This window comes from Heptranchias perlo, unplaced genomic scaffold, assembly GCF_035084215.1.
Source record: "Heptranchias perlo isolate sHepPer1 unplaced genomic scaffold, sHepPer1.hap1 HAP1_SCAFFOLD_85, whole genome shotgun sequence".
NCBI lineage: Eukaryota > Metazoa > Chordata > Chondrichthyes > Hexanchiformes > Hexanchidae > Heptranchias > Heptranchias perlo.
Genome location: NW_027139887.1, coordinates 2,287,282 through 2,359,370, shown reverse-complemented (window position 1 = coordinate 2,359,370; position 72,089 = coordinate 2,287,282). Strand labels below are relative to the sequence as shown.

Sequence of the window (72,089 nt, the reverse complement as noted above, 5' to 3'; positions counted from 1 at the left end):
TAACAGAGAATCACAGACCCCACTCAATATCAATAATAGAGAATCACAGACCCCACCCAATATCAGTAATAGAGAATCACAGACCCCACGCAATATCAATAACAGAGAATCACAGACCCCGCTCAATATCAATAATAGAGAATCACAGACCACACTCAATATCAATAATAGAGAATCACAGACCCCTCTCAATATCAATAATAGAGAATCACAGACCCCACTCAATATCAATAATAGAGAATCACAGACCCCTCTCAATATCAACAATGGAGAATCACAGACACCGCTCAATATCAATAATAGAGAATCACAGACCCCACTCAATATCAATAATAGAGAATCACAGACCCCGCTCAATATCAATAATAGAGAATCACAGACCCCTCTCAATATCAATAATAGAGAATCACAGACCCCACTCAATATCAATAATAGAGAATCACAGACCCCTCTCAATATCAATAATACTGAGAATCACAGACCCAACTCAATATCAATAATACTGAGAATCACAGACCCCGCTCAATATCAGTAATAGAGAATCACAGCCCCCACTCAATATCAATAATAGAGAATCACAGACCCCACTCAATATCAATAATAGAGAATCACAGACCCCACTCAATATCAATAATAGAGAATCACAGACCCAACTCAATATCAATAATACTGAGAATCACAGACCCCGGTCAATATCAGTAATAGAGAATCACAGACCCCACTCAATATCAATAATAGAGAAACACAGACCCCACTCAATATCAATAATAGAGAATCACAGACCCCGCTCAATATCAATAATAGAGAATCACAGACCCCTCTCAATATCAATAATAGAGAATCACAGACCCCACTCAATATCAATAATAGAGAATCACAGACCCCACTCAATATCAGTAATAGAGAATCACAGACCCCACTCAATATCAATAATAGAGAATCACAGACCCCACTCAATATCAATAATAGAGAATCACAGACCCCTCTCAATATCAATAATAGAGAATCACAGACCACACTCAATATCAATAATAGAGAATCACAGACCCCACTCAATATCAGGAATAGAGAATCACAGACCCCACTCAATATCAATAATAGAGAATCACAGACCCCACTCAATATCAATAATAGAGAATCACAGACCCCACTCAATATCAATAATAGAGAATCACAGACCCCACTCAATATCAATAATAGAGAATCACAGACCCCACTCAATATCAGTAATAGAGAATCACAGACCCCACTCAATATCAATAATAGAGAATCACAGACCCCACTCAATATCAATAATAGAGAATCACAGACCCCTCTCAATATCAATAATAGAGAATCACAGACCACACTCAATATCAATAATAGAGAATCACAGACCCCACTCAATGTCAGTAATAGAGAATCACAGACCCCACTCAATATCAATAATAGAGAATCACAGACCCCACTCAATATCAATAATAGAGAATCACAGACCCCACTCAATATCAATAAGAGAGAATCACAGACCCCTCTCAATATCAATAACAGAGAATCACAGACCCCACTCAATATCAATAATAGAGAATCACAGACCCCACTCAATATCAGTAATAGAGAATCACAGACCCCACGCAATATCAATAACAGAGAATCACAGACCCCGCTCAATATCAATAATAGAGAATCACAGACCACACTCAATATCAATAATAGAGAATCACAGACCCCTCTCAATATCAATAATAGAGAATCACAGACCCCACTCAATATCAATAATAGAGAATCACAGACCCCTCTCAATATCAATAATGGAGAATCACAGACACCGCTCAATATCAATAATAGAGAATCACAGACCCCACTCAATATCAATAATAGAGAATCACAGACCCCGCTCAATATCAATAATAGAGAATCACAGACCCCTCTCAATATCAATAATAGAGAATCACAGACCCCACTCAATATCAATAATAGAGAATCACAGACCCCTCTCAATATCAATAATACTGAGAATCACAGACCCAACTCAATATCAATAATACTGAGAATCACAGACCCCGCTCAATATCAGTAATAGAGAATCACAGACCCCACTCAATATCAATAATAGAGAATCACAGACCCCACTCAATATCAATAATAGAGAATCACAGACCCCACTCAATATCAATAATAGAGAATCACAGACCCAACTCAATATCAATAATACTGAGAATCACAGACCCCGCTCAATATCAGTTATAGAGAATCACAGACCCCACTCAATATCAATAATAGAGAATCACAGACCCCACTCAATATCAAGAATAGAGAATCACAGACCCCACTCAATATCAATAATAGAGAATCACAGACCCCACTCAATATCAATAATAGAGAATCACAGACCCCTCTCAATATCAATAATAGAGAATCACAGACCCCACTCAATATCAATAATAGAGAATCACAGACCCCTCTCAATATCAATGATAGAGAATCACAGACCCCACTCAATATCAATAATAGAGAATCACAGACACCGCCCAATATCAATAATAGAGAATCACAGACCCCACTCAATATCAATAATAGAGAATCACAGACCCCACTCAATATCAATAATAGAGAATCACAGACCCCTCTCAATATCAATAATAGAGAATCACAGACCCCACTCAATATCAATAATAGAGAATCACAGACCCCTCTCAATATCAATAATAGAGAATCACAGACCCCACTCAATATCAAAAATAGAGAATCACAGACACCGCCCAATATCAATAATAGAGAATCACAGACCCCTCTCAATATCAATAATAGAGAATCACAGACCCCACTCAATATCAATAATGGAGAATCACAGACACCGCCCAATATCAATAATAGAGAATCACAGACCCCTCTCAATATCAATAATAGAGAATCACAGACCCCACTCAATATCAATAACAGAGAATCACAGACCCCACTCAATATCAATAATAGAGAATCACAGACCCCTCTCAATATCAATAACAGAGAATCACAGACCCCACTCAATATCAATAATAGAGAATCACAGACCCCTCTCAATATCAATAATAGAGAATCACAGACCCCACTCAATATCAATAATAGAGAATCACAGACCCCACTCAATATCAGTAATAGAGAATCACAGACCCCACTCAATATCAATAATAGAGAATCACAGACCCCACTCAATATCAATAATAGAGAATCACAGACCCCTCTCAATATCAATAATAGAGAATCACAGACCACACTCAATATCAATAATAGAGAATCACAGACCCCACTCAATGTCAGTAATAGAGAATCACAGACCCCACTCAATATCAATAATAGAGAATCACAGACCCCACTCAATATCAATAATAGAGAATCACAGACCCCACTCAATATCAATAATAGAGAATCACAGACCCCTCTCAATATCAATAACAGAGAATCACAGACCCCACTCAATATCAATAATAGAGAATCACAGACCCCACTCAATATCAGTAATAGAGAATCACAGACCCCACGCAATATCAATAACAGAGAATCACAGACCCCGCTCAATATCAATAATAGAGAATCACAGACCACACTCAATATCAATAATAGAGAATCACAGACCCCTCTCAATATCAATAATAGAGAATCACAGACCCCACTCAATATCAATAATAGAGAATCACAGACCCCTCTCAATATCAATAATGGAGAATCACAGACACCGCTCAATATCAATAATAGAGAATCACAGACCCCACTCAATATCAATAATAGAGAATCACAGACCCCGCTCAATATCAATAATAGAGAATCACAGACCCCTCTCAATATCAATAATAGAGAATCACAGACCCCACTCAATATCAATAATAGAGAATCACAGACCCCTCTCAATATCAATAATACTGAGAATCACAGACCCAACTCAATATCAAGAATACTGAGAATCACAGACCCCGCTCAATATCAGTAATAGAGAATCACAGACCCCACTCAATATCAATAATAGAGAATCACAGACCCCACTCAATATCAATAATAGAGAATCACAGACCCCACTCAATATCAATAATAGAGAATCACAGACCCAACTCAATATCAATAATACTGAGAATCACAGACCCCGCTCAATATCAGTAATAGAGAATCACAGACCCCACTCAATATCAATAATAGAGAAACACAGACCCCACTCAATATCAATAATAGAGAATCACAGACCCCGCTCAATATCAATAATAGAGAATCACAGACCCCTCTCAATATCAATAATAGAGAATCACAGACCCCACTCAATATCAATAATAGAGAATCACAGACCCCACTCAATATCAGTAATAGAGAATCACAGACCCCACTCAATATCAATAATAGAGAATCACAGACCCCACTCAATATCAATAATAGAGAATCACAGACCCCTCTCAATATCAATAATAGAGAATCACAGACCACACTCAATATCAATAATAGAGAATCACAGACCCCACTCAATATCAGGAATAGAGAATCACAGACCCCACTCAATATCAATAATAGAGAATCACAGACCCCACTCAATATCAATAATAGAGAATCACAGACCCCACTCAATGTCAATAATGGAGAATCACAGACCCCACTCAATATCAATAATAGAGAATCACAGACCCCACTCAATATCAGTAATAGAGAATCACAGACCCCACTCAATATCAATAATAGAGAATCACAGACCCCACTCAATATCAATAATAGAGAATCACAGACCCCTCTCAATATCAATAATAGAGAATCACAGACCACACTCAATATCAATAATAGAGAATCACAGACCCCACTCAATGTCAGTAATAGAGAATCACAGACCCCACTCAATATCAATAATAGAGAATCACAGACCCCACTCAATATCAATAATAGAGAATCACAGACCCCACTCAATATCAATAATAGAGAATCACAGACCCCTCTCAATATCAATAACAGAGAATCACAGACCCCACTCAATATCAATAATAGAGAATCACAGACCCCACTCAATATCAGTAATAGAGAATCACAGACCCCACGCAATATCAATAACAGAGAATCACAGACCCCGCTCAATATCAATAATAGAGAATCACAGACCACACTCAATATCAATAATAGAGAATCACAGACCCCTCTCAATATCAATAATAGAGAATCACAGACCCCACTCAATATCAATAATAGAGAATCACAGACCCCTCTCAATATCAATAATGGAGAATCACAGACACCGCTCAATATCAATAATAGAGAATCACAGACCCCACTCAATATCAATAATAGAGAATCACAGACCCCGCTCAATATCAATAATAGAGAATCACAGACCCCTCTCAATATCAATAATAGAGAATCACAGACCCCACTCAATATCAATAATAGAGAATCACAGACCCCTCTCAATATCAATAATACTGAGAATCACAGACCCAACTCAATATCAATAATACTGAGAATCACAGACCCCGCTCAATATCAGTAATAGAGAATCACAGACCCCACTCAATATCAATAATAGAGAATCACAGACCCCACTCAATATCAATAATAGAGAATCACAGACCCCACTCAATATCAATAATAGAGAATCACAGACCCAACTCAATATCAATAATACTGAGAATCACAGACCCCGCTCAATATCAGTAATAGAGAATCACAGACCCCACTCAATATCAATAATAGAGAATCACAGACCCCACTCAATATCAAGAATAGAGAATCACAGACCCCACTCAATATCAATAATAGAGAATCACAGACCCCACTCAATATCAATAATAGAGAATCACAGACCCCACTCAATATCAATAATAGAGAATCACAGACCCCACTCAATATCAATAATAGAGAATCACAGACCCCTCTCAATATCAATGATAGAGAATCACAGACCCCACTCAATATCAATAATAGAGAATCACAGACACCGCCCAATATCAATAATAGAGAATCACAGACCCCACTCAATATCAATAATAGAGAATCACAGACCCCACTCAATATCAATAATAGAGAATCACAGACCCCTCTCAATATCAATAATAGAGAATCACAGACCCCACTCAATATCAATAATAGAGAATCACAGACCCCTCTCAATATCAATAATAGAGAATCACAGACCCCACTCAATATCAAAAATAGAGAATCACAGACACCGCCCAATATCAATAATAGAGAATCACAGACCCCTTTCAATATCAATAATAGAGAATCACAGACCCCACTCAATATCAATAATGGAGAATCACAGACACCGCCCAATATCAATAATAGAGAATCACAGACCCCTCTCAATATCAATAATAGAGAATCACAGACCCCACTCAATATCAATAACAGAGAATCACAGACCCCGCTCAATATCAATAATAGAGAATCACAGACCCCGCTCAATATCAATAATAGAGAATCACAGACCCCGCTCAATATCAGTAATAGAGAATCACAGACCCCACTCAATATCAATAATAGAGAATCACAGACCCCACTCAATATCAATAATAGAGAATCACAGACCCCACTCAATATCAATAATAGAGAATCACAGACCCAACTCAATATCAATAATACTGAGAATCACAGACCCCGCTCAATATCAGTAATAGAGAATCACAGACCCCACTCAATATCAATAATAGAGAATCACAGACCCCACTCAATATCAAGAATAGAGAATCACAGACCCCACTCAATATCAATAATAGAGAATCACAGACCCCACTCAATATCAATAATAGAGAATCACAGACCCCTCTCAATATCAATAATAGAGAATCACAGACCCCACTCAATATCAATAATAGAGAATCACAGACCCCTCTCAATATCAATAATAGAGAATCACAGACCCCACTCAATATCAATAATAGAGAATCACAGACACCGCCCAATATCAATAATAGAGAATCACAGACCCCACTCAATATCAATAATAGAGAATCACAGACCCCACTCAATATCAATAATAGAGAATCACAGACCCCTCTCAATATCAATAATAGAGAATCACAGACCCCACTCAATATCAATAATAGAGAATCACAGACCCCTCTCAATATCAATAATAGAGAATCACAGACCCCACTCAATATCAATAATAGAGAATCACAGACACCGCCCAATATCAATAATAGAGAATCACAGACCCCTCTCAATATCAATAATAGAGAATCACAGACCCCACTCAATATCAATAATAGAGAATCACAGACACCGCCCAATATCAATAATAGAGAATCACAGACCCCTCTCAATATCAATAACAGAGAATCACAGACCCCACTCAATATCAATAACAGAGAATCACAGACCCCGCTCAATATCAATAACAGAGAATCACAGACCCCGCTCAATATCAATAATAGAGAATCACAGACCCCACTCAATATCAATAATAGAGAATCACAGACCCCTCTCACTATCAATAATAGAGAATCACAGACCCCACTCAATATCAATAATAGAGAATCACAGACCCCGCTCAATATCAATAATAGAGAATCACAGACCCCACTCAATATCAATAATAGAGAAACACAGACCCCACTCAATATCAATAATAGAGAATCACAGACCCCGCTCAATATCAATAATAGAGAATCACAGACCCCTCTCAATATCAATAATAGAGAATCACAGACCCCACTCAATATCAATAATAGAGAATCACAGACCCCACTCAATATCAGTAATAGAGAATCACAGACCCCACTCAATATCAATAATAGAGAATCACAGACCCCACTCAATATCAATAATAGAGAATCACAGACCCCTCTCAATATCAATAATAGAGAATCACAGACCACACTCAATATCAATAATAGAGAATCACAGACCCCACTCAATATCAGGAAAAGAGAATCACAGACCCCACTCAATATCAATAATAGAGAATCACAGACCCCACTCAATATCAATAATAGAGAATCACAGACCCCACTCAATATCAATAATAGAGAATCACAGACCCCTCTCAATATCAATAACAGAGAATCACAGACCCCACTCAATATCAATAATAGAGAATCGCAGACCCCACTCAATATCAGTAATAGAGAATCACAGACCCCACGCAATATCAATAACAGAGAATCACAGACCCCGCTCAATATCAATAATAGAGAATCACAGACCACACTCAATATCAATAATAGAGAATCACAGACCCCTCTCAATATCAATAATAGAGAATCACAGACCACACTCAATATCAATAATAGAGAATCACAGACCCCTCTCAATATCAATAATGGAGAATCACAGACCCCACTCAATATCAATAATAGAGAATCACAGACCCCACTCAATATCAATAATAGAGAATCACAGACCCCACTCAATATCAATAATAGAGAATCACAGACCCCACTCAATATCAATAATAGAGAATCACAGACCCCACTCAATATCAGTAATAGAGAATCACAGACCCCACTCAATATCAATAATAGAGAATCACAGACCCCACTCAATATCAATAATAGAGAATCACAGACCCCTCTCAATATCAATAATAGAGAATCACAGACCACACTCAATATCAATAATAGAGAATCACAGACCCCACTCAATGTCAGTAATAGAGAATCACAGACCCCACTCAATATCAATAATAGAGAATCACAGACCCCACTCAATATCAATAATAGAGAATCACAGACCCCACTCAATATCAATAATAGAGAATCACAGACCCCTCTCAATATCAATAACAGAGAATCACAGACCCCACTCAATATCAATAATAGAGAATCACAGACCCCACTCAATATCAGTAATAGAGAATCACAGACCCCACGCAATATCAATAACAGAGAATCACAGACCCCGCTCAACATCAATAATAGAGAATCACAGACCACACTCAATATCAATAATAGAGAATCACAGACCCCTCTCAATATCAATAATAGAGAATCACAGACCCCACTCAATATCAATAATAGAGAATCACAGACCCCTCTCAATATCAATAATGGAGAATCACAGACACCGCTCAATATCAATAATAGAGAATCACAGACCCCACTCAATATCAATAATAGAGAATCACAGACCCCGCTCAATATCAATAATAGAGAATCACAGACCCCTCTCAATATCAATAATAGAGAATCACAGACCCCACTCAATATCAATAATAGAGAATCACAGACCCCTCTCAATATCAATAATACTGAGAATCACAGACCCAACTCAATATCAATAATACTGAGAATCACAGACCCCGCTCAATATCAGTAATAGAGAATCACAGACCCCACTCAATATCAATAATAGAGAATCACAGACCCCACTCAATATCAATAATAGAGAATCACAGACCCCACTCAATATCAATAATAGAGAATCACAGACCCAACTCAATATCAATAATACTGAGAATCACAGACCCCGCTCAATATCAGTTATAGAGAATCACAGACCCCACTCAATATCAATAATAGAGAATCACAGACCCCACTCAATATCAAGAATAGAGAATCACAGACCCCACTCAATATCAATAATAGAGAATCACAGACCCCACTCAATATCAATAATAGAGAATCACAGACCCCTCTCAATATCAATAATAGAGAATCACAGACCCCACTCAATATCAATAATAGAGAATCACAGACCCCTCTCAATATCAATGATAGAGAATCACAGACCCCACTCAATATCAATAATAGAGAAACACAGACACCGCCCAATATCAATAATAGAGAATCACAGACCCCACTCAATATCAATAATAGAGAATCACAGACCCCACTCAATATCAATAATAGAGAATCACAGACCCCTCTCAATATCAATAATAGAGAATCACAGACCCCACTCAATATCAATAATAGAGAATCACAGACCCCTCTCAATATCAATAATAGAGAATCACAGACCCCACTCAATATCAAAAATAGAGAATCACAGACACCGCCCAATATCAATAATAGAGAATCACAGACCCCTCTCAATATCAATAATAGAGAATCACAGACCCCACTCAATATCAATAATGGAGAATCACAGACACCGCCCAATATCAATAATAGAGAATCACAGACCCCTCTCAATATCAATAATAGAGAATCACAGACCCCACTCAATATCAATAACAGAGAATCACAGACCCCACTCAATATCAATAATAGAGAATCACAGACCCCTCTCAATATCAATAACAGAGAATCACAGACCCCACTCAATATCAATAATAGAGAATCACAGACCCCTCTCAATATCAATAATAGAGAATCACAGACCCCACTCAATATCAATAATAGAGAATCACAGACCCCACTCAATATCAGTAATAGAGAATCACAGACCCCACTCAATATCAATAATAGAGAATCACAGACCCCACTCAATATCAATAATAGAGAATCACAGACCCCTCTCAATATCAATAATAGAGAATCACAGACCACACTCAATATCAATAATAGAGAATCACAGACCCCACTCAATGTCAGTAATAGAGAATCACAGACCCCACTCAATATCAATAATAGAGAATCACAGACCCCACTCAATATCAATAATAGAGAATCACAGACCCCACTCAATATCAATAATAGAGAATCACAGACCCCTCTCAATATCAATAACAGAGAATCACAGACCCCACTCAATATCAATAATAGAGAATCACAGACCCCACTCAATATCAGTAATAGAGAATCACAGACCCCACGCAATATCAATAACAGAGAATCACAGACCCCGCTCAATATCAATAATAGAGAATCACAGACCACACTCAATATCAATAATAGAGAATCACAGACCCCTCTCAATATCAATAATAGAGAATCACAGACCCCACTCAATATCAATAATAGAGAATCACAGACCCCTCTCAATATCAATAATGGAGAATCACAGACACCGCTCAATATCAATAATAGAGAATCACAGACCCCACTCAATATCAATAATAGAGAATCACAGACCCCGCTCAATATCAATAATAGAGAATCACAGACCCCTCTCAATATCAATAATAGAGAATCACAGACCCCACTCAATATCAATAATAGAGAATCACAGACCCCTCTCAATATCAATAATACTGAGAATCACAGACCCAACTCAATATCAAGAATACTGAGAATCACAGACCCCGCTCAATATCAGTAATAGAGAATCACAGACCCCACTCAATATCAATAATAGAGAATCACAGACCCCACTCAATATCAATAATAGAGAATCACAGACCCCACTCAATATCAATAATAGAGAATCACAGACCCAACTCAATATCAATAATACTGAGAATCACAGACCCCGCTCAATATCAGTAATAGAGAATCACAGACCCCACTCAATATCAATAATAGAGAAACACAGACCCCACTCAATATCAATAATAGAGAATCACAGACCCCGCTCAATATCAATAATAGAGAATCACAGACCCCTCTCAATATCAATAATAGAGAATCACAGACCCCACTCAATATCAATAATAGAGAATCACAGACCCCACTCAATATCAGTAATAGAGAATCACAGACCCCACTCAATATCAATAATAGAGAATCACAGACCCCACTCAATATCAATAATAGAGAATCACAGACCCCTCTCAATATCAATAATAGAGAATCACAGACCACACTCAATATCAATAATAGAGAATCACAGACCCCACTCAATATCAGGAATAGAGAATCACAGACCCCACTCAATATCAATAATAGAGAATCACAGACCCCACTCAATATCAATAATAGAGAATCACAGACCCCACTCAATATCAATAATGGAGAATCACAGACCCCACTCAATATCAATAATAGAGAATCACAGACCCCACTCAATATCAGTAATAGAGAATCACAGACCCCACTCAATATCAATAATAGAGAATCACAGACCCCACTCAATATCAATAATAGAGAATCACAGACCCCTCTCAATATTAATAATAGAGAATCACAGACCACACTCAATATCAATAATAGAGAATCACAGACCCCACTCAATGTCAGTAATAGAGAATCACAGACCCCACTCAATATCAATAATAGAGAATCACAGACCCCACTCAATATCAATAATAGAGAATCACAGACCCCACTCAATATCAATAATAGAGAATCACAGACCCCTCTCAATATCAATAACAGAGAATCACAGACCCCACTCAATATCAATAATAGAGAATCACAGACCCCACTCAATATCAGTAATAGAGAATCACAGACCCCACGCAATATCAATAACAGAGAATCACAGACCCCGCTCAATATCAATAATAGAGAATCACAGACCACACTCAATATCAATAATAGAGAATCACAGACCCCTCTCAATATCAATAATAGAGAATCACAGACCCCACTCAATATCAATAATAGAGAATCACAGACCCCTCTCAATATCAATAATGGAGAATCACAGACACCGCTCAATATCAATAATAGAGAATCACAGACCCCACTCAATATCAATAATAGAGAATCACAGACCCCGCTCAATATCAATAATAGAGAATCAAAGACCCCTCTCAATATCAATAATAGAGAATCACAGAACCCACTCAATATCAATAATAGAGAATCACAGACCCCTCTCAATATCAATAATACTGAGAATCACAGACCCAACTCAATATCAATAATACTGAGAATCACAGACCCCGCTCAATATCAGTAATAGAGAATCACAGACCCCACTCAATATCAATAATAGAGAATCACAGACCCCACTCAATATCAATAATAGAGAATCACAGACCCCACTCAATATCAATAATAGAGAATCACAGACCCAACTCAATATCAATAATACTGAGAATCACAGACCCCGCTCAATATCAGTAATAGAGAATCACAGACCCCACTCAATATCAATAATAGAGAATCACAGACCCCACTCAATATCAAGAATAGAGAATCACAGACCCCACTCAATATCAATAATAGAGAATCACAGACCCCACTCAATATCAATAATAGAGAATCACAGACCCCACTCAATATCAATAATAGAGAATCACAGACCCCACTCAATATCAATAATAGAGAATCACAGACCCCTCTCAATATCAATGATAGAGAATCACAGACCCCACTCAATATCAATAATAGAGAATCACAGACACCGCCCAATATCAATAATAGAGAATCACAGACCCCACTCAATATCAATAATAGAGAATCACAGACCCCACTCAATATCAATAATAGAGAATCACAGACCCCTCTCAATATCAATAATAGAGAATCACAGACCCCACTCAATATCAATAATAGAGAATCACAGACCCCTCTCAATATCAATAATAGAGAATCACAGACCCCACTCAATATCAAAAATAGAGAATCACAGACACCGCCCAATATCAATAATAGAGAATCACAGACCCCTCTCAATATCAATAATAGAGAATCACAGACCCCACTCAATATCAATAATGGAGAATCACAGACACCGCCCAATATCAATAATAGAGAATCACAGACCCCTCTCAATATCAATAATAGAGAATCACAGACCCCACTCAATATCAATAACAGAGAATCACAGACCCCGCTCAATATCAATAATAGAGAATCACAGACCCCGCTCAATATCAATAATAGAGAATCACAGACCCCGCTCAATATCAGTAATAGAGAATCACAGACCCCACTCAATATCAATAATAGAGAATCACAGACCCCACTCAATATCAATAATAGAGAATCACAGACCCCACTCAATATCAATAATAGAGAATCACAGACCCAACTCAATATCAATAATACTGAGAATCACAGACCCCGCTCAATATCAGTAATAGAGAATCACAGACCCCACTCAATATCAATAATAGAGAATCACAGACCCCACTCAATATCAAGAATAGAGAATCACAGACCCCACTCAATATCAATAATAGAGAATCACAGACCCCACTCAATATCAATAATAGAGAATCACAGACCCCTCTCAATATCAATAATAGAGAATCACAGACCCCACTCAATATCAATAATAGAGAATCACAGACCCCTCTCAATATCAATAATAGAGAATCACAGACCCCACTCAATATCAATAATAGAGAATCACAGACACCGCCCAATATCAATAATAGAGAATCACAGACCCCACTCAATATCAATAATAGAGAATCACAGACCCCACTCAATATCAATAATAGAGAATCACAGACCCCTCTCAATATCAATAATAGAGAATCACAGACCCCACTCAATATCAATAATAGAGAATCACAGACCCCACTCAATATCAATAATAGAGAATCACAGACCCCTCTCACTATCAATAATAGAGAATCACAGACCCCACTCAATATCAATAATAGAGAATCACAGACCCCGCTCAATATCAATAATAGAGAATCACAGACCCCACTCAATATCAATAATAGAGAAACACAGACCCCACTCAATATCAATAATAGAGAATCACAGACCCCGCTCAATATCAATAATAGAGAATCACAGACCCCTCTCAATATCAATAATAGAGAATCACAGACCCCACTCAATATCAATAATAGAGAATCACAGACCCCACTCAATATCAGTAATAGAGAATCACAGACCCCACTCAATATCAATAATAGAGAATCACAGACCCCACTCAATATCAATAATAGAGAATCACAGACCCCTCTCAATATCAATAATAGAGAATCACAGACCACACTCAATATCAATAATAGAGAATCACAGACCCCACTCAATATCAGGAAAAGAGAATCACAGACCCCACTCAATATCAATAATAGAGAATCACAGACCCCACTCAATATCAATAATAGAGAATCACAGACCCCACTCAATATCAATAATGGAGAATCACAGACCCCTCTCAATATCAATAACAGAGAATCACAGACCCCACTCAATATCAATAATAGAGAATCGCAGACCCCACTCAATATCAGTAATAGAGAATCACAGACCCCACGCAATATCAATAACAGAGAATCACAGACCCCGCTCAATATCAATAATAGAGAATCACAGACCACACTCAATATCAATAATAGAGAATCACAGACCCCTCTCAATATCAATAATAGAGAATCACAGACCCCACTCAATATCAATAATAGAGAATCACAGACCCCTCTCAATATCAATAATGGAGAATCACAGACACCGCTCAATATCAATAATAGAGAATCACAGACCCCACTCAATATCAATAATAGAGAATCACAGACCCCGCTCAATATCAATAATAGAGAATCACAGACCCCTCTCAATATCAATAATAGAGAATCACAGACCCCACTCAATATCAATAATAGAGAATCACAGACCCCTCTCAATATCAATAATACTGAGAATCACAGACCCCACTCATTATCAATAATACTGAGAATCACAGACCCCGCTCAATATCAGTAATAGAGAATCACAGACCCCACTCAATATCAATAATAGAGAATCACAGACCCCACTCAATATCAAGAATAGAGAATCACAGACCCCACTCAATATCAAGAATAGAGAATCACAGACCCCACTCAATATCAGTAATAGAGAATCACAGACCCCACTCAATATCAATAATAGAGAATCACAGACCCCACTCAATATCAATAATAGAGAATCACAGACCCTTCTCAATATCAATAATAGAGAATCACAGACCCCACTCAATATCAATAATAGAGAATCACAGACCCCTCTCAATATCAATAATAGAGAATCACAGACCCCACTCAATATCAATAATAGAGAATCACAGACACCGCCCAATATCAATAATAGAGAATCACAGACCCCTCTCAATATCAATAATAGAGAATCACAGACCCCACTCAATATCAATAATAGAGAATCACAGACCCCGCTCAAAATCAATAATAGAGAATCACAGACCCCGCTCAATATCAATAATAGAGAATCACAGACCCCGCTCAATATCAATAAAAGAGAATCACAGACCCCACTCAATATCAAAAATAGAGAATGACAGAACCCGCTCAATATCAATATTAGAGATTCACAGACCCCGCTCAATATCAATAATAGAGATTCACAGACCCCGCTCAATATCAATAAAAGAGAATCACAAACCTCGCTCAATATCAATAATAGAGAATCACAGTGCCCGCTCAATATGAATAATGGAGAATCACAGACACCGCTCAATATCAATAACAGAGAATCACAGACGCCGCACAATATCAATAACAGAGAATCACAGACGCCGCACAATATCAATAATAGAGAATCACAGACACCGCTCAATATCAATAATAGAGAATCACAGACCCCACTCAATATCAATAATAGAGAATCACAGACCCCGCTCAATATCAATAACAGAGAATCACAGACGCCTCACAATATCAATAATAGAGAATCACAGACCCCACTCAATATCAATAATAGAGAATCACAGACCCCGCTCAATATCAATAATAGAGAATCACAGACCCTGCTCAATATCAATAATAGAGAATTACAGACCCCGCTCAATATCAAGAGAGAGAATCACAGACCCCGCTCAATATCAACAATGGAGAATCACAGACCCCGCTCAATGTCAATAATACTGAGGATCACAGACACCACTCAATATCAATAACAGAGAATCACAGGCATCGCTCAATATCAATAATAGAGAATCACAGACCCCGCTCAATATCAATAAAAGAGAATCACAGACTCCGCTCAATATCAAGAGGAGAGAATCACAGAATCCGCTCAATATCAATAATAGACATTCACAGACCCCGCTCAATATCAACAATAGAGAATCACAGACACCGCTCAATATCAATAATAGAGATTCACAGACCCCGCTCAATATCAATAAAAGCGAATTAAAGACCCCGCTCAATATCAATAATGGAGAATGACAGACCCCACTCAATATCAATAATAGAGAATCACAGACCCCGCTCAATATCAATAAAAGCGAATTAAAGACCCCGCTCAATATCAATAATAGAGATTCACAGACCCCGCTCAATATCAATAAAAGCGAATGAAAGAACCCGCTCAATATGAATAATAGAGAATCACAGACCCCACTCAATATCAATAATAGAGAATCACAGACACCGCTCAATATCAATAATAGAGAATCACAGACGCCACTCAATATCAATAATACTGAGAATCACAGACCCCACTCAATATCAATAATAGAGAATCACAGACACCGCTCAATATCAATAATGGAGAATGACAGACCACACTCAATATCAATAATGGAGAATCACAGACCCCACTCAATATCAATAATAGAGAATCACAGACACCGCTCAATATCAATAATAGAGAATCACAGACCCCGCTCAATATCAATAATAGAGAATCACAGACCCCACTCAATATCAATAATGGAGAATCACAGACCCCGCTCAATATCAATAAGGGAGAATCACAGACCCCGCTCAATATCAATAATAGTGAATTATCGACCCCGGTCAATATCAACAATAGAGAATCAGAGACCCTGCTCAATATCAGAGAGTGAAAATCACAGTCCCCGCTCAATATCAATAATAGAGAATCACAGGCCTCGCTCAATATCAGTCATAGAGAATCATAGACCACGCTCAATATCAATAATAGAGAATCACAGACACCGCTCAATATCAATTACAGAGAATCACAGACACCGCACAATATCAATAATAGAGAATCACAGACACCGCTCAATATCAATAACATAGAATCAGAGACCCCGCTCAATATCAGGAATGGAGAATCACAGACATCGCTCAATATCAATAATAGAGAATCACAGACCCCGCCCAATATCAATAACAGAGAATCACAGACACCGCTCAATATCAATAATAGAGAATCACAGACCCCGCTCAATATCAAGAGGAGAGAATCACAGACCCCGCTCAATATCAATAATAGAGAATCACAGACACCGCTCAACATCAATAATCGAGATTAACAGACACAGCTCAATATCAATAATAGAGAATCAGAGACCCCGCTCAATATCAGTTACAGAGAATCACAGGCCTCGCTCAATATCAGTCATAGAGAATCAAAGACCCCGCTCAATATCAATCATAGAGAATCACACGCATCGCTCAATATCAATGATGGAAAATCACAGACCCCGCTCAATATCAAGAATAGAGAATCACAGACCCCGCTCACTATCAATAATAGAGAATCACAGGCTTCGCTCAATATCAATAAAAGAGAATCACAGACCCCACTCAATATCAAAAATAGAGAATGACAGAACCCGCTCAATATCAATATTAGAGATTCACAGACCCCGCTCAATATCAATAATAGAGATTCACAGACCCCGCTCAATATCAATAAAAGAGAATCACAAACCTCGCTCAATATCAATAATAGAGAATCACAGTGCCCGCTCAATATGAATAATGGAGAATCACAGACACCGCTCAATATCAATAATAGAGATTCACAGACCCCGCTCAATATCAATAATAGAGAATGACAGACCCCCTCAATATGAATAATACTGAGAATCACAGACACCGCTCAATATCAAAAATAGAGAATGTCAGAACCCGCTCAATATCAATATTAGAGATTCACAGACCCCGCTCAATATCAATGATAGAGAATCACACACCCCGCTCAATATCAATAACACTGAGAATCACAGACCCCGCTCAATATCAATAATTGAGATTCACAGACCCCGCTCAATATCAATAATAGAGAATCACAGACACCGCTCAATATCAATAATACTGAGAATCACAGACCCCGCTCAATATCAACAATAGAGAATCAAAGGCCTCGCTCAATATCAGTAATGGAGAATCCAGACCCCGCTCAATATCAATAATAGAGAATCACAGACACCGCTCAATATCAATAACAGAGAATCACAGACACCGCTCAATGTCAATAATAGTGAATCACAGACACCGCTCAATATCAATAATAGAGAATCACAGACGCCGCACAATATCAATAATAGAGAATCACATTCACCGCTCAATATCAATAACAGAGAATCACAGACGCCGCACAATATCAATAACAGAGAATCACAGACACCGCTCAATGTCAATAATAGTGAATCACAGACACCGCTCAATATCAATAATAGAGAATCACAGACGCCGCACAATATCAATAATAGAGAATCACATTCACCGCTCAATATCAAGAATAGAGAATCACAGACCCCGCTCACTATCAATAATAGAGAATCACAGGCTTCGCTCAATATCAATAAAAGAGAATCACAGACCCCACTCAATATCAAAAATAGAGAATGACAGAACCCGCTCAATATCAATATTAGAGATTCACAGACCCCGCTCAATATCAATAATAGAGATTCACAGACCCCGCTCAATATCAATAAAAGAGAATCACAAACCTCGCTCAATATCAATAATAGAGAATCACAGTGCCCGCTCAATATGAATAATGGAGAATCACAGACACCGCTCAATATCAATGATAGAGATTCACAGACCCCGCTCAATATCAATAATAGAGAATGACAGACCCCCTCAATATGAATAATACTGAGAATCACAGACACCGCTCAATATCAAAAATAGAGAATGTCAGAACCCGCTCAATATCAATATTAGAGATTCACAGACCCCGCTCAATATCAATAATAGAGAATCACACACCCCGCTCAATATCAATAACACTGAGAATCACAGACCCCGCTCAATATCAATAATTGAGATTCACAGACCCCGCTCAATATCAATAATAGAGAATCACAGACACCGCTCAATATCAATAATACTGAGAATCACAGACCCCGCTCAATATCAACAATAGAGAATCAAAGGCCTCGCTCAATATCAGTAATGGAGAATCCAGACCCCGCTCAATATCAATAATAGAGAATCACAGACACCGCTCAATATCAATAACAGAGAATCACAGACACCGCTCAATGTCAATAATAGTGAATCACAGACACCGCTCAATATCAATAATAGAGAATCACAGACGCCGCACAATATCAATAATAGAGAATCACATTCACCGCTCAATATCAATAACAGAGAATCACAGACGCCGCACAATATCAATAACAGAGAATCACAGACACCGCTCAATGTCAATAATAGTGAATCACAGACACCGCTCAATATCAATAATAGAGAATCACAGACGCCGCACAATATCAATAATAGAGAATCACATTCACCGCTCAATATCAATAACAGAGAATCACAGACGCCGCACAATATCAATAATAGAGAATCACAGACACCGCTCAATATCAATAATGGAAAATCACAGACCCCGCTCACTATCAATAATAGAGAATCACAGGCTTCGCTCAATATCAATAAAAGAGAATCACAGGCCCCACTCAATATCAAGAGGAGAGAATAACAGACTCCGCTCAATATGAATAACAGAAATTCACAGACCCCGCTCAATATCAATAATAGAGAATCACAGACACCGCTCAATATCAATAATAGAGATTCACAGACCCCGCTCAATATCAATAAAAGAGAATCACAAACCCCGCTCAATATCAAGAGGAGAGAATCACAGACCCCGCTCAATATCAATAATAGAGAATCACAGTGCCCGCTCAATATGAATAATGTAGAATCACAGACTCCGCTCAATATCAATAATACTGAGAATCACAAACATCGCTCAATATCAATCATAGAGATTCACAGACCCCGCTCAATATCAATAATACTGAGAATCACAGACGCAGCTCAATATCAATAATAGAGAATCACATACATCGCTCAATATCAATAATAGAGAATCACAGACCCCGCTCAATATCAATAATAGAGAATCACAGACACCGTTCAATATCAATATTACTGAGAATCACAGACCCCGCTCAATATCAATAATAGAGAATCACAGACCCCGCTCAATATCAATAATAGAGAATCACAGACCCCGCTCAAAATCATAGAGATTCACAGACACCTGCTCAATATCAATAATAGAGAATCACAGACACCGCTCAATATCAATAATAGTGAAAGTGATTAAAAAGCTTCCGGGGTCCTGAGCTTTATAAATTGAGGCATAGAGTACAAAAGCAAGGAAGTTATGATGAACCTTTATAAAACACTGGATCGGCCACAACTGGAGTATTGTGTCCAGTTCTGGGCACCGCACTTTCGGAAGGATGTGAAGGCCTTCGAAAGGGTGCAGCAGAGATTTCCTTCAATGGTTTCAGGGATGAGGGACTTTAGTTACGTGGATAGATTGGAAAAGCTGGGGTTGTTCTATTTGGAACAGAGACGGTTGAGAGGAGATTTGATTGAGGTAATCAAAATCATGAAGGGTCTCGAGAGAGTAGATAGAGAGAAACTGTTCCCATTGGCGGAAGGATCAAGAACCAGAGGACACAGATTTAAGGTGATTGGCAAAAGAACCAAAGGTGACATGAGGAGAAACTTTTTAACACAGCGAGTGGTTAGTGTCTGGAATGCACTGCCTGAGGGGGTGGTGGAGGCAGATTCAATCATGGCCTTCAAAATGGAACTGGATAAGTACTTGAAACGAAAAAAATGTGTTGGGCTCCGGGAATAGGGCAGGAGAGTGCAACTTGCTGGATTGCTCGTGCAGAGAGCTCGTGCGGACCCGATGGGCTGAATGGCCTCCTCCCATGCTGTAACCTTTCTATGATTCTATGATTTTATAGGTCCAGTTCCTGTGGGACTGTCCGACCCCATTATAGTTCCAGTTCCTATGGGACTGGTCGACCACAGTATAGGTCCAGTTCCTTCTGGACTGGTCGACCCCAGTATAGGTCCAGTTCCTATGAGACTAGTCGACCCCAGTATAGGTCCAGTTCCTATGAGACTGGTCGACCCCAGTATAGGTCCAGTTCCTATAGGAATGGTTGATCCCAGTATAGGTCCAGTTCCTATAGGAATGGTTGATCCCAGTATAGGTCCAGTTCCTATGAGACTGGTCGATCCCAGTATAGGTCCAGTTCCTTCGGGACTGGTCGACCCCAGTATAGGTCCAGTTCCTATAGGAATGGTCGATCCCAGTATAGGTCCAATTCCTTTCGGAATGGTTGACCCCAGTATGTTTCCAGTTCCTATGGGACTGATCAACCCCAGTATACATCCAGTTCCTTTGGAAGTGGTCGGCCGCAGTATAGGTACAGTTCCTATGGAACTGGTCGAACCCAGAAAATGTCCATTATCTGTGAGACTGGTCAATCACAGTACAGGCACAGTTCCTCTCGGACTGATCCATCCCAGAATACGTCCATTTCCTCTGAGATGGTCGATCTCAATACAGGCACAGGTCCTGTGGGACTGGTCGACCCCAGTATAGGTACAATTCCTATGAGGCTTGTCGACTCCATATAGGTCCAGTTCCTATGGGACTGGTCGATCCCAGTATATTTCCAGTTCCAATGGTCGACACCGGTGCAGGCACTGGTCCTGTGGGACTGGTCAACCCCAGTGTATGTCCGGTTTGTTTGGGACTAGTCGACCCCGGTATATGTACAGTTCCTATGGGATTGGTCGATCCCTACGTAGATACAGTTCCTATGGGACTGGTCGATCCCAATAAAGGTGGTCCAATTCCTAGGGGACTGGTCGATACCAATACCGATACAGTTCCTAGGGTCTGGTCGACCCTAGCATAGGTCCCCTATCTATGGGACTGGTTTCGCCCAGTATAGGTGCAGTTCCTATGGGACTGGGCGACCCCAGTATATTAACAGTTCCTAGGGGACTGGTCGACCCCAGTATAGATCCCATTCCTATGAGTCTGGTCGACCCCAGTATAGTTACAGTTCCTATGGGACTGGTTGACCCCAGTATAGTTACAGTTCCCATAGACAGGGCTGATGGCCGGCGCGGACACGATGGGCCGAAGGGCCTCTATCTGTGCTGTATAACTCTATGACTCTATGACTCTATGAGATTGGTGGATCCCAGTATAGATGGTCCAGTTCCTATGGGACTGGTCGATCCCAATATAGATAGAGTTCCTATGGGACTGGTGATTCCCAGTATAGGTGGTCCAGTTCCTAATGGGCTTGTCGATACATTATAGGTACTTTTCCTATGGGACTGGTTAATCCCAGTATAGGTGTTCAAGTTCCTAATTGGCTGGTTGATCCCATTATAGGTACAGTTCCTGTGGGACTGGTCGATCCTAGTCAAGGTTGTCCAGTTCTTGTGGGACTGATCGAGCCCAGTACAGGTACAATTCCTACGGGACTGGTCAACCCCAGTATAGTTCCTGATCCTATGAGAATGGTCGACCCCAGTATAGGAACAGTTCCTGTGGCACTGGTCGACACTGGTATAGGCACAGTTCCTGTTGGACAGGTCGATCCCAGAATTAACCCAGTTCCTGTGGGTCTGATCGACCCCAGTATATTAACAGTTCCTACGGGAGTGGTCGACCCCAGTATAGGTCCATTTCCGATGGGGCCAGTCGACCCCAGTACAGGTACAGTTCCTATGGGACTGCTTGACCCCGGTATAGGTCACATATCTATGGGACTGGTTGACCCCAGTATATTTCCAGATCCGATGGGACTGGTCAACCCCAGTGAAGGTCCAGTTGCGATGGGAATGGTCGACCCCAGTATAGATACATTTCCTATTGGACTGGTTGACCCCAGTATAGATACAGTTCCTATTGGACTGGTCGACCCCAGTATAGGTACAGTTCCCATGGGATTGGTAGATGGTCGATCCCAGTATAGATGCTCCATTTCCTATGGGACTGGTCGATCCCAACATAGATAGAGTTCAAATGGACTGGTTATTCCCAGTATAAGTGGTCCAGTTCCTAACGGGCTGGTTAATCCCATTATAGGTACAGTTCCTATGGGACTGGTCGACCCCAGTATAGGTCCCCTATTTATGGGACTGATTGACCCCAATATAGTTCCTGTTCCTATGGGAATGGTCGACCCCAGTATGGGAACAGTTCCTGTGGCACTGGTCAAAACCGGCATAGTTACAATTCCTGTGGGACTGGTCGAACCCAGTGTAAGTCCAGTTCCAATGGGACTGGTCGACCCCAGTATTGGAACAGTTCCTATAGCACTGGTTGACACCGGTATAGGCACAGTTCCTGTTTGACTGGTCGATCCCAGTACTGGCCCAGTTCCTGTGGGGCTGATCGACACCAGTATATATCCGTTTCCTGTGAGAATGGTCGAATCCAGTACGGGCACAGGTCCTGTGGGACTGGTCGACCCCAGTATATGTCCATTTCCTATGGGACAGGTCGATCCCAATATAGATACAGTTCCTATGGGACTGGTCGACCTGTCCATTTGTCCATTTCCGATGGGACTGGTCGATCCCAATATAGATACAGTTCCGATGGGACGGGTCGACCCCAGTAGAGGTCCACTAACTATGGAACTGGTTGACCCCTGTATACATCCAGTTCCTATGGGACTGGTCGAACCCAATATAGATACAGTTCCTGTGGAACTGATTGAACCCAGTACAGGTATAGCTCCTGTGGGATCGATTGAACCCAGTACAGGTATAGCTCCTGTGGGATTGATTGAACCCAGTACAGGTATAGTTCCTGTAGAACTGATTGAACCCCAGTACAGGTATAGCTCCTGTGGGATTGATAGAACCCAGTACAGGTATAGTTCCTGTGGGATTGATAGAACCCAGTACAGGTATAGTTCCTGTGGGACTGATTGAACCCAGTACAGGTTTGGTTCCTGTGGGAATGATTGAATCCAGTACAGGTATAGTTCCTGTGGGAATGATTGAAACCAGTACAGGTATAGTTCCTGTGGGAATGATTGAAACCAGTACAGGTATAGTTCCTGTGGGAATGATTGAACCCAGTACAAGTATAGTTCCTGTGGAACTGATTGAACCCAGTACAGGTATAGCTCCTGTGGGATTGATTGAAACCAGTACAGGTATAGTTCCTGTGGGAATGATTGAACGCAGTACAAGTATAGTTCCTGTGGAACTGATTGAACCCAGTACAGGTATAGCTCCTGTGGGATTGATTGAAACCAGTACAGGTATAGTTCCTGTGGAACTGATTGAACCCAGTACAGGTATAGCTCCTGTGGGATTGATTGAAACCAGTACAGGTATAGTTCCTGTGGATTTAACTGTGCATTGAGTTAGTGGCTCACAGAGAAAAGCGGGGTGTAACTGTGGATTGAGTTAGGGACTCACAGACTTGACACCAGTGTAACTGCTGATGGAGTTAGGTACTGACAGACTAGAGAGTGGTGTAACTGAGAATGGATTTAGGATCTGACAGACGAAAGAGAGTTGAAACTGTGGATTGAGTTAGTGACCCACAGACTGGAGAGGGATGTGACTGTGGATTGAGTTACGGACTCACAGACTAGAGAGGGGTCTAACTTTGGATGGAGTTTGGTACTTACAGACTAGAGAGGGGTGTAACTGTGGATTGAGTTAGGGACTCACAGATTAGAGCGGGGTGTAACTGTGGATTGAGTTAGGGACTCACAGACTGTACGGGTGTGTAACTGTTGATGGATTTAGGTACTGTCAGACGAGAGACTGGTGTAACTGTGGACTGAGTTAGGGACTCACAGACTAGACAGGGGTGTAACTGAGAATGGATTTAGGATCTGACAGACGAAAGAGAGTTGAAACTGTGGATTGAGTTAGTGACCCACAGACTGGAGAGGGATGTGACTGTGGATTGAGTTACGGACTCACAGACTAGAGAGGGGTCTAACTGTGGATGGAGTTTGGTACTGACAGACTAGAGAGGGGTTTAACTGTGCATTGAGTTAGTGGCTCACAGACTAGATAGCGGTGTAACTGTGGATTGAGTTAGGGACTCACAGACTGTACGGGTGTGTAGCTGTTGATGGATTTAGGTACTGTCAGACGAGAGACTGGTGTAACTGTGGACTGAGTTAGGGAATCACAGACTGGACAGGGTTGTAACTGTGGATGGAGTTAGGTCCGGACAGACGAGAGAGTGGTGTAACTATGGACTGAGTTAGGAACTCACAGTCTCGACAATGGTGCAACCGTGGATTGAGTTAGGGACTCACAGACTAGAGAGGGGTGCAACGGTGTACTGAGTTCGGGACTCACAGACTAGAGAGGGGTGTAACTGTGGCCTGAGTTAGGGTCTCACAGACTAGGGAGGGGTGCAACTGTGGATGGAGTTAGGTACTGACAGATGAGAGAGTGGTGTAACTATGGACTGAGTTCGGGACTCACAGTCCAGCCAAGGCTGCAACCGTGAATTGAGTTAGGGTCTCACAGACTAGAGAGGGGTGTAACTGTGGACTGAGTTCGCGACTCACAGACTGGAGAGCGGTGTAACTGTGGACTGTGTTCGAGACACAGACTAGAGAGGGGTGTAACTGTGCACTGAGTTCGCGTCTCACAGACTACGGAGTGGTGTAACTGTGCATTGAGTTAGGGGCCGACAGACTAGATAGTGGTGTAACTCTGGATGGAGTTATGGACTCACAGACTAGACAGGGGTGCAACTGAGAATGGAGTTAGGATCTGACAGACTAGAGAGGGGTGTAACTGTGGATTGAGTTAGGGACTCACAGAGTAGACACGGGTGTAACTGCTGATGGAGTTAGCTACTGACAGACTAGAGAGTGGTTTAACTGTGGACTGAATTAGGGACTCACAGACTAGACAGGGTTGTAACTGTGGATGGGGTTAGGTACTGACGGACTAGAGAGTTGTGTAACTATGGACTGAGTTAGGGACTCACAGTCTAGAGAGGGGTGCAACCGTTGATCGAGTTAGGTACTGACAGACTAGAGATTTGTGTAACTCTGGACTGAGTTAGGGTCTCACAGAATAGAGAGGGGTGTAACTGTGGACTGAGTTCGCGACTCACAGACTACGGAGAGGTTTAACTGTTCACTGAGTTAGGGACTCGCAGACTGGAGAGGGCGTAACTGTGGACTGAGTTGGAGGCTGACAGACCAGACAGCTGTGTATAAGTGGACTCAGTTCGGGAATTACGGAGTTGGGAAGCGCATAACTTTGGGCCAAGCTACGGACACGCAGCCTACAAAGGGGTTAACCGTGAATGGAGTTTGGGAATCAGACTAGAGAGGGGAGTAAATGTGGCATGAGTTAGTGACTCACAAATTGGAGAGGTCTGTAATATGGGACTTTGTTCGAGCCTCTAACTGGGGAGGGGTGCACACGTGGACTGAGTTCGAGAATAAGAGACTGGGGAGTGCTGTAATTGTGGACTGCAGTATGGATTCACAGGCTGGAGAGGGGTGTAATTGTGGACTTGATAGGAGCTCACAGACAAGAGAGGGTGTAACTGTGGATTGAGTTCGGGACTCACAGACTAGACAGGGGTGTAACTGTGGATGGAGTTAGGTACTGACAGGCTCGATAGGGGTCTAACTGTGGATTGTGTTAGGGACTCGCAGACTAGACCGGGGTGCAACTGTGGATGGAGTGAGGGAATCACAGTCTAGAGCGGGGTGTAACTGTGGATTAAATCAGAGACTCACAGGCTGGTGAGGGGTATAACTGCGGACTGATTGATGGAATCACAGACCAGAGAGGGGTTAACTGTGGACTGAGTTCGGAACTCACTGACTAGAGCGGGGTGTAACTGTGTACTGAGTTAGGGACCCACAGACTGGAGAGGGTTATAACTGTGGACTGAGTTAGGGACTGACAGACCAGAGAGGTTTCGAGCTGTGGACTGAGTTCGGGACTCACAGACTAGAGAGCGGTCTAACTATGTACTGAGTTCGGGACTCACAGACTAGGGAGTTGTGTAACTGTGGACTGAGTTAGGAACTCACAGACTAGAGAGGGGTGTAACTGTGGACTGAATTCGGGACTCAAAGACAAGAGCGGGGTGTAACTGTGGACTGAGTTCGGGACTCACAGACTAGAGCGGGGTGTAACTGTGGACTGAGTTCGGGACTCAAAGACAAGAGCGGGGTGTAACTGTGGACTGAGTTCGGGACTCACAGACTAGAGCGGGTTGTAACTGTGCACTGCGTTCTGGGCTCACAGATTAGCGAGTTTTATAACTGTGTACTGAGTTAGGGACTCACACACTAGAGAGGGGTACAACTTTCAATGAGTTGGGGACTCACAGACTCGAGAGGGGTGTAACTGTGAACTGAGTTGGGGACTGACAGACCAGAGAGGTTTCTAGCTGTGGACTGAGTTCGGGACTCACAGACTAGAGAGCGGGGTGTAACTGTGGATTGAGTTTAGGACTCACAGACGAGAGAGGGGTAAGATTGTGGATTTTGTTAGGGACTCACAGAGTAGGTACGGGTTTAACTGTGCATTGAGTTGGGGACTCACAGACTAGGGAGGGGTGCAGCTGCGGACTTTGTTCGCCACTCAGACGAAAGAGAAGTTGAAAATGTGGATTGAGTTATGGACCCACAGACTGGAGAGGGGTGTAACTGGAGATTGAGTGAGGGACTCACAGACTAGATAGCGGTGTAACTGTGGATGGAGTTAGGGACTCACACACTAGACAGGGGTGTAACTGAGAATGGATTTAGGATCTGACAGACGAAAGAGAGTTGAAACTGTGGATTGAGTTAGTGACCCACAGACAGGAGAGGGGTGTGACTGTGGATTGAGTTAGGGACTCACAGATTAGAGCGGGGTGTAACTGTGGATTGCGTTAGGGACTCACAGACTGTACGGGTGTGTAGCTGTTGATGGATTTAGGTACTGTCAGACGAGAGACTGGTGTAACTGTGGACTGAGTTAGGGACTCACAGACTGGACAGTGGTGTAACTGTGGATGGAGTTAGGTACGGACAGACTAGAGAGTGGTGTAACTATGGACTGAGTTAGGAACTCACAGTCTCGAGAATGGTGCAACCGTGGATTGAGTTAGGGACTCACAGACTAGGGAGGTGTAACTGTGGTCTGGGTTAGGGTCTCACAGACGAGGGAGGGGTGTAACTGTGGATGGAGTTAGGTACTGACAGATGAGAGAGTGGTGTAACTATGGACTGAGTTCGGGCCTCACAGTCTAGCCAGGGCTGCAACCGTGAATTGAGTTAGGGACTCACAGACTAGAGAGGGGTGTAACTGTGGACTGAGTTCGTGACTCACAGACTCGAGAGGGTTGTAACTGTGGCCTGCGTTAAGGTCTCACAGACTAGAGAGGGGTGTAACTGTGGACTGAGTTCACGACTCACAGACTGGAGAGAGGTGTCACTGTGGACTGTGATCGAGACACAGACTAGAGAGGGGTGTAACTGTGCACTGAGTTCGCGACTCACAGACTACGGAGTGGTGTAACTGTGCATTGAGTTAGGGGCCGACAGACTAGATAGTGGTGTAACTCTGGATGGAGTTAGGGACTCACAGACTAGACAGGGGTGTAACTGAGAATGGAGTTAGGATCTGACAGACTAGAGAGGGGTGTAACTGTGGTTTGAATTAGGGACTCACAGAGTAGAGCGGGGTGTAACCGTAGATTGAGTTAGGGACTCACAGACTAGACATGGGTGTAACTGCAGATGGAGTTAGGTACTGACAGAATAGAGAGTGGTTTAACTGTGGACAGAATGAGAGACTCACAGACTAGACAGGGTTGTAACTGTGGATGGGGTTAGGTACTGACAGACTGGAGAGTTGTGTAACTATGGACTGAGTTAGGGACTCACAGTCTTGAGAGGGGTGCAACCGTTGATCGAGTTAGGTACTGACAGACCAGAGATTTGTGTAACTCTGGACTGAGTTAGGGTCTCACAGAATACAGAGGGGTGTAACTGTTGACTGAGTTCGCGACTCACAGACTACGGAGAGGTGTAACTGTTCACTGAGTTAGGGACTCGCAGACTGGAGAGGGTGTAACTGTGGACTGAGTTGGAGGCTGACAGACCAGACAGCTGTGTATAAGTGGACTCAGTCTGGGAATTACGGAGTTGGGAAGCGCATAACTTTGGGCCAAGCTAAGGACACGCAGCCTACAAAGGGTTTAACCGTGAATGGAGTTTGGGAATCAGACTAGAGAGGGGAGTAAATGTGGCATGAGTTAGTGACTCACAAATTGGAGAGGTCTGTAATGTGGGACTTTGTTCGAGCCTCTTACTGGGGAGGGGTGCACACGTGGACTGAGTTCGAGAATAAGAGACTGGGGAGTGCTGTAATTGTGGACTGCAGTATGGATTCACAGGCTGGAGAGGGCTGTAACTGTGGACTTGATAGGAGCTCACAGACAAGAGAGGGTGTAACTGTGGATTGAGTTCGGGACTCACAGACTAGACAGGGGTGTAACTGTGGATGGAGTTAGGTACTGACAGGCAAGAGAGGGGTGGAACTGTGGATTGAGTTAAGGAGTCACAGACTAGGGCGGGGTGTAACTGCAGATTAAATGAGAGACTCACAGGCTTGTGAGGGGTATAGCTGCGGACCGATTGTGGGAATCACAGGCTGGAGCGGGGTGTAACTGTGGATTGAGTTAGGGACTCACAGACTAGAGAGGGGTGTAACTGTGGATAGAGTTAGTGACTCACAGACGAGGAAGGGGTTTAACTGTGGATTGAGTTAGGGACTCAGACGATACAGGGGTGTAACTGTGGATGGAATTAGGGACTAACTGATTGGAGAGGGGTGTTACTGTGGACTGAGTTAGGGACTCACAGACTGCACAGGGGTGCAACCGTGGATTGAGTTAGGGACTCACAGACTAGAGAGGGGTGTAACTGTGGACTGAGTTAAGGTCTCACAGACTAGAGAGGGGTGTAACCGTGGACTGAGTTCGCGACTCACAGACTGGAGAGAGGTGTAACTGTGGACTGTCTTCGAGACACAGACTAGAGAGGGGTGTAACTGTGCACTGAGTTCGCGACTCACAGACTACGGAGTGGTGTAACTGTGCATTGAGTTAGGGGCCGACAGACTAGATAGTGGTGTAACTCTGGATGGTGTTATGGACTCACAGACTAGACAGGGGTGCAACTGAGAATGGGGTTAGGATCTGACAGACTAGAGAGGGGTGTAACTGTGGTTTGAATTAGGGACTCGCAGAGTAGAGCGGGGTGTAACCGTGGATTGAGTTAGGGACTCACAGACTAGACACGGGTGTAACTGCAGATGGAGTTAGGTACTGACAGAATAGAGAGTGGTTTAACTGTGGACAGAATGAGAGACTCACAGACTAGACAGGGTTGTAACTGTGGATGGGGTTAGGTACTGACAGACTGGAGAGTTGTGTAACTATGGACAGAGTTAGGGACTCACAGTCTTGAGAGGGGTGCAACCGTTGATCGAGTTAGGTACTGACAGACCAGAGATTTGTGTAACTCTGGACTGAGTTAGTGTCTCACAGAATACAGAGGGGTGTAACTGTTGACTGAGTTCGCGACTCACAGACTACGGAGAGGTGTAACTGTTCATCTGAGTTAGGGACTCGCAGACTGGAGAGGGTGTAACTGTGGACTGAGTTGGAGGCTGACAGACCAGACAGCTGTGTATAAGTGGACTCAGTCTGGGAATTACGGAGTTGGGAAGCGCATAACTTTGGGCCAAGCTAAGGACACGCAGCCTACAAAGGGTTTAACCGTGAATGGAGTTTGGGAATCAGACTAGAGAGGGGAGTAAATGTGGCATGAGTTAGTGACTCACAAATTGGAGAGGTCTGTAATGTGGGACTTTGTTCGAGCCTCTTACTGGGGAGGGGTGCACACGTGGACTGAGTTCGAGAATAAGAGACTGGGGAGTGCTGTAATTGTGGACTGCAGTATGGATTCACAGGCTGGAGAGGGCTGTAACTGTGGACTTGATAGGAGCTCACAGGCAAGAGAGGGTGTAACTGTGGATTGAGTTCGGGACTCACAGACTAGACAGGGGTGTAACTGTGGATGGAGTTAGGTACTGACAGGCTCGATAGGGGTGGAACTGTGGATTGAGTTAAGGAGTCACAGACTAGGGCGGGGTGTAACTGCAGATTAAATGAGAGACTCACAGGCTTGTGAGGGGTATAGCTGCGGACCGTTTGTGGGAATCACAGGCTGGAGCGGGGTGTAACTGTGGATTGAGTTAGGGACTCACAGACTAGAGAGGGGTGTAACTGTGGATAGAGTTAGTGACTCACAGACGAGGAAGGGGTTTAACTGTGGATTGAGTTAGGGACTCAGACGATACAGGGGTGTAACTGTGGATGGAGTTAGGGACTAACTGATTGGAGAGGGGTGTTACTGTGGACTGAGTTAGGGACTCACAGACTGCACAGGGGTGCAACCGTGGATTGAGTTAGGGTCTCACAGACTCGAGAGGGGTGTAACCGTGGACTGTGTTCGAGACACAGACTAGAGAAGGGTGTAACTGTGCACTGAGTTCGTGACTCACAGACTACGGAGTGGTGTAACTGTGAACTGAGTTAGGGACTGACAGACTAGCGAGGGGTGTGACTGTGGATTGAGTTCGGGACTCACGGACTAGAGATGGGTGTAACTGTGCACTGAGTTGGGGGTTCACAGACTACGGAGTGGTGTAACTGTAGATTGAGTTCGGGACTCACAGACCAGAGAGGGGTGTGACTGTGGATTGAGTTACAGACTAAAGAGGGGTTTAACTGTGGATGGAGTTAGGTACGGACAGACTAGAGAGAGGTGTAACTGTGGATTGAGTTAGGGAATCACAGATTTGAGCGGGGTGTAACAGTGGATTGAGCTCGGGACTCACAGACTATACGTGTGTGTAACTGTTGATGGATTTAGGTACTGTCAGACTAGAGAGTGGTGTAACTATGTACGGAGTTAGGGACTCACAGTCTCGAGAATGGTGCAACCGTGGATTGAGTTAGGGACTCACAGACTAGAGAGGGATATGACTGTAGATTGAGCTCGGGACTCATAGACTGGAGAGTGGTGCAAATGTTGACTGAGTTAGGGACTCACAGACTAGAGAGGGGTGTAACTGCGGATTTATTTATTGACTCACAGACTAGAGAGGGGTGCAACTGTTGATTGAGTTAGGGACTCTCAGACTAGAGAGGGGTTTAACTGTGCATTGAGTTAGTGACTCACAGACTAGGGATGCGTGTAACTGCGGACTTAGTTCGCCACTCGGAAGAAAGAGAGTTGAAACTGTGGATTGAGTTAGTGACCCACAGATTGTAGAGGGGTGTAACTGTGGATTGAGTGAGGGACTCACAGATTAGAGCGGAGTGTAACAGTGGATTGAGCTAGGGACTCACAGACTATACATGTGTGTAACTGTTGATGGATTTAGGTACTGTCAGACTAGAGAGTGGTGTAACTATGGACTGAGTTAGGGACTCACAGTCTCGAGAATGGTGCAACCGTGGATTGAGTTCGGGACTCACAGACTAGAGAGGGGTGTAACTGCGGACTGAGTTCGGGACTCGCAGACTAGAGAGGGGTGTAACTGTGCCCTGAGTTAGGGTCTCACAGACTAGACAGGGGTGTAACTGTGGATAGAGTTAGATACTGACAGACGAGAGAGTGGTGTAACTATGGACTGAGTTCGGGACTCACAGTCTAGCCAGAGGTGCAACCGTGGATTGAGTTACGGACTCACAGACTAGAGAGGGTACGGTAGCGTAGTGGTTATGTTGCTGGGTTAGTAATCCAGAGGCCTGGACTAAAATCCAGAGTCACCAGTTCAAATCCTGCCACGGCGTCTGGTGAATTTAAATTCGATTAATTAAATAAAAATCTGGAATTAAAATACTAGTATCAGTAATGAAACTACCGGATTGTCGTAAAAACCCATCTGGTTCACTAATATCCTTTAGAGAAGGAAACCTGCGGTCCTTACCCGGTCTGGCCTATATGTGACTCCAGACCCACAGCAATGTGGTTGATTCTTAATTGCCCTCTTAGGGATGGGCAATAAATGCCGGCCTTGCCAGCGACGCCCACATCCCGTGAACGAATAAAAAAAAACTGTGGACTGAGTTCGTGACTCACAGACTAAAGGGGTTATAACTGTGGCCTGAGTTGGGGTCTCACAGACTAGAAAGGGGTGTAACTGTGAACTGAGTTAGGGACTGACAGACTAGAGAGGGTTCTAACTGTGGATTGAGTTAGGGGCTCACACTAGAAAGGGGTGTAACTGTTGAATGAATTCGGGACTCACAGACTAGAGCGGGGAGTAACTGTGGACTGAGTTCGGAACTCACAGACTCGGGACTTGTGCAACTGTAGACCGAGTTGGGGACTCACAGACTAGAGAGGGGTATAACTGTGGATTGAGTTATTGACTCACAGACAAGAGAGGGGTGTAACTGTTGATTGAGTTAGGGACTCTCAGACTGGAGAAGGGTGTAACTGTGCATTAAGTTAGGGACTCACAGACTAGAGTAGGGTGTAACTGTGGATTGAATTAGAGACTCACAGATTAGAGCAGGGTGTAACTGTGGATTGAGTTCTGGACTCACAGACTAGAGAGGGGTGTAACTGCGGATTTATTTATTGACTCACAGACTAGAGAGGGGTGCAACTGTTGATTGAGTTAGGGACTCTCAGACTAGAGAGGGGTTTAACTGTGCATTGAGTTAGTGACTCACAGACTAGGGATGCGTGTAACTGCGGACTTAGTTCGCCACTCGGAAGAAAGAGAGTTGAAACTGTGGATTGAGTTAGTGACCCACAGATTGTAGAGGGGTGTAACTGTGGATTGAGTGAGGGACTCACAGATTAGAGCGGAGTGTAACAGTGGATTGAGCTAGGGACTCACAGACTATACATGTGTGTAACTGTTGATGGATTTAGGTACTGTCAGACTAGAGAGTGGTGTAACTATGGACTGAGTTAGGGACTCACAGTCTCGAGAATGGTGCAACCGTGGATTGAGTTCGGGACTCACAGACTAGAGAGGGGTGTAACTGCGGACTGAGTTCGGGACTCGCAGACTAGAGAGGGGTGTAACTGTGCCCTGAGTTAGGGTCTCACAGACTAGACAGGGGTGTAACTGTGGATAGAGTTAGATACTGACAGACGAGAGAGTGGTGTAACTATGGACTGAGTTCGGGACTCACAGTCTAGCCAGAGGTGCAACCGTGGATTGAGTTACGGACTCACAGACTAGAGAGGGTACGGTAGCGTAGTGGTTATGTTGCTGGGTTAGTAATCCAGAGGCCTGGACTAAAATCCAGAGTCACCAGTTCAAATCCTGCCACGGCGTCTGGTGAATTTAAATTCGATTAATTAAATAAAAATCTGGAATTAAAATACTAGTATCAGTAATGAAACTACCGGATTGTCGTAAAAACCCATCTGGTTCACTAATATCCTTTAGAGAAGGAAACCTGCGGTCCTTACCCGGTCTGGCCTATATGTGACTCCAGACCCACAGCAATGTGGTTGATTCTTAATTGCCCTCTTAGGGATGGGCAATAAATGCCGGCCTTGCCAGCGACGCCCACATCCCGTGAACGAATAAAAAAAAACTGTGGACTGAGTTCGTGACTCACAGACTAAAGGGGTTATAACTGTGGCCTGAGTTGGGGTCTCACAGACTAGAAAGGGGTGTAACTGTGAACTGAGTTAGGGACTGACAGACTAGAGAGGGTTCTAACTGTGGATTGAGTTAGGGGCTCACACTAGAGAGGGGTGTAACTGTTGAATGAATTCGGGACTCACAGACTAGAGCGGGGAGTAACTGTGGACTGAGTTCGGAACTCACAGACTCGGGACTTGTGCAACTGTAGACCGAGTTGGGGACTCACAGACTAGAGAGGGGTATAACTGTGGATTGAGTTATTGACTCACAGACAAGAGAGGGGTGTAACTGTTGATTGAGTTAGGGACTCTCAGACTGGAGAAGGGTGTAACTGTGCATTAAGTTAGGGACTCACAGACTAGAGTAGGGTGTAACTGTGGATTGAATTAGAGACTCACAGATTAGAGCAGGGTGTAACTGTGGATTGAGTTCTGGACTCACAGAGTAGAGCGGGGTGTAACTGTGGATTGAGTTAGGGACTCACAGACTAGACAGGGCTGTAACTGCTGATGGAGTTAGGTACTGACAGACGAGAGAGTTGTGTAACTATGGACTGAGTTAGGGTCTCACAGTCCAGAGAGGGGTGCAGCCTTTGATCGAGTTGGGGACTCACAGAATAGAGAGGGTTGTCACTGTTTACTGAGTTCGGGACTCACAGACTGGAGAGGGGTGTAACTGTGGACTGAGTTCGAGACACAGACTAGAGAGGGGTGTAACTGTGCACTGAGTTCGTGACTCACAGACTACGGAGTGGTCTAACTGTGAATTGAGTTAGGGACTCAGAGACTCGAGATGGGTGTAACTGTGCACTGAGTTCGGGGTTCACAGACTAGAGAGGGGTGCAACTGTGGATTGAGTTTGGGAATCATAGACGAGAGATGGGTGTAACTGTGGATTGAGTTGGGGACTCACAGACTAGAGAAGGGTATATCTGTGGAAAGAGTTAGGGACCCACAGACTAGAGAGGGGTGCAACTGTTGATTGAGTTTGGGACTCTCAGACTAGAGAGAATTTTAACTGTGCATTGAGTTAGGGACTCACAGACTGTAGAGGGGTGTAACCATGGATTGAGTGAGGGACTCAGACTAGAGAAGGGTGTAAATGTGCATTGAGTTACGGACTCACAGACTGTACGGGTGTGTAACTGTTGATGGATTTAGGTACTGTCAGACGAGAGAGTGGTGTAAATGTGGACTGAGTTAGGGACTCACAGACTGAACAGGGGTGTAACTGTGGATGGTGTTAGGTGCTGACAGACTAGAGAGGGGTGTAACTATGGACTGAGTTAGGAACTCACAGTCTCGAGAATGGTGCAACCGTGGATTGAGTTCGGGACTCACAGACTAGAGAGGGGTGTAACTGCGGACTGAGTTCGGGACTCACAGTCGAGCCAGGGGTGCACCCGTGGATTGAGTTAAGGACTCACAGACTAGAGAGGGGTGTAACTGTGCACTGCGTTCGGGGCTCACAGACCAGGGACTGGTGTAACTGTGGATTGAGTTAGGGACTCACAGACTGGAGAGGGGTTTATCTGTGCATTGAGTTCGTGGCTCACAAACTAGAGAGGGGTTCAACTGGACTGAGTTATGGACTCACAGACTAGAGTGGGGTGTAACTGTGGATTGAGTTAGGGACTCACAGAGTATTGAGGGGTGCAACTTTGGATTGAGTTAGGGAGTTCGGTGAAGTGGGGGAAGGAGGTGCTGCTTTGCCTTGCTTTTCCAAACTTTTCCTGCAGAGCGGTAGTGAACCTGAGAGTAGAAGACTGAGATTGTGGAATAAAAGCAGCAGCAGACCTGCACCAAGAGACAACAACTGTGCGACATCACAGGGACTTAACTCCTGGACCCAAGATAAATAAGAAGCAAAAAGTAATCCAAGTGGGACGTCACCAAGGATGAGGTAAATGATTGGCTGGTGAGTATTTTCCTGCTGAATTTGTCTAAGGTTAGAGTTTGTGGATTCTCGGGTCTCTGTTGTGCAGTGGGGGACTGCTGTTCAGCAAGGGCTCTTGAGTATACCTTTTAATTGAAGTGAAATTGGTGGGATTCATTTAATTTGAATTAATTAGTTAAAGGGTAAGTCATGTCAGGACAGCCCAGCCCCGTGTTATGCTCTTCCTGCTCTATGTGGGAAATCAGGGACCCTTCCGGTGTCCCTGACGACCATGTGTGCGGGAAATGCATCCAGCTGCAGCTACTGACAAACCGCATTGCGGCACTGGAGCTGCGGATGGATTCATTAAGGAGCATTCGCGATGCTGAGAACGTCGTGGATAGCACGTTTAGTGAGATGGTCACACCGCAGGTAAAGGTTGTACAGGCAGGAAGTAATTGGGTGACCACCAGGCAGAGTAAGAAGAGCAGGCAGGCAGTGCAGGGGTCCCCTGTGGCCGTCCCCCTCTCAAACAAATATACCGCTTTGGATATTGTTGAGGGGGATGACTTATCAGGGGAAGGCAGCAGCAGCCAACTTCCTGGCACCAGGGGTAGCTCTGCTGCACAGGCTGGGAGGAAAAAGAGTGGAAGAGCGATAGTGGTAGGGGATTCTATCGTAAGGGGAACAGACAGGCGTTTCTGTGGCCGTAAACGTGACTCCAGGATGGTTTGTTGCCTCCCTGGTGCCAGGGTCATGGATGTCACTGAGCGGCTACAGGGCATTCTCAAGGGGGAGGGGGAGTAGGCAGAGGTCGTGGTCCACATTGGGACCAACGACATAGGTAGGAAGGGAGATGAGGTCCTGCATCAAGAATTTAGGGAGCTAGGTAGCAGACTAAAGAGCAGGACCTCAAAGGTTGTAATCTCTGGATTACTCCCAGTGCCACGGGCTAGTGAGTATAGAAATAGGAGGATAGAACAGATGAATGCGTGGCTAAAGAGTTGGTGCAGGAGGGAGGGTTTCAGTTTCCTGGATCACTGGGCCTGCTTCTGGGGAAGGTGGGACTTGTACAAGTCGGACGGGTTGCACCTGAACCAGAGCGGGACAAATATCCTTGCGGGGAGGTTTGCTAGCACTGTTGGGGGGGGGGGGGGTTTAAACTAACTTGGCAGGGGGATGGGATACAGAGTGGAGCTACAATAGGGGGTGATGTGCAGCCAAATATAGAGACAAAAACAAGTCAGCTTGGAAGACAGGGCAAATATGTGAGGGCAAGGCTGGATGGCATCTATTTTAATGCAAGGAGTCTTGCGAATAAGGTGGATGAACTGAAGGTGTTGATAAACACGTGGGAGTATGATATTGTTGCTGTCACAGAGACATGGTTGAGGGAGGGGCAAGACTGGCAGCTCAATATTCCGGGGTACAGAATCTTCAGGCGAGACAGAGGGGGAGGTACAAGAGGAGGGGGGGGGGTCGCAATATTAATTAAAGAATCAATTACTGCCATCAGGAGGGATGATATATTAGCAGGTTCCTCTAATGAGGCCATATGGGTGGAGCTTCAAAACAAAAAGGGGGCCAGCACTTTGATGGGAGTGTACTATAGGCCCCCAAACAGTCAGGGGGAGATAGAGGAACAGATATGTAGGCAAATCTCAGAAAATTGTGCAAATAATAGGGTAATAATAGTGGGGGATTTCAACTTCCCCAATATTAACTGGGATACTCAGAGTGCAAAAGGCTTAGAGGGTACAAAATTCTTAACGTGCATCTAGGAGAGCTTTTTGAGCCAGCATGTAGAAAGTCCTACAAGAGAGGGGGCGGTACTGGACCTAATTCTAGGGAATGTGGCCGGCCAAGTGGAAGAAGTGCTCGTAGGTGAGCACTTTGGTGACAGTGACCATAATTCGGTGAGATTTAAGGTGGTCATGGAAAAGGATAGGGAGGGGCCGGAAATAAAGGTTCTAAATTGGGGGAAGGCCGATTTTAATAGGATAAGGCAGGATCTGGCCAAAATGGACTGGGATCAACTGCTTGTAGGAAAATCCGCATCGGAGCAATGGGAGTCTTTCAGAAGGGAGATTGAGACCATACAATGGCAACATGTTCCCGTAAAGGTCAAGGGTGGTTCCAAGAACTCCAGGGAACCTTGGATGTCAGGGGATATACGAGAATGGATTAGGAAAAAAAGGAGGGCTTTTGGCAGATACAAAAGGCTAAGGACGGAGGAAGCCCTAGAGGAGTATAAAAAGTGCAGGGGGATACTTAAAAAAGAAATTAGGAGATCAAGGAGGGGCCATGAAATAACACTGGCGAGCAAAATAAAGGAAAATCCTAAGATGTTTTATAAGTATATTAAGGGTAAGAGGATGACTAGGGAAAAATAGGGCCCATTAGGGACAAAAATGGCAATCTGTGTGTGGAGCCGGCAGATGTAGGAGGGGTTCTAAATGAATTTTTTGCATCTGTTTTCACTATGGAGAAGGACGATGAAATACGACAGGGGGACTGTGATATACTCGAACATATTAACATCGAGCGGGAGGAGGTATTGGCGGTTTTAGCAGGCCTAAAAATGGATAAATCCCCAGGCCCGGACGAAATGTATCCCAGGCTACTGTGTGAGGCAAAGGAGGAGATTGCGGGGGCTCTGACACATATATTCAGAACCTCTCTGGCCACAGGGGATGTGCCAGAGGACTGGAGAACCGCTAATGTAGTACCATTGTTCAAAAAGGGGAGTAGGGAAAAACCGGGGAACTACAGGCCAGTGAGCCTAACATCAGTGGTAGGAAAATTATTGGAAAAAATTCTGAAGGACAAAATTAGTCTCCACTTGGATTAATCAGGGATAGTCAACATGGCTTTGTCAAGGGAAGATCATGTCTGACTAATTTGATTGAATTTTTTGAGGGGGTGACTAGGCGTGTGGATGAGGGTAACGCAGTGGATGTGGTATACATGGATTTCAGTAAGGCCTTCGATAAAGTCCCCCACAGGAGACTGGTCAAGAAGGTACGAGACCATGGAATTCAGGGTGCCTTGGCACTTTGGATACAAAACTGGCTTAGTGGCAGAAGGCAGAGGGTGATGGTCGAAGGTTGTTTTTGTGACTGGAAGCCTGTGGCCAGTGGGGTACCACAGGGATCGGTGCTGCGTCCCTTGCTGTTTGTGGTCTACATTAATGACTTGGATATGAATGTAAAAGGTATGATCAGTAAGTTCGCTGATGATACAAAAATTGGTAGGGTGGTAAATAGCGAGTAGGATAGCCTCAGTCTGCAGGACGATATAGATGGGTTGGTCAGATGGGCGGAACAGTGGCAAATGGAATTTAACCCGGAAAAGTGCGAGGTGATGCACTTTGGAGGGACTAACAAGGCAAGGGAATACACAATGAATGGGAGGACCCTAGGCAAGACAGAGGGTCAGAGGGATCTTGGTGTGCAAGTTCACAGATCCCTGAAGGCGGCGGAACAGGTCGATAAGGTGGTAAAGAAGACATATGGGATACTTGCCTTTATTAGCCGAGGCATAGAATATAAGAGCAAGGAGGTTATGATGGAGCTGTATAAAACACTGGTTAGGCCACAGCTGGAGTACTGTGTGCAGTTCTGGTCGCCACACTACAGGAAGGATGTGATCGCTTTGGAGAGGGTGCAGAGGAGATTCACCGGGATGTTACCAGGGCTGGAGCGCTTCAGCTATGAAGAGAGACTGGGAAGATTGGGTTTGTTTTCCTTGGAGCAGAGGAGGCTGAGGGGGGACATGATTGAGGTGTACAAAATTATGAGGGGCACAGATAGGATGGATACTAAGGAGCTTTTTCCCTTCGTTGAGGGTTCTATAACAAGGGGACATAGATTCAAGGTAAAAGGCGGGAGGTTTAGAGGGGATTTGAGAAAGAACTTTTTCACCCAGAGGGTGGTTGGAGTCTGGAACTCACTGCCTGAAAGGGTTGTGGAGGCAGGAACCCTCACAACATTCAAGAAGCATTTGGATGAGCACTTGAAATGCCATAGCATACAAGGCTACGGACCAAATGCTGGAATATGGGATTAGAGTAGACAGGGCTTGATGGCCGGCGCGGACACGATGGGCCGAAGGGCCTCTATCCATGCTGCATAACTCTATGACTCTATGAGAGTGGTGTAACTGTGGATTGAGTTAGGTACCCACAGTCTAAAGTGGGGTGTAACTGTTGACTGTGTTCGGGACTCAGACAAGAGAAGGGTGTAACTGTGCACTGAGTTCGCGACTCACAGACTAGAGAGGAGTGTAACTCTGGACTGAGTTCGGGACTCACAGACTGGAGAGGGGTGTAACTGTGGATTGAGTTCGCGACTCACAGACTAGATAGGGGTGGTACTGTGGACTGAGGTAGGGACTCACAGACTTGAGAGGGGTGTAACAGTGGACTGAGTTAGGGACTCACAGACTAGAGTGGGGTGTAACTTTGGACTGAGTTCAGGTCTCACAGACTAGGGATGGGTGTAACTGTGGATAATGTTCGCATACCGCAAACGAGAGTGTCTGAGGGTGAGGTCGAGACCTTGATTTGGTGCAATGAACAATATCTCTTTGCTGAATTCTTATGTAAACATATTAACTTCGATTTATTTCATTTTGATTTTTTCGTCAAATAAAGAAACCGAGTCAAGAACCTTCAATAATAATCATTTAAGATGTTGAGCTTGCATGGTAAAGAGGTGGAATAAAATGGCCCCTGATTATTAACTGTTTCCGAATTTACATTGCCTCTCCCCTTCCAAAAGCTGTGGACAGTGTATTGAGAAATGTGCTCGAATCCTTTCCAATACTGAAATTGTTCAGCTGTTTCTATTATTTACGAATTTAATAATTACATTGAGTGGGTATTTCACCCCGTTCTTCAGCTCCTCTCTGAATTTATTCTGGGTCAGGACATAAATACACGTGTTTGTGCAGGAACTGAGAAGCTGCAGCATCACTCCGGCCCTTTCAGTGATATATGGAGGGTCGTTGCTGGAATAATCATAAGTGTTTGTAATCCGCTGATACGTATAAAATACAATTTCTGTTACCCAAAGCAGTATAAAACTTCCTGATATACTGAAGAGTAAAATGATGGATTTCCTTCGGTTTTCCATCTCTAAATCCTTATGATCCTCTCCGTTACTATGGCCCCGGAGTCCCCTGCGGACTCTACTGGCCGCTAAAATATGCCTGGCAGTGAGAACATTGAACAGTAAAACAAAAACAAAAGGGAGGCACGGAGTTACAAGATAAAAAGTTAATTCAAATGCTGCCCATGTGGCTGAGGTATAAAAGCTCGGTTTTCGCGTGCAACCCCATGGCACACTTCCAATTATATGCTGAGGTTCGTATGTGAAGTACCAGGGTATACATTTTAAAGAGCCCAGCACACTCACTGTTCCTATAACCACGGCCGCAGTTCTCTCGGTGCAATATTTTGCTTTCAGCTTCTCACAGCTGATGGCCACAAATCGATCAAAGGTGAATGTGACTGTGAGCCAGACAGAAATCACTGTCGTTGCAAAAACGAACACGACATTCAGAGAACACATTGGAGCGATGGAGAGGAAAGTCTGTGGGAAAAATATTTCTGCCATCCGCCACATTAACACCTCAGTGATGATGACCAGGAGATCGGCCACTGCCATCGCCACCAGGTAGCGACTGATGCATTTAGAGAGACCGCACTTTCCTCGGGACAGGATCACAATCGCCACCAAGTTAACTGTAAGAGACAGAAAAATAAAACGGAAATTACTGATCAGACACGCAACAGAATCATCAGACTGATGAGCTTGTATGTGCAATTCAGAGTCTAATTGTGACACCAAATGTAGTAAACTAATCCCTTTGTGGGACCGGCGCTTTCACAAGTGCAGGCAATTAGATCAAAGACACATTCCATCCCATTCTCCCAGAATCTCCTACATGACCAATAATGGGAGACTGAGGGGCAAATAGCGACAGGGATAGGTGGGAGACCAATGCAGACTCAGTAAGTTCAGGGGATCAATAAAGAATGAGGCGAGTGAAGGGACCAATGCAGATAGGAGAGGGTGAGGGGATCAATGAAGAAAGAGGAGGATGGGGGTCCAGGGAAGGGTGACAGAGTGACGCAACAGTGGAAGTGGGGATGCAGTGCAAACCAGGGGAAGGTGTCAGTCGGCGGGAAAATCCTGGAATCCATTATTAAGGAAGTGGTAACAGGGTACTTAGAAAATCGTAATATGATTAGGCAGAGTCAACATGGTTTTATGAAAGGGAAATCGTGTTTGATAAACTTATTAGAGTTTTTTGAGGATGTAACTAGCAGGGTTGATAAAGGGGAACCAGTAGATGTAGTATATTTGAATTTTCAAAATGCATTCGATGCATAAAAGGTAAGGGCTAATGGGATTGGGGGTAATATGTTAGGATGGATAGAGGATTGTTAAAGGACAGAAAACAGAGAGTAGGGATAAACGGTTCATTCTCAGGCTGTAACTGGTGGGGTGCCACAGGATCAGTGTTTAGGCCTCAGTTAATTACAATCCATATTAATGACTAAGATGAAGGGACCGAGTGTAATGTATCCAAGTTTGCTAATGACATAACGCTAGGTGGGAAAGTAAGTTTTAAGGAGGACACAAACAGCCTGCAAAGGGATCTCGGCAGGTTAAGTGAGTGGGCAAGATGGCAGGTGGAGTATAATAGGGGAAGTGTAAGGTTTTTCGTTTTGGTAGGAACAATAGAAAAACAGAATATTTTTTAAATGGTGAGAAACTATTAAATGTTAGTATTCAGAGAGACATGGATGTCCTCGTACAAGAAACACAAAAAGTTAGTTTGCATGTACAGCAAGCAATTAGGAAAGCAAATGGCATGTTGGCCTTTATTTCAAGGAGGTTGGAGTAGAAGACTAAGGAAGTGTAACTACAATTATACAGGGCTTTAGTGACACCTTACTTGGAGTACTGTGTACAGTTTTGGTCTCCTTATCTAAGGAAGGATATATTTGTGTTGGAGCCGGTGCAACGAAGTTTCACTAGATTAATTCCTGGGATGAGAGGGTTGACCTATGAGGAGAGATTGAGTAGAATGGGCCTATACTCTCTGGAGTTTAGAAGAATGAAAGGTGATCTCATTGAAACATATAAGATTCTGAGGGGGCTTGAGAGGGTCGATGCTGAGAGGTTGTTTCCCCTGGCTGGAGAGTCTAGAACTAGGGGGCATAGTCTCAAGATATGGGGTCGGCCATTCAAGACTGAGATGAGGAGGAATTTCTTCACGCAGGAGTTTGTAAATCTTTGGAATTCTCTACCCCAGAGGGCTGTAGATGCTCAGTCATTGAATATATTCAAGGCTGTGATCAATAGATTTTTTTGACTCTAGGGGAATCAATGGATATGGGAATTGGGTGGGAAAGGTGAGTTGAGGTCGAAGATCAGCCATGATCTTATTGAATGGCGGAACAGGCTCGAGGGGGCTATTTGTTATGTTCTTATGTGATGGACTAATACAGAGGGTGGAGAGCGGGGGACCAATGCAGACCGGGGGAGAGTGGACGATCAATATAGTCCAGCGAGGAAGAAGGACAAATGCAGACCTGGAGAATTCTAATTTTGCAATGGGTAAAAAAGCAGGTTGGAAGTTTATGTGGCGCTGATGTCTCAGTACTTGTCCTTCACTGGTCCTCCGCCCCGACATGTTGTAAGGACTGTAGCAGGCAGTTAGAGACGGAAATGTTCAGAGCGAATCACAGCAACAAGCGGGGTAAGGAGCAGAAGATGTTTCCAGCGCCCCAGTCGGGTAGACAAGAGAACTGGAGATATGTGACAGAAAAATTAAAATCGACGAAAGGTGTTAAAGATTAGGAGCAGAAAGGAAAGTGACTACAACTGACAAGGTGATAATATCAGTGAACTGAAAGAAACTGGGCGTTAGCAGCTGTACAATAACATTGTACAAGTTAAAAATTAATGGGATCAGCTACAGAAATGTAATGGACGTAATTGATTTCTGAATAAATTCACTGCATTAATTCTTTAAATTTGGCAATACTTAATAATTAAAAGTAATCAAAAATGATTTCATTATTAAATCCATTCAGGGACTTAATTAGAAAGTTTCTGTATCGCACAGGTTTACTGAAAGTATGATCAGAAAATTAAGTATTTGGTGAAATCTGTAAGTGAAAGTCCAATTGATTTTCAGGCCGGATCATAAGCCCAAATGTTAAGTGTATAACATTATTGCTTTTATAACTTCCAGTAAAGAAGTAATTGGCACTTATACAGCACTTTTCACAACCATAAGATGTCCCAAAGTATTTCATAGAAAATGAAGCATTTCTGAAGTATAATCACTGTTTTAAAATAGGGAAAAGCTGCAGGAATTTTTCACACAGCCAGGTGACTTAAACTGCAATAAAATAAACACCCAGATAATCTGTTATTGGTGGTGTTGGTTGAGATGAATGTTGGCCAGGACATTGGTAGAAGTCCGAATTAATCAGTTTATCCCATGAAATAGTAATACTACTAATTGGAGTTTTCAGAAACAAAGCACAGAAAATACATGCTGAAATATGTCTTGCAGGTGAAGTCCAAATATCTCTGCTCGTCATTCGCTCATTCTTTACACAATATCATAAAGCGATTCAGAATGTAATATTACCAAAGTGTAAATCAGAAAATGTACCAACAAACCAGTAACGGTGCCCCTCATCACCTGCAAATCAGAACATGCACCAACACCACAGTGACGGTATGCCTCATCACCTGTAAATCAGAACATGCACCAACACCACAGTGACAGTATCCCCCATCATCTGTAAATGAGAACATGTACAAACACCACAGTGAAAGTGCCCCTCATCACCGAAAATCAGACCATGTAACAACACCAAAATAACAGTGCCCCTCATCACCTGTAAATCAGAACATACATCAAAACTACAGCGACAGTGCCCGCATCACCTGTAAATCAGAACATGTACCAACACCACAGTGACAGTGCCCCTAATCACCTGTAAATCACACAATGTATCAAGAGTACAGTGACAGTGTCCCTCATCACCTGTAAATCACAAAATGTATCAACACCACAGAGACAGTATCCCTCATCACCTGTAAATCAGAACACGCACCAACACCACAGTGACAATGCCTCTCATCACCTGTAAATGACAACATGAAGAAGTCCTGTTCGAACTTGTGCATGAAAATTTTGGCGTATTGGGGTGCAGATACATCGACGACATTTTCTTCCTATGGACCCACGGTGAAGAATCACTGAAGAGACTACACGATAACATCAACAAGTTCCATCCAACCATCAAGCTCACCATGGACTACTCCTCTGAATCGGTTTCTTTCTTGGACCCACGAATCTCCATTAAAGACGGGCACCTCAGCACCTCACTCTACCGCAAGCCCACGGACAACCTCAAGATGCTCTACTTTTCCAGCTTCCACCCTAACCACGTCAAAGAGGCCATCCCCTATGGACAGGCCCTGCGAATACACAGGATCTGCTCAGACGAGGAGGAATGCGATGGACACCTACAGACGCTGAAAGACGCCCTCGTAAGAACAGGATATGACGCTCGACTCGTCGATCGACAGTTCCGACGGGCCACAGCGAAAAATCGCATAGACCTCCTCAGAAGACAAACACGGGACACAACCAACAGAGTACCCTTTGTCGTCCAGTACTTCCCCGGAGCCTTCAACATGTCATCGATGACGAAGAACACCTCGCTAAGGCCATCCCCACACCTCCACTACTCGCCTTCAAACAGCCACCCAACCTCAAACAGACCATCGTTCACAGCAAATTACCCAGCTTTCAGGAGAACAGCGTCCACGACACTACACAACCCTGCCACGGCAACCTCTGAAAGACATGCCAGATCATCGACACAGATCCACCATCACACGAGAGGACACCACCCACCAGGTACATGGTTCATACTCCTGCGACTCGGCCAACGTTGTCTACCTCATACTTGCAGGAAAGGTTGCCCCGGAGCATGGTACATTGGCGAGACCATGCAGACACTGCGACAACGGATGAACGGACACCGCGCAACAATCGCCAGACAGGAGGGTTCCCTCCCAGTCGGGGAACACTTCAGCAGTCAAGGACATTCAGCCACCGACCTTCGGGTAAGCGTTCTCCAAGGCGGCCTTCGAGAAACACGACAACGCAAAATCGTCGAGCAGAAATTGATAGGCAAGTTCCACACCCATGAGGACGGCCTCAACCGGGATCTTGGGTTCATGTCACGCTACACGTAACCCCACCAGCGAAAAAAAGTTATCTGTTTTTAATAAAACGGGTCATTCTCTCTCTTTCTCTTCCTTTCCGATGTTTCTATCTCTCTGCCTTTTGTTCTGGCCGTTAGTATATTCGGTGGTCCTGTATGTAACATCTCTCTGTCTGAACACTTTGATTGCCTTGACAACGGGCAGTTGGAAAGATTATCTGTAATCACCGGGTATTGTTCTCTGACTATAAGTGCGGTAACCTTCAGGGAATCCCACACTTCACCTGACGAAGGAGAAAGCCTCCGAAAGCTTGTGATTTTCAAATAAAACTGGTGGACCATAACCTGGTGTTGTAAGATTCCTTACATTTATCAACCCCAGTCCATCACCGGCATCTCCACATCATGGAGGTAGAGACAATAATCCACTAACACTGCAACTATACTGGAGATAGATGGATAGTAACCCGGTAACACTGCTTCTATACTGGAGATACAGAGACAGTAATCAACGAACACTGATCCTATACTGCAGATAGAGAGACAGTAATCTACTCCTATACTGGAGATACAAAGACAGTAATCTGCTTACACTGCTCCTATACTAGAGATAGAGAGAAAGTAATCAACTCAAAGTGCTTTTATACTGGAGATACAGAGATATTAATCCAATAAGACTGATCATATGCTGGAGATAGAGAGACAGTAATCCACCAACAATGTTTCTATGCTGGAGATAGAGAGAAAGTAATCCACTGACACACCTCTTATTCTGCAGAAACAGAGACACTAATCAACTAACACTGCTCCTATACTGGAGATAGAGGGACAGTAATCCGGTAACACTGCTCCTATACTGGAGATACAGAGACAGTAATCCACTAACAATGCTCCCAAACTGGAGAAACAGAGACAGTAATTCTCTAACACTGCTCCTATGCTGGTGATAGAGGGACAGTAATCCGCTATCTCTGCTCCTATACTGGAGATAGAGAGACAGTAATCCACTAACAATGCTCCCAAACTGGAGAAACAGAGACAGTAATCCACTAACACTACTCCTATTCTGGAGAGAGAGCGACATTAATCCACTAATACCGCTCCGAGACTGGAGATAGACAGACAGTAATCCACAAACACTGCTCCGAGACTGGAGATAGAGAGACAGTAATTCACTAACACATCTCCTACACTAGAGATAGAGAGACAGTAATACGCTAACACTGCTCCTCCACTGGAGATAGAGAGACAGTAATGAACTAACAGTGCTCTGACACTGGAGATACTGGGACAGGAATCCACTACCACTGCTCCTATACTGGAGATAGAGATACAGTAATCCGCTCAGTCTGCTCTAATACTAGAGATAGAGAGACAGAAATCGACAAACACTTCTTATACTTGAGATAGAGAGAGAGTAATCCTCTAACACTTCTCATATACTGGAGATAGAGGGACGGTCATCCGCTAACACTGCTCCTATACTGGAGATACAGAGCCAGTAATCCATTAACACTGTTCCTATACTGGAGATAGAGAGACAGAATTCCACTAAAACTGCTGCTATACTGGAGAGAGAGAGACAGTAATCCGTTAACATTGCTCCTATACTGGAGATAGAGATACAGTAATCCGCTCAGTCTGCTCAAATGCTGGAGATAGAGAGACAAAAATCGACTAACACTGTTCTTATACTTGAGCTAGAGAGAGAGTAATCCTCTAACACTTCTCCTATACTGGAGATAGAGGCACAGTAAACCGCTAATACTGCTCCTGTACTGGAGATACAGATACAGTAATCCATTAACACTGTTCCTATACTGGAGATAGAGAGACAGTATTCCACTAACACTGCTGCTACACTGGAGATAGAGAGACAGTATTCCACTAACACACCTCCTGTACTGCAGATACTCAGACAGTAATCCCCGAACATTGCTCCTAAACTGGAGATAGAGAGACAGTAATCCACTAACACTGCTTGAATACTGGAGAAACCGAGACAGTAATCGACTAACACTGCTCTTTTACTGGAGGTAGAGAGACAGTAGTCCACTAACAATACTCCTACACTAGAGATAGAGAGGGAGTAATCCACAAAAACTGCTCCTTTACAGGAGATAAAGAGACAGTAATCCACTAACACTTCTCCAATACTGGAGATAGAGAGACAGTAATACGCTAACACTGCTCCTCTACTGCAGACAGAGAGACAGCAATTAACTAACAGTGCTCTTATACTGGAAATACTGGGACAGGAATCCATTACCACTGCTCCTATACTGCAGATAGAGAGACAGTGATATGCTCATTCTGCTCTTACACTGGAGAGAGAGAGACAAAAATCGACTAACACTGTTCTTATACCGAGGATAGAGATAGAGTAATCCACTAAAACTTCTCCTTTACTGGAGATAGAGGGACAGTAATCCACTAACACTGCTCGTATATTGGAGATGGAGACACAGTAATCCACTAACACTGATCCTATACTGGAGATCGAGAGACAGTAATCCCCTAAAACTGCTCCTATACTGGAGGTAGAGAGACAGTGATCCGCTAACACTGCTCCTTACTGAAGAAAGAGACAGAAATCCACCAACTGTGCTCCTCCACCGGAGATACAGAGAGAGTAATCCACTAACACTGCCGCTATACTGGAGATACAGAGAATAATCCACAACACTGCTCCTAAACTGGAGATACAGATACAGTAATCCGCTAACACAGATCCTTTAGTGGAGATGAATAGACAGTAATCCAATAACACTGCTGCTATACTGGAGAAAGAGACAGTAATCTACGAACAGTGCACCTCGACGAGAGATAAAGTGAGAATAATCCACTAACACTACTCCTATTCTGGAGATAGAGAGACAGTAATCAGTTTACACGGCTTCTATACTGGAGATAGAGAGACAGTAATCCGCTAGCACTGCTCCTAACCTGGAGATAGAGAGACAGTAACCCACTAACACTGCTCCTATCCAGGAGATAGAGAGACAGTAACCCACTAACACTGCTCCTATACTGGAGGTAGAGAGACAGTATTCCGCCAACACTGCTCTTATATTGGAGATAGAGATACAGTAACCCACTAACACTCCTCCTATACTGGTGATAGAGAGACAATAATCGGCTGACAGTGCTCCTATACTGGAGATAGAGAGACAGTGATCCGCTAACACTGCTCCTATACTGGCGAAAGAGACAGCAGTCCACGAACAGTGCTCCTCCACTGGAGATACAGAGAGAGTGATCCATTAACACTGCTCCTATTCTGGAGATAGAGAGACAGTAATCCACTAACACTGCTGCTATACTGGAGATAGAGAGACAGTAATCCGCTAACACTGCTCCTGTACTGGAGATAGATAGACGGTAATCCACTAACACTGCCGCTACACTGGAGACAGAGAGAGAGAAACACACTAACACTGCTCCTATACTGGAGATGTAGAGACAGTAATCCACGAACACTGATCATTTACTGGAGATGAATAGACAGTAATCCACTAACACTGCTGCTATACTGGAGAAAGAGACAGTAATCTCCGAACAGTGCTCCTCCAATAGAGATAAAGAGAGAATAATCCGCTAACACTGCTCCGATACTGGAGATAGAGAGACAGTAATCCCCTAAAACTGCTCCTATACTGGAGATAGAGAGACAGTAATCCGCTAATACTGCTCCTATACAGGAGATAGACATAAATCTGCTAACATGTTCCAACGTGTGTGGTGTCGTGGACGCTGTTCTCCTGAAGGCTACGTAATTTGCTGCGAACGATGGTCTGTTTGAGGATGGGTGGCTGTTTAAAGGCGAGTAGTGGAGGTGTGGGGATGGCCATAGCGAGGTGTTCGTCGTCATTGATGGCATGTTGAAGGCTGCGGAGAACATGGCGTAGTTTCTCCGCTTCGGGGAAGTACTGGACGACGAAGGGTACTCTGTTGGTTGCGTCCCGTGTTAGTCTTCTGAGGGGGTCTATGCGATTTTTCGCTGTGGCCCGTCGGAACTGTCGATCGATGAGTCGAGCGTCAAATCCCGTTCTTACTAGGGCGTCTTTCAGCGTCTGTAGGTGTCCATCGCGTTCCTCCTCTTCTGAGCAGACCCTGTGTATTCGCAGGGCCTGTCCATAGGGGATGGCCTCTTTGACGTGGTTAGGGTGGAAGCTGGAAAAGTGGAGCATCGTGAGGTTGTCCGTGGGCTTGCGGTAGAGTGAGGTGCTGAGGTGCCCGTCTTTGATGGAGATTCGTGTGTCCAAGAAAGAAACTGATTCTGAGGAGTAGTCCATGGTGAGCTTGATGGTGGGATGGAACTTGTTGATGTTATCGTGTAGTCTCTTTAGTGATTCCTTGCCGTGGGTCCATAGAAAGAAAATGTCGTCGATGTATCTGGTGTATAGTGTTGGTTGGAGGTCTTGTGCAGTGAAGAAGTCCTGCTCGAACTTGTGCATGAAAATGTTGGCGTATTGGGGTGCGAATTTGGTCCCCATGGCTGTTCCGTGTGTTTGGATAAAGAACTGGTTATTGAAGGTGAAGACATTGTGATCCAGGATGAAGCGGATGAGTTGCAGGATGGCGTCTGGAGATTGGCTGTTGTTGGTGTTGAGTATTGATGCTGTCGCAGCGATGCCGTCATCGTGGGGGATACTGGTGTATAGTGCCGAGACGTCCATCGTGGTGAGAAGTGTTCCTGGTTCAACTGGTCCGTGGGTACTGAGTTTTTGTAGGAAGTCTGTAGTGTCGCGACAGAAGCTGGGGGTTCCCTGTACGATGGGTTTCAGGATGCCCTCGATGTATCCAGAGAGGTTCTCACACAGGGTTCCGTTGCCTGATACGATAGGACGTCCGGATGTATTGGCTTTGTGTATCTTTGGGAGGCAGTAGAAGTCTCCCACGCGGGGAGTACGTGGGATGAGAGTGCGTAGGATGCTTTGAAGGTCTGGATCGAAGGTCTTGATCAGTTTGTTGAACTGGTGGGTGTGTTCTTTGGTCGGATCTGCGGGTAACCGTCTGTAGTGTTCCTGGTTGTCTAGTTGTCGGTATGCTTCTTTGCAATAGTCCCTTCTGTTCTGAATGACGATGGCTCCTCCTTTGATGGTTTGATGACGATGTTGCGGTTGGTCTTGAGAGCGTTGATGGCGTTGCGTTGTGCTCGGGTGACATTCTGGACTGTCTTCTGAGTGCGGCTGATGAATCTGGCATTGACGCATTTCCTGACAGCTTGGGCATACATGTCAAGCTGAGGGCAGCGACCCTCCGGAGGAGTCCAGTGAGACTCTTTCCTCTTCGGTTGCTGTTCCGGATCGTTGATTGTCTCATTGGGTTCGCTGCTGAAATCTTGGGGTTTGTGGAAGAATTCCCGGAGCCTCATTCTCCTGATGAATTCCTCTGTGTCCGCCGCGAGACTAGTGGGGTCCATTTTGGTAGTGGGGCAGAAATTGAGCCCTCAGCTGAGAACTTCGATTTCGTCTGGTTGAAGGGTGTGGTCGGACAAATTGACGATAGACTTCCCTGTGGTTGCAACCGTGGTACCAGGGGAAGCTTGGTCGATGCTGGTGGTGATGACGAGTTTCTCAAGCTTCCTGCTCTTGGTTTTCATATAGGCAGCGTAGTTCCGTTGCCTCGTCTGTTTGGCGGTATCTCGTAGCTGGTCTGCTGTGTCCTGAGTACAGGTTGAGAGTATGGACTCTATCTTAGTTTCGAGGTTGCGGCGTCTGCTGTAGAGTTGGTGTATGAGATGGTTGCGGAGTTGGTGTATGAGATGGTTGCGGAGTGTGCGAGAAAAACTTGATGTCTGTGTCTATATGCATGATCTTCTTGGATATCCTTTCCACTGTGAGCCGGCCGTTTGTGGTGTCGATGGTAGCCATGATGTGGAGATGCCGGTGATGGACTGGGGTTGACAATTGTAAATAATTTTACAACACCAAGTTATCGTCCAACAATTTTATTTGAAAATCACAAGCATTCAGAGGCTTCCTCCTTCCTCGGGTGAATATGGAAATGAAATCCTCGAACCTTTCGCATTTAAAAATCACAGAACAATACCATAGAGAGACAGTGATCCGCTAACACTGCTCCTATACTGGCGAAAGAGACAGCAATCCACGAACAGTGCTCCTCCACTGGAGATACAGAGAGAGTAATCCATTAACACTGCTCCGATTCTGGAGATAGAGAGACAGTAATCCGCTAACACAGCGCCTGTACTGGAGATGGAGAGACAGTAATACCTTAACACTGCTCCTCTACTGGAGATAAAGAGACAGTAATCCGCAAACACTGCTCGTATATTGGAGATGAGAGACAGTAATCCACTAACACTGCTCCGATACTGGAGATGCAAAAATGGTAATCCGCTCACTCTACTCCTATATTGGAGATGGAGAGACAGTAATCCCCTAACGCTGCCCCTATACTGGAAATGGAGAGACAGTAATCCGCAAACACGGCTCCTTTACTGGAGATAGAGAGACTGTAATCTGCAAACACTGCTCGTATATTGGAGATGGAGAGACAGTAATCCACTAACACTGATCCTATACTGGAGATCGAGAGACAGTAATCCGCTAACACGGCTCCTTTACTGGAGATACAGAGACAGTAATCCGCTAACACTGCTCCTGTACTGGAGATAGAGGGACAGTAATCCGCAAACACTGATCCCATACTGGAGATAGACACAGTAATCCGCGAACACTGCTCCTATACTGGAGATAGAGAGACAGTTATCCGCTCACACTGCTCCTATACTGGAGATAGAGAGAAATCTGCTCACATGTTCCAACACGACAGATAGAGAAACATTAAACTGCTAACATTGCTCCTATACTGGAGATGGAGGGACAGTAATCCGTTAACACTGCTCCTATACTGGTGATAGAGAGACAGTAATCCGCTAACAGTGCTCCAATCCTCGAGATAGAGAGACAGTAATCCGCTAACACTGCTCCTATACTGACGAAAAAGAGAGTAATCTACGAACAGTGCTACTCGACTGGAGATACAGAGAGAGTAATTCATCAACACTGTTCCTTTTCTGGAGATAGAGAGACAGTAATCCGCTAACACGGCGCCTCTACTGGAGATAGAGAGACAGTAATCCGCTAAAACTGCTCCGACACTGGAGATAGAGAGACAGTAACCCAATAACATGCTCTTGTACTGGAGATAGAGAGACAGTAACCCAATAAAACTGCTCCTATACTGCAGATAGAGAGTCAGTAATCCGCTAACACTGCTCCTATACTGGAGATACATAGACAGCAATCTGGTAACACTGCTTCTATACTGGAGATACAAGAGACATCAATCCAACAACAGTGCTCCGATACTGGAGATGTAGACAGTAATCCACTAACACTGCTCCTATACTGGAGATAGAGAGAGAGTAATCCGCTAACACTACTCCTATATTGGAGATAGAGAGACAGTAATCCGCTAACACTCTTATTCTGGAGACAGAGAGACAGTAACCCAAAAACGGTGCTCTTTTACTGGAGATAGAATGACAGTAACCCACTAAAACTGCTCCTATACTGAAGATAGAGAGACAGCAATCCGCTAACACTGCTCCTATACTGGAGATAGAGAGACAGTGCTCCGCTAACACTGCTCCTATACTGGAGATACATAGACGGTAATCCGCTAACAATGCTCCTATACTGGATACAGAGACAGTAATCCACAAACACTGCTCCGATACTGAAGATAGAGAGACAGCAATCCACTAACACTGCTGCTATACTGGAAATAGAGAGACAGTAATCCACGAACACTTATCCTTTACTGGAGATGAATAGACAGTAATCCACTAACACTGATCATTTACTGGAGATGAATAGACAGTAATCCACTAACACTGCTGCTATACTGGAGAAAGAGACAGTAATCTCCGAACAGTGCTCCTCTAATAGAGATAAAGAGCGAATAATCCACTAACACTGCTCCTATACTGGAGATACAGAGACAGTAATCCACTAACAATGCTCCCAAACTGGAGAAACAGAGACAGTAATCCTCTAACACTGCTCCTATGCTGGTGCTAGAGGGACAGTAATCCTCTATCTCTGCTCCTATACTGGAGATAGAGAGACAGTAATCCACTAAAAATGCTCCCAAACTGGAGAAACAGAGACAGTAATCCACTAACACTACTCCTATTCTGGAGAGAGAACGACATTAATCCACTAATACCGCTCCGAGACTGGAGATAGACAGACAGTAATCCACAAACACTGCTCCGAGACTGGAGATAGAGAGACAGTAATTCACTAACACATCTCCTACACTAGAGATAGAGAGACAGTAATACGCTAACACAGCTCCTCCACTGGAGATAGAGAGACAGCAATGAACTAACAGTGCTCTTATACTGGAGATACTGGGACAGGAATCCACTACCACTGCTCCTATACTGGAGATAGAGATACAGTAATCCGCTCAGTCTGCTCTAATACTAGAGATAGAGAGACAGAAATCGACAAACACTGTTCTTATACTTGAGATAGAGAGAGAGTAATCCTCTAACACTTCTCATATACTGGAGATAGAGGGACGGTCATCCGCTAACACTGCTCCTATACTGGAGATACAGAGACAGTAATCCATTAACACTGTTCCTATACTGGAGATAGAGAGACAGAACTCCACTAAAACCGCTGCTATACTGGAGAGAGAGAGACAGTAATCCACTAACACTGCTCCTATACTGGAGATAGATGGACAGTAATCCATTAACACTGCTCCTATACTGGAGATAGAGAGACAGTATTCCACTAACACACCTCCTATACTGGAGATAGAGAGACAGTAATACGCTAACACTGCTCCTCCACTGGAGATAGAGAGACAGTAATTAACTAACAGTGCTCTTACACTGGAGATACTGGGACTGGAATCCACTACCAATTCTCCTATACTGGAGATAGAGAGACAGTAATCCGCTAACACTGCTCCTGTACTGGAGATAGAGACAGTAATCCATTAACACTGTTCCTATACTGGAGATAGGGAGACAGTATTCCACTAACACTGCTGCTACACTGGAGATAGAGAGACAGTATTCCACTAACACTGCTGCTACACTGGAGATAGAGAGACAGTATTCCACTAACACACCTCCTATACTGCAGATACTCAGACAGTAATCCCCGAACATTGCACTTATACTGGAGATAGAGAGACAGTAATCCACTAACACTGCTTGAATACTGGAGAAACCGAGACAGTAATCCACTAACACTGCTCCTGTACTGGAGGTAGAGACAATAATCCACTGACACTGCAACTATACTGGAGATAGATGGACAGTAATCCGAAAACACTGCTTCTATACTGGAGATAAAGAGACAGTATTCCACTAACACTGATCCTATACTGGAGATAGAGAGACAGTAATCCACGACCACTACTCCTATACTGGAGATAGAGAGACAGTAATCCACCAACAATGTTTCCATACTAGAGATAGAGAGACAGTAATCCACTCACAGTGCTTTTATACTGGAGATAGAGGGACAGTAATCAACTAACACTGCTTGTACACTGGAGAAACAGAGACAGTAATCCACTAACGCTGCTCCTATACTGGAGATAGAGAGAATAATCCACTAACACTGCAACTATACTGGAGATAGAGGGAGAGGAATCCGGTAAAACTGCTCCTATACTGGAGATACAGAGACAGTAATCCACTAACACTGCTCCTATACTGGAGAAACAGCGACAGTAATGCACGAACACTGCTCCTATGCTGGAGATACAGGGACAGTAATCCGCTATCTCTGCTCCTATACTGGATACAGAGAGACAGTAATCCATTAACACTACTCCTATTCTGGAGAGAGAGCGACATTAATCCACTAACACTGCACCTATATTGGAGACAGACAAACAGTAATCCACTAACATTGCTTCTATACTGGAGAAAGGGAGACAGTAATCCACGACCACAACTCCTACACTGGAGATGCAAAGACAGTAACCTGCTTACACTGCTCCTATACTAGAGATAGAGAGGCAGTAATCCACTAACAATTCTCCTACACGAGAGATAGAGAGAGAGTAATCCACAAAAACTGCTCCCTAAAGGTTCTAAATTGGGGGAAGGCCGATTTTAATAGGATAAGGCAGGATCTGGCCAAAATGGACTGGGATCAGCTGCTTGTAGGAAAATCCGCATCGGAGCAATGGGAGTCTTTCAGAAGGGAGATTGAGACCATACAATGGCAACATGTTCCCGTAAAGGTCAAGGGTGGTTCCAAGAACTCCAGGGAACCTTGGATGTCAGGGGATATACGAGAATGGATTAGGAAAAAAAGGAGGGCTTTTGGCAGATACAAAAGGCTAAAGACGGAGGAAGCCCTAGAGGAGTACAAAAAGTGCAGGGGGATACTTAAAAAGGAAATTAGGAGATCAAGGAGGGGCCATGAAAAAACACTGGCGAGCAAAATAAAGGAAAATCCTAAGATGTTTTATAAGTATATTAAGGGTAAGAGGATAACTAGGGAAAAAATAGGGCCCATTAGGGACAAAAATGGCAATCTGTGTGTGGAGCCGGCAGATGTAGGAGGGGTTCTAAATGAATTTTTTGCATCTGTTTTCACCATGGAGAAGGACGACGTGGACAGAGAAATACGACAGGGGGACTGTGATATACTCGAACATATTAACATCGAGCGGGAGGAGGTATTGGCGGTTTTAGCAGGCCAAAAAATGGATAAATCCCCAGGCCTGGACGAAATGTATCCCAGGCTACTGTGTGAGGCAAAGGAGGAGATTGCGGGGGCTCTAACACATATATTCAGAACCTCTCTGGCCACAGGGGATGTGCCAGAGGACTGGAGAACCGCTAATGTAGTACCATTATTCAAGAAGGGGAGTAGGGAAAAACCGGGGAACTACAGGCCAGTGAGCCTAACATCAGTGGTAGGAAAATTATTGGAAAAAATTCTGAAGGACAAAATTAGTCTCCACTTGGAGAAGCAAGGATTAATCAGGGATAGTCAACATGGCTTTGTCAAGGGAAGATCATGTCTGACTAATTTGATTGAATTTTTTGAGGGGGTGACCAGGCGTGTGGATGAGGGTAACGCAGTGGATGTGGTATACATGGATTTCAGTAAGGCCTTCGATAAAGTCCCGCACAGGAGACTGGTCAAGAAGGTACGAGCCCATGGAGTCCAGGGTGCCTTGGCACTTTGTATACAAAACTGGCTTAGTGGCAGAAGGCAGAGGGTGATGGTCGAAGGTTGTTTTTGTGACTGGAAGCCTGTGGCCAGTGGGGTACCACAGGGATCTGTGCTGGGGCCCTTGCTGTTTGTGGTCTACATTAACGACTTGGATATGAATGTAAAAGGTATGATCAGTAAGTTCGCTGATGATACAAAAATTGGTAGGGTGGTAAATAGCGAGGAGGATAGCCTCAGTCTGCAGGACGATATAGATGGGTTGGTCAGGTGGGCGGAACAGTGGCAAATGGAATTTAACCCGGAAAAGTGCGAGGTGATGCACTTTGGAGGGACTAACAAGGCAAGGGAATACACAATGAATGGGAAGACCCTAGGCAAGACAAAGGGTCAGAGGGATCTTGGTGTGCAAGTTCACAGATCCCTGAAGGCGGCGGAACAGGTAGATAAGGTGGTAAAGAAGGCATATGGGATACATGCCTTTATTAGCCGAGGCATAGAATATAAGAGCAAGGAGGTTATGATGGAGCTGTATAAAACACTGGTTAGGCCACAGCTGGAGTACTGTGTCCAGTTCTGGTCGCCGCACTACAGGAAGGATGTGATCGCTTTGGAGAGGGTGCAGAGGAGATTCACCAGGATGTTACCAGGGCTGGAGCGCTTCAGCTATGAAGAGCGACTGGGAAGATTGGGTTTGTTTTCCTTGGAGCAGAGGAGGCTGAGGGGGGACATGATTGAGGTGTACAAAATTATGAGGGGCACAGATAGGATGGATACTAAGGAGCTTTTTCCCTTCGTTGAGGGTTCTATAACAAGGGGGCATAGATTCAAGGTAAATGGCGGGAGGTTTAGAGGGGATTTGAGAAAGAACTTTTTCACCCAGAGGGTGGTTGGAGTCTGGAACTCACTGCCTGAGAGGGTTGTGGAGGCAGGAACCCTCACAACATTCAAGAAGCATTTGGATGAGCACTTGAAATGCCATAGCATACAAGGCTACGGATCAAATGCTGGAATATGGGATTAGATTAGACTGGGCTTGATGGCCGGCGCGGACACGATAGGCCGAAGGGCCTCTATCCGTGCTGTATAACTCTATGACTCTATGACTCTAGATAAAGAGACAGTAATCCACTAACACTTCTCCAATACTGGAGAGAGAGAGACAGTAATTAACTAACGGTGCTCTTATACTAGAGATACTGGGACAGGAATCCATTACCACTGCTCCTATACTGCAGATAGAGAGACAGTGATATGCTCATTCTGCTCTTATACTGGAGAGAGAGAGACAAAAATCGACTAACACTGTTCTTATACCGGTGATAGAGAGAGAGTAATCCACTAACACTTCTCCTTTACTGGAGATAGAGGGACAGTAATCCACTAACACTGCTCGTATATTGGAGATGGAGAGACAGTAATCCACTAACATTGCTCCTACACTCGAGCTACAGAGACAGTAATCCACTAACACTGCGACTATACTGGAGATAGAGACACTGCAATCCACTAACGTTGCTCCTATACTGGAGATGAAGAGACAGTGATCCATTAACACTGCTGCTTTACTGGAGACAGAGAGTTAGTGATGCCCAGCACTGTTCCTTTACTGGAGACAGAGAGACAGCAATCCGCCAACACTGTTCCTATACTGGAGATAGAGACATTAATCAACTAACAGTGCTCCTAAACTGGAGATAGAGAGACAGTAATCAACTAAAACTGCTCCTATACTGGAGATAGAGAGACAGTAATTCGGTAACACTGCACCTATACTGGAGATACAGAGACATTAATCCGCTAACAATGCTCCAAAATGGAGAAAGAGACAGTAGTTCACTAACACTGCTCCTATACTGGAGATAGAGAGACAGCAATTCACTATCATTGCTCCAATAATGGAGATAAAGAGACAGTAATCCGCTAACACTGCTCTCATATTGGAGATAGGGAGATAGTAATCCATTGACACTGATCCTATACTGGAGATACAGAGACAGTAATCCACTGACAATGCTCCAATACTGGAGATAAAGAGACAGTAATCCGCTAACACAGCTCCTGTACTGGAGATAGGGAGACAGTAATTCGCTAACACTGCACCTATACTGGAGAAAGAGACAGTAATCCACTAACACTGCTCCTATACTGGAGATACAGAGAGAGTATCCATTAACACTGCTCCAATACTGGAGATAAAGAGATAGAGATGCACTAACACTGCTCCTTTACTGGAGATGAAAATACCGTAATCCACTAACACTGCTGCTTTACTGGAGATAGTCATTGATCACCAGCACTGTTCCGATACTGGAGATAGAGAGACAGTGATCAGCTAACAATGCTCCGAAACTGGAGATAGAGACATTAAACCACTAACAGTGCTCCTCTTCTGGAGATAGAGAGACAGTAATTTGATAACACTGCTCCTAAACTGGAGATACAGAGACAGTAATCCGCTAAGACTGCTCTTATACTGGAGATAGACAGTAATCCGCTAACAATGCTCCTGTAATGGAGAAAGAGACAGTAATCCACTAACAGTGCGCCTGGACTGGATATAGAGAGACAGTAATCCGCGAACACTGCTCCTTTTCTGGAGATAGAGAGACAGTCATCCACTAACACAGCTCCTGTACTGGAGATAGGGAGACAGTAATCCACTAACACTGCTAGTTTACTGGAGATAGAGAGACAGTAATTCGGTAACACTGCTCCTATACTGGAGATGGAGAGACAGTAATCCGCTTACACTGCTCCTATACTGGAGATAGAGAGACAGTAATCCGCTGACAATGCTCCTATACCGGATACAGAGACAGTAATCCATTAACACTGCTCCTGTACTGCAGATAGAGAGACAGTAATCCGCTTACACTGCTCCTATACTGGAGATAGAGAGACAGTAATCCACTAACACTGCTAGTTTACTGGAGATAGAGAGACAGTAATTCGGTAACACTGCTCCTATGCTGGAGATGGAGAGACAGTAATCCGCTAACACTGCTCCTATACTGGAGATAGAGAGACAGTAATCCACTCTCACTGCTCCTATTCTGGAGATAGAGAGGCAGTAATCCGCTAACACTGCTCCTTTACCGGAGATACAGCGACAGTAATCCGCTAACACTGCTCCTATACTGGAGATAGAGAGACAGTAATCAACTGACACTGCTCCTATACTGGAGATACAGAGACATTAATCCGCGAACAATGCTCCAAAATGGATACAGAGTCAGTAGTTCACTAACACTGCTCCTATACTGGAGATAGAGAGACAGCAATTCACTATCATTGCTCCAATACTGGATATAAAGAGACAGTAATCCGCTAACACTGCTCTCATACTGGAGATAAAGAGACAGTAATCCACTAACAGTGCTCCTATACTGGAGATACAGAGAGAGTATCCATTAACACTGCTCCAATACTGGAGATAAAGAGATAGAAATCCACTGACACTGCTCCTTTACTGGAGATGAAGATACCGTAATCCACTAACACTGCTGCTTTACTGGAGATAGTCATTGATCACCAGCACTGTTCCGATACTGGAGATAGAGAGACAGTGATCAGCTAACAATGCTCCGAAACTGGAGATAGAGACATTAAACCACTAACAATGCTCCTCTTCTGGAGATAGAGAGACAGTAATTTGATAACACTGCTCCTAAACTGGAGATACAGAGACAGTAATCCGCTAAGACTGCTCTTATACTGGAGATAGACAGTAATCCGCTAACAATGCTCCTGTAATGGAGAAAGAGACAGTAATCCACTAACAGTGCGCCTGGACTGGATATAGAGAGACAGTAATCCGCGAACACTGCTCCTTTTCTGGAGATAGAGAGACAGTATTCCGCTAACTCTGTCCCTATCATGGAGATAGAGAGACAGTAATCCATTCACAATGCTCCCATACTGGATACAGAGACAGTAATCCATTAACACTGCTCCTATACTGCAGATAGAGATACAGTAATTCGGTAACACTGTTCCTATACTGGAGATGGAGAGACAGTAATCAGCTAACACTGCTCCTATACTGGAGATAGAGAGACTGCAATCCACTATCACTGCTCCGATACTGGAGATACAGAGACAGTAATCCGCTAACACTGCTCCGATACTGGAGATACAGAGACAGTAATCAGCTAACACTGCTCCTATACTGGAGATAGAGAGACTGCAATCCACTATCACTGCTCCGATACTGGAGATACAGAGACAGTAATCAGCTAACACTGCTCCGATACTGGAGATACAGAGACAGTAATCCGCTAACACTGCTCCGATACTGGAGATACAGAGACAGTAATCCGCTAACACTGCTCCTATACTGGAGATAGAGAGACAGTCATTCGGTAACACTGCTCCTATACTGGAGATACAGAGACAGTAATCCGCTAACAATGCTCCAAAATGGATTCAGAGACAGTAATTCACTAACACTGCTCCTATACTGGAGATAGAGAGACAGCAATCCACTATCATTGCTCCAATACTGGAGATAGGGAGACAGTAATCCGCTAACACTGCTCTGATACTGGAGATAGAGGGACAGTGATCCGCTAACACTGATCCTATACTGGAGAAAGAGACAGTAATCCACCAACAGTGCTCCTATACTGGAGATACAGAGAGAGTATCCATTAACACTGCTGCAATACTGGAGATGAAGAGATAAAAATCCACTGACACTGCTCCTATGCTGGAGATGAAGAGACAGAGATGCACTAACACTGCTCCTTTACTGGAGACGAAGAATCCGTAATCCACTAACACTGCTGCTTTACTGGAGATAGAGAGTCATTGATCACCAGCACTGTTCCGATACTGGAGATAGAGAGACAGTGATCAGCTAACAATGCTCCTCTTCTGGAGATAGAGAGACAGTAATTTGATAACACTGCTCCTATATTGGAGACGCAGAGAGAGTAATCCGCTAAGACTGCGCTTATACTGGAGAAAGACAGTAATCCGCTAACAATGCTCCTATAATGGAGAAAGAGACAGTAATCCACTAACAGTGCTGCTATACTGGAGATAGAGAGACAGTAATCCGCGAACACTGCTCCTATACTGGAGATAGAGAGACAGTAATCCGCTGACAATGCTCCTATACCGGATACAGAGACAGTAATCCATTAACACTGCTCCTATACTGCAGATAGAGAGACAGTAATCCGCTTACACTGCTCCTATACTGGAGATAGAGAGACAGTAATCCACTAACACTGCTCCTATACTGGATACAGAGACAGTAATTCACTAACACTGCTCCTTTTCTGGAGATAGAGAGACAGTAATCCGCTAACATTGCTCTTATACTGGAGATAGACAGTATTCCGCTAACAATGCTCCTATATTGGAGAAAGAGAGAGTAATCCACTAACAGTGCTCCTATACTGGAGATACAGAGAGCAATCCACTGGCACTGCTCCTATACTGGAGATAGTGAGACATTAATCCGCTAACACTGCTCTTCACTGGAGATAGAGAGACAGTAATCCACTAACACTACTCCTATACTGAAGATTAAGAGATAGTAATCCGCTAACCATGCTCCTATACTGGAGATAGAGAGACAGTAATCAGCTAACACTACTCCTATCCTGTAGATACAGTGGCAGTAATCCGCTGACACTGCTCCTATACTAGTGATACAGAGAAATTAATCCGCTGACACTGCTCCTAAACTGGAGGTACAGACAGAGTAATGCACAACACTGTTCCTATGCTTGAGATACAGAGATATGAATCCAATAACACTGCTTCTATACTGGAGATGCAGAGAGACAGTAATCCGCTAACACTGCTCCTATACTGGAGATAGATGGACAGTAATCCACTGACACTGCTCCTATACTGGAGATACAGAGACAGTAATCCACTAACACTGCTCCTATGCTGGAGATAGAGACATTAATCAACTAACAGTGCTCCTAAACTGGAGATAGAGAGACAGTAATCCACAAACACTGCTCCTATACTGGAGATAGAGAGACAGTAATCCACTCTCACTGCTCCTATTCTGGAGATAGAGAGGCAGTAATCCGCTAACACTGCTCTTGTACTGGAGAAAGAGAGAGTAATCCGCAAACAGTGCTCCTATACTGGAGATACAGAGACAGTAATCCACTATCACTGCTCCTATTCTGGAGATAGAGAGGCAGTAATCCGCTAACACTGCTCCTATACTGGAGATAGAGAGACAATAATCCACTAACACTGCTCCTATACTTGAGATAGAGAGACAGAAATCCACTGACACTGCTCCTATACTTGAGATAGAGGGACAGTAATCCACTGACACTGCTCCTATACTTGAGATTGAGACAGTAATCCACTGACACTGCTCCTATACTGGAGATACAGAGACAGTAATCCACTAACACTGCTCCTATACAGGAGATACAGAGACATTAATGTGTAAAGTTTCAATGACTAAATGTATTTTAATAAATCATGAAAATTCATAAAAATCATAAAAATTCGGAAGCGATTGTTTGAGAAGCATGGCAGGAAACCTTGCTCCATCATTGGACATGCACCACCACTTATTCACACAACTAACAACTACCAAAAACGTACCGACAACTCCAAAGATGCTGAGAACAGGGTAGTAAATGGACTCTGTGAGGCGAACAGTGATAAATATTTGATCCATTTTCTTTGAGAAGTGATGGCTTGTTCTGATTCTGACTCTCACTTTCACATTCACTGTGAGGCAATACATTGAGAGGAGTTCTGATTTATGCAGTGAGAAATGTCCGCTGAGACACTGAGCTTGCACCATCTGTTCATTAGTAGCAGGCGTTCAATAAATTTACTTTGCACATTCAATTAAAAGTAAGCTAAAATGTATTAATTAAATTGGCTTTGTTCTTTATTGAATTAAGCTGATACACAATTTTTAGAATACAGTATCTTAATCATTCATTACGGTCAAAAAATGTTTGATTCTATTAATTATTAGATTTCAATTCTGTTTATTTATTCACACATTAAATAAGAAAAAAGGAACATTCACATGAACAGACTAACGACTCGAGTGCAATAAAACTCTCACATTCTGACAACATTCTATTAACACTTTCAAGTCACATTTCCTCTTCATAATTGTACTGTAAATTTCAGCAGTTCATTCAGATGAGTTATTCACCCCACTGCTGCTCTTTCTCTCTATCTATCTTTCTTTCTCTCGTTCCTTCTCCCCTTTCTCTCGTTTTCCTTCTCAGTCTCTTTCTCTATCGCTCCTCTTTATCTCTCTACTCTCCACTCTCTTTTTCAATGCCCCTTTTCACATCCGAGTAAACCCTAACATCGTGCACCTGCATTCTATTCACCTGCCTGGTGTTCCAACGATCCTATTCTTCGTGTAAGTTTGTCAAATGCTGAAGTCTGTATGAATAGTTTAATGTTTCTACAGATTATCCAAGTCTCCAACTGTACACCTACACTGTTCACTTCATCGACATGCATGAAATAGACAGAATCCAATAATTGAAAATCCTTCTCCTCCAATTATCAAGTTATATGGCGGCATTTTTCAATTAACAAAAATGCAACATCACCGCTGTTACTTATGCTGGCTGGTGAGATGGTGCAAGAGGGAGGGCTTTAGATTCCTGGGACATTGGGACCAGTTCTGGGGGAGGTGGGATCTGTACAGGACGGACATGTTGCACCTCAACAGGGCCAGGACCAATATCCTCACGGGGAGGTTCGCCAGCGCTGTTGGACGGAGGGTTCAAATTAGCTTGGCAGGGAGATGAGAACCTGAATGTAGATTCAGATGGGACAGAATGACAACTGGAGATAGAACGCAGAAAATTAGTAAATTAGTTTGGAAGGCAGAGGAAACAAAGGTTCGAAAATAAACAACAAGGGAGTTTGGCACCGCTTAAAGCAAGGACCTCAATTCAGGGAGTCTAATGAATAAGGCGGATGAGCTGAGGGCACAAATAGACACGTGGAAGTCGCGGGTTTGGGAGGTGCTGTCGAAGAAGCTTTGGCGAGTTGCTGCAGTGCATCCTGTGGTGGTGAAGGGAGTGAATGGTTAGTGTGGTGGATGGGGTGCCAATCAAGCGGGCTGCTTTGTCCTGGATGGTGTCGAACTTCTTGAGTGTTGTTGGAGCTGCAGTCATCCAGACAAGTGGAGAGTATTCCATCACATTCCTGACTTGTGCCTTGTAGATAGCAGAAAGTCTTTGGGAAGACAAGAGGTGAGTCACTCGCCGCAGAATACCCAGCCTCTGACCTGCTCTTGCAGCCACAGTTAAGTTTCTGGTCAATGGTGACACCCAGGATGTTGATGGTGGGGGATTCGGCGATGGTAATGCAGTTGAATGTCAAGGGGAGGTGGTTAGACTCTCTCTTGTTGGAGATGGTCATTGCCTGGCACTTGTCTGGCGCGAATGTTACTTGCCACTTATGAGCCCAAGCCTGGATGTTGTCCAGGTCTTGCTGCATGCGGGCTCGGACTGCTTCATTATCTGAGGGGCTGCGAATGGAACTGAACACAGTGCAAGCATCAGCGAACATCCCCATTTCTGACCTTATGATGGAGGGAAGGTCATTGATGAAGCAGCTGAAGATGGTTGGGCCTAGGACACTGCCTTGAGGAACTCCTGCAGCAATGCCCTGGAGCCGAGATAATTGGCCTTCAACAACCACTACCATCTTCCTTTGTGCCAGGTATGACTCCAGCCACTGGAGAGTTTTCCCCCTGATTCCCATTGATTTCAGTTTTACAAGGGCTCCTTGGTGCCACACTCGGTCAAATGCTGCCTTGATGTCAAGGGCAGTCACTCTCACCTCACCTCTGGAATTCAGCTCTTTTGTACATGTTCAGACCAAGGCTGTAATGAGGTCTGGAGCCGAGTGGTCCTGGCGGAACCCAAACTGAGCATCGGTGAGTAGGTTATTGGAGAATAAGTGCCGCTTGATAGCACTGTCGACGATACCTTCCATCACTTTACTGATGATTGAGAGTAGACTGATGGGGCAGTAATTGGCCGGATTGAATTTGTCCTGCTTTTTGTGGACAGGACATACCTGGGCAATTTTCCACATTGTCGGGTAAATGCCAGTGTTGTAGCTGTACTGGAAAAGCTTGGCTAGAGGCGCAACTTATTCTGGAGCACAAGTCTTCAGCACTACAGCCGGGATGTTGTCGGGGCCCATAGCCTTTGCTGTATCCAGTGCGCTCAGCCATTTCTTGATATCACGTGGAGTGAATCGAATTGGCTGAAGACTGGCTTCTGTCATGGTGGGGATATCGGGAAGCGGCTGAGATGGATCATCCACTCGGCACTTCTGGCTGAAGATGGTTGCAAACGCTTCAGCCTTGTCTTTTGCACTCACGTGCTGGACTCCGCCATCATTGAGAATGGGGATGTTTCCAGAGCCTCCTCCTGCCGTTAGTTGTTTAATTTTCCACCACCATTCACGACTGGATGTGGCAGGACTGCAGAACTTTGATCTGATCCGTTGATGGTGGAATCGCTTAGCTCTGTCTGTGGCATGTTGCTTCCGCTGTTTAGCATGCATGCAGTCCTGAGTTGCAGCTTCACCAGGTTGGCAGCTCATTTTTAGGTACGCCTGGTGCTGCTCCTGGCATGCTCTTCTACACTCCTCATTGAACCAGGGTTGATCCCCTGGCTTGTTGGTAAAGGTAGAGTGAGGAATATTCCGGGCCATGAGGTTACAGATTGTGCTGGAATACAATTCTGCTGCTGCTGATGGTCCACAGTGCCTCACGGATGTCCAGTTTTGAGCTGCTAGATCTGTTCTGAATCTATCCCATTTAGCACGGTGGCAGTGCCACCCAACACGTTGGATGGTGTCCTCAGTGCGAAGACTGTGCGGTGGTCACTCCTGCCAATAATGTCATGGACAGATGCATTTGCGACAGAAAAATTTGTGAGGACGAGGTCAGGTAAGTTTTTTCCCTCGTGTTGTGTTGCTGCATGCCCAGTCTAACAGCTATGTCCTTTAGGACTCGGCCGGCTCGATTAGTAGTGGTGCTACCGAGCCACTCTTGGTGATGGACATTGAAGTCCCCCTCCCAGAGTACATTCTGTGCCCTTGCTACTCTCAGTGCTTCCTCTGAGTGGTGTTCAACATGGAGGAGGACTGATTCATCAGCTGAGGGAGAGCAATAGGTGATAATCAGCAGCAGGTTTCCTTGCCCATGTTTGACCTGATGCCATGAGATTTCATGAGGTCCAGAGTCAATGTTGAGGACTCCCAGGATCACTCCCTCCTGACTCTATATCACTGTACTGCCACCTCTCGTGGGTCTGTCCTGCTGGTGGGACAGGATGGAAGATGGAAAATGGAAGAGTCTGGGACATTGGCTGAAAGATATGATTCTGTGAGTCTGGCTCATTGCTTGACTAGTCTGTGGGACAGCTCTCCCAATTTTGGGACAAGCCCCCAGATGTTAGTGAGGAGGACTTTGCAGTGTCGACTGGGCTTGGATTTGCCTTTGTCGTGTCCGGTTTTATTCTTATTGTGACCTTTTTGTAAGCGAGATTTTACAATTGTGTGTGACTTATTAGGCCATTAAGAATCAACCACATTGCTGTGGGTCTGGAGCCACACTAGACCGGGTAAGGGCAGCAGGTTTCCTTCCCTAAAGGACATTAGTGAACCAGATGGGTTCTTACGACACTCCGGTAGTTTCATGGCCACCATTCCTGATACAGGTATTTTAATTCCAGATTTTATTTAATTAATTGAATTTAAATTCTCCAGCTGCTGTAACGGGATTTGAACTCATAACTCCGGATTATTAGTCCAGTAACATAACCACTATGCTACAATACCACAGGGTCACCTTCGGGTGTAACAATACAAAGATTTTACATAGAATTTACAGTGCAGAAATAGGCCAGTTGGCTCAACTGTTCTTTGCCGGTGTTTATGCTGCGCACAAGATTCCTCCCACCCCACCTAATCTAAGCCTATCAGCATATCTTTCTATTGATTTGTCACTCATGTTTGTCACTTTAGTTTCCCCTTAAGTGCATCTATGTTAATCACCTCAACCATTCCATGTAGTTGCAAGTTCCACATAGAATCATAGAGTGGTTACAGCACAGAAGGAGGCCATCCGGCCTATCAAGCCAGTGCCAGCTCTTTGTAAGAGCAATCCTGTTAGTCCCACTCCCCTGCTCTTTCCCCGTAGACCTGCAAATTTTCCCTTCAAGTATTTATCCAATTTCTTTTTGAAAGCCACTATTGAATCTGCTTCCACCATCCTTTCAGGCAGCGCATTCCAGATCATAACTACTCGCTGCATAAAAAAGCTTTTCCTCACGTCGCCTTTGGTTCTATTGCCAATCACCTTAAATCTGTGTCCTCTAGTTCTCGACCATTTGGCCAAAGGGAACAGTTTCTCCTCATTTTCTTTATCTAAACCCGTCATGATTTTGAACACTTCTAACAAATCGTCTTAGCCTTCTCTTCTCTCAGGTGAACAAACCCAGCTTCTCCAGTCTATTCACATAACTGAATTCCCTCATCCATCGAACCATTCTAGTAAATCTCCTTTCCATCCTCCCCAATGCCTTCACATCCTTCCTCAGGTGCGGTGTTTTATAAAGGTTCAACATAAATCCTTGTTTTAGTATTCTATTAATCTATAAAGGCCAGGATCTCATATGCATTTTAAACTGCTTTCTCAACCTGCCCTGCTAACGTCAACGATTTGTGCACATATACACCCAGGCCTCTGTGTTCCTGCACCCCGTTTAGAATTGTACCATTTAGTTTATATTGCCTCTACTCGTTCTTCCTGCCGAAATGTATAATTTCACACTTCTCTGCGTTAAATTTCATCTGCCATGTGTGCGCCCATTACACCAGCCTCTCTATGTCCTCTTGAAGTCTATCAGTATCCTCTTCACTGTTTACTACACTAGTAAGTTTTGTGACATCTGAAGATTTTTAAATTGTGCCCTGTACACCCAAGTCCAAGTCATTAATATACATCCATGAGCTTCGAGTCTGTGGACAAACGTATTAGGTGGCGCTTTATCAAACGCCTTTTAAAAGTCCAAATACACCATATCAACTGTATTGCCGTCGTCTACCCTCTCTGTTACCTTATCAAAAAACTCTATCAGGTTAGTTAAACAGAATTGCCTTTAACAAATCCGTGCTGTCTTTCCTTTATTAATCCACGCTTGTCTAAGTGACTGTTAATGTTGTCCCAGATTATCGTTTCTAAAAACTTCCCCAACATTGAGGTTAAACTGACTGGCCTGTCGCTGCTGGGTTTACCGTTACACCCTTTTTGAACAAGGGTGTAACATTCGCAATTCTCCAGTCCTCTCGCACCACCCCTGTATCTAAGGATGTTTGGAATATTATGTCCAGCACCTCTGCAATTTCCACCCTTACATCTCTCAGCAACCTAGGATTCATCCCATCCAGACCGAGTGACTTGCCTACTTTAAGTACAGGTAGCCTTTCTAGTACCTCCTCTTTATCAATTTTTAGTCCATCCAGTATCTCAACTACCTCGTCTTCTACTGTGACTTTGGCAGCATCTTCTTCCTTGATAAAGACAGATGCAAAGTACTCATTTACTACCTCGGCCTCCATGTGTAGATCTCCTTTTTGGTTCTTAATCAGCCCCACCACTCCTTTTACTCCCAGTTTACTTTTGATATGCCTATAGAATACTTTGGGATTCCCTTTTATGCCAGCCACCAGTCTATTCTTGTACTCTCTCTTTACCCCTCATATTCTTTTTCACTTCTCCTCTGAACTTTCCATATTCAGCCTGGTTCTCACTTGCATTATTAGCCTGATGTCTGTCATAAGCCAGACTTTTCTGGTTCATCTTACTCTCTATCTCTTTCGTCATCCAGGGCGTTCTGAATTTGGTTGCACTATCTTGGCCCCTCATAGAAATTTGCTTAGACTATACCCGAACCATCTCCTCTTTAAAGGCCGCCCATTTTTGATTACAGTTTTACCTGCCAGTTTTTGATTCCAATTTACCCGGGCCAGATCCGTTCTCAAGCCACTGAAATGGGCCCTCCTCCAATTGAGTATTTTACTCTAGATTGCTCCTTGTCCTTTTCCATAACGAATCTAAACCTTATGATACTATGATTGCTGTTCCCTAAATGTTCCCCCACTGACACTTGCTCCAATTGACCCAACTCATTCCCTAGAACCAGATCCAAATATGCCTCCTTTCTCGTTGGGCCGGAAACGAACTGATCAAGAAAGTTCTCCTAAACACATTTCAAAAATTCTTCCCCCTCATTGCCCTTTACACTGTTACTATCCCAGTCTATGTTAGGACATTCTAACCACTCTCTAGAGTAATAAAGTGCCTCCTAAATTCATTATTGGATTTATC

The 72,089-nt window shown here is 43.8% G+C and overlaps 1 protein-coding gene across 1 annotated transcript; it reads right to left on the bottom strand.

Moving 5' to 3' along the window:
* Window positions 1-42,072: 42,072 nt before the first annotated feature.
* Window positions 42,073-71,585, bottom strand: LOC137319487 (probable G-protein coupled receptor 139). The gene is made up of 2 exons (XM_067981644.1): window positions 71,456-71,585; window positions 42,073-42,983 (listed from the first exon to the last, which is right to left on the bottom strand). The coding sequence occupies exons 1-2, from the start codon at window positions 71,583-71,585 to the stop codon at window positions 42,073-42,075; spliced, it is 1,041 nt and encodes a 346-aa protein (XP_067837745.1).
* Between the last annotated feature and the right edge of the window lie 504 nt (window positions 71,586-72,089).

Excerpts from the sequence above, each read along its gene's own strand:
- LOC137319487 (XM_067981644.1), bottom strand. The coding sequence starts at position 71,585 with ATGACGAAAGAGATAGAGAGTAAGATGAACCAGAAAAGTCTGGCTTAT. Across the intron at positions 42,984-71,455 it reads AGTGAAAAAGAATATGAGGG|TTAACTTGGTGGCGATTGTG; the intron begins GTAAAGAGAGAG and ends TGTCTCTTACAG.